The sequence below is a fragment of the Pieris brassicae genome, chromosome 7 (assembly GCF_905147105.1).
Source record: "Pieris brassicae chromosome 7, ilPieBrab1.1, whole genome shotgun sequence".
Lineage (NCBI taxonomy): Eukaryota > Metazoa > Arthropoda > Insecta > Lepidoptera > Pieridae > Pieris > Pieris brassicae.
The window spans coordinates 8,316,371-8,388,459 of NC_059671.1; the positions used below are offsets into that span (position 1 = coordinate 8,316,371).

At 33.5% G+C, this 72,089-nt stretch overlaps 2 protein-coding genes and 2 long non-coding RNA genes across 4 annotated transcripts; 2 read left to right on the plus strand and 2 right to left on the minus strand.

Annotated features, from left to right (window-relative positions):
* Positions 1-235: 235 nt before the first annotated feature.
* Positions 236-8,836, minus strand: LOC123712480 (cytoglobin-like). The gene is made up of 4 exons (XM_045665588.1): positions 8,775-8,836; positions 5,009-5,160; positions 1,465-1,690; positions 236-784 (listed from the first exon to the last, which is right to left on the minus strand). The coding sequence occupies exons 2-4, from the start codon at positions 5,158-5,160 to the stop codon at positions 647-649; spliced, it is 516 nt and encodes a 171-aa protein (XP_045521544.1). The 5' UTR covers positions 8,775-8,836; the 3' UTR covers positions 236-646.
* Positions 8,837-15,595: 6,759 nt separating this feature from the next.
* LOC123712419 (deoxyhypusine hydroxylase) lies at positions 15,596-19,217 on the plus strand. The gene is made up of 4 exons (XM_045665500.1): positions 15,596-15,997; positions 16,495-16,812; positions 17,756-17,945; positions 18,658-19,217. The coding sequence occupies exons 1-4, from the start codon at positions 15,718-15,720 to the stop codon at positions 18,776-18,778; spliced, it is 909 nt and encodes a 302-aa protein (XP_045521456.1). The 5' UTR covers positions 15,596-15,717; the 3' UTR covers positions 18,779-19,217.
* A 2-nt stretch (positions 19,218-19,219) lies between these two features.
* LOC123712421 lies at positions 19,220-19,849 on the minus strand. Its single transcript, XR_006754082.1, has 2 exons — positions 19,793-19,849; positions 19,220-19,568 (listed from the first exon to the last, which is right to left on the minus strand). It is a non-coding gene; the product is annotated as an uncharacterized LOC123712421 (long non-coding RNA).
* LOC123712420 lies at positions 19,825-20,482 on the plus strand. The gene is made up of 2 exons (XR_006754081.1): positions 19,825-19,967; positions 20,263-20,482. It is a non-coding gene; the product is annotated as an uncharacterized LOC123712420 (long non-coding RNA).
* Positions 20,483-72,089: the final 51,607 nt, after the last annotated feature.

The window sequence follows — 72,089 nt, forward strand, 5'->3', positions numbered from 1 at the left end:
AGCGTCCCGAGCTGATGTGTGTAGAATCGCTGACCATTGCAGCCCAATCCCGTCAATCTCGAACGGGATCTCGTCATATTATGCTTCGGGATTGATCCCGAAAAATTACACGGGATCTCGCGAGATCGGGATTGCATTCCCTAGTCGAAACACAGTCAAACATGAATTTTACATAGCGAATTACGTCCGTCAAGTATTGGTTTAAGTCAATTCGATAATATCACTTAGACAGCTCCAATTTCATACGTATTTATTTATCGTAAATTTTACCTCTACTTATTCTGTGATGGCAAATAATTGAAAGAAAGATATCTGTTTGTTTGAAATCCCGTATACTCACTTAAAGCTTATATTCTACTATGTACGATTAATATAATATATTTTAAATGAATAATTAATATAATTCTTCGTATTGTTCTTCCTGTTAGCGACTTACTAGTACATTCATTGCTTTTAAATGAATAAAATGTTTTACAACTCTATAAATCTCCCATAACAATGGCGTATAATTTATATAAAATCATAAAATTAAATTGAAAATTACAAAGAATGAATTATAGTTGCATTTTACTTTATCCAAGTTTGACCGATAATATCTTTAGTTGCAATTTTTGGTATTTAACTTAGAAAATAATTAACGATTATACTATGTACTCTGGTTAGGCGTTAAAGTCTGAAAGATATGTTTGTACCAAAACTCCACAGTTTTCCCCCAAGCCCCGAGAGTGGCGTCGTCAAGATGTAACACTTCGATGAACATGTTTACTATTACACCTTTTAAATCCTGTAAAAAGCAGAATATCACGTAGTAGTATCACCGTAGATCCATAGCAGTGTTTCCCAACCTCTTTTGAGCTATGCCTTTTTATAATGCCCACCAAAGTTCACTTAACAAACGTAAATGATAGGTTTTAATAGTTACAAAAAAAACATTAAGTAAATTTTAAAATATAATGAAAAATTTCGAGTCTAACAAGTCTAACAAACAATTGGAGCGTGGATCTCACGTCGAGAAAAACTGTTCTATAAGATTATGTTAGAGATATTTCCTTGATAACTTTCTAATCGCTAAAAAAGTTTAAGGTAGTATCTCTAATCGAATATGTATAAATACAAGATGAGCAATGTACAATTTTATGCGACAGCGACATCCATCAGCATATGTAATTGTGTATTAGTCAATTTAAACATTAATATTGGCAAAGATTTTCTTTAGCTCATTCTTGCCTCATTGTCACCGTTTAAGTAAGAATTTTAGAGTCATCCACGGTTTAAAACGGTTTAATTTAAATTAATACGTAAACTTATACCATGAATTCAGGAAACAATAGAATTACAGGTGTCAGTGACAGATCCCGAAATAATTCCTAGAACAACCTATTCCTAGAAGGCTTTTATAAAACCTACAATTAATTAAAGAAAGCGAGTGAAATAAAAAGCTAAAGTAGCGTTTCTTGTACATACATGGAAATGTGATTCTTGAATTTTACGTCGTCCATGAGATTCGCCAAGTTTGTTCATCATAACGGCCACGACTTCTGGCTGATGGAGATTGACAACCGCCTGGTTTAATGCAGACATTAGGTTGATAACATGAGCCTTAAATTGTATATTTGTGTTATATTCATCTTCGGGTAGTTTCTTTACCATTTTGAAGAAGTCTAGGGTTTGTGGGTGCGCGCGAAATAATCTGTAATTCCAAAGCTCTACATAGGATTTATAAAATCTTTATTAAGTTAATCTTTGGAGAATAAAGAGAATTTTGTACGTAAGAATTACGTGATACAAAATATAATTTAAGCTAATTATGTGCAAAGAAACATTATGATACAATAATCTAGGTATGTCTTCGGAATTGGGTTTAAATTTAAATGAGTTTATCAGTCACATAGACAGACTACCTTAAAGTCTTAGAAAATGTGAATATATGTACAGAGATGGGTCGAATAAGTTTACCTTAAGGCTTTATAGCTTTTTTTAAAATTTAATTTAACTTCTTTACTGACGTTCATAAGTGTACTTGTTTACTTATATGAATAAAGTCATTTTGACCTTGACATTGACATGTTATGAAGCTAATTGTTAACAGACTCTACCTAACTTTATTTCTTTAAATATTTTCGCTAAGAGACAATTTTTTAAATAATATCACACATGTTGTTCTATCCCCCTTTAAGGAATTTTTGTGCAATTGACATTTGCATTTTTTTCAGGCAGTTTCTGCCGCGCACCACAGCTATGTGAAACCACCTGCCAACTGAAACATTTCTTACTAATTCTTAAAAGGCCAGCAACGCACTCGCGAGCCCCTTTGAGTGAGTCCATCGGCACGGTATTTTTATGTTGTTTTTTTTTACTTGGGGAAATGCATTGCGCATACCGCGGCGCGAGTGATTAGGGTTATGTGGGACTCGCATACCCAGTAAAACCCCAAGGCGCCACCAACAATAGCCTTAGGCGGGATGTGGTAACTACAGAGCCTTATCCGCTTTCCGAGATGGAATGCGGCGGTTGCGTCCGCCTCTCCACGCCCATTATTGGTTAGTGAAGATACTTGACAAGCAAGTATCCTTCACAGACTGGGCCATACGCTTCTACAAATAGCTAGGGGAGATCGGGTCCAGTACTTGCAGAGATGGATCACCAATAACCATCCCTTCTTTTGAAAACATTGACCCCTGCTTCCCCGTTTGGGCACTTTTTCGGTGGCAAGAATTTTTTTTTTTGGTTTCGGGACAAAGCTCCCAGGCCCTCCACCTTTCCAACTCTTCCTTGATTTTCATGACTGAAATTGTAAAAAAAAAACCACGGGCCGTCATTTCCTGCGCTCAATAAAGCTTTTACTACGTTTGGTAGTCTTGCGTCCTCGCCCTGAAGTTTATAAAAAAAGGGTTATCCCAAAAATGTGTTTGCCCTAGCTCGGCTTCGGAAGTTTATACATGAAACTAAGATCAATAATCTCAAGCAATCTACTCTTGTTTGTAAACAATTACTGCATTTTATTTATTTATCGTTAACGTCGATTCGCTAACCGTCTAACATCTACTTTGATGTTACCTATAAAACTCGAAAAGAGGGCTATAAACATTTTATAGTAACATAAAATGAAAAGTATCTTATTGCGTGTGTGAATGACCTTATGAATTTGTAAATAAAATAACTGGACTATGTTCAAATATTAAAATAATTATTGTGTACTTTTTAAATTGTACACAATAATTATTATAATTACTTTAATACATTACACATCGTTGTAACAGATACAGATCTAAAAAATATAGTTTTATGGTTGTGTAGTCTCTACTTTGTATTTTGTAGCCGGTCATTGTAGTTCTGACAGTTGACAAGTCAGAAAAAAAAACCACTTGTGGCGCTACAAGCTTGTGTTTCTGTTTTATAGCCAATTTAGCTTTTTAGCCATCTGTGCCAGTCACGCGCCGTCGACTATTCTTGGCCGTTTTTAGGCCTGCCTATTTCCTCACGATGTTTTCCTTTACGAGCGAGTTTTAAATGCGCTTGTAGACAGAAATTCTTCACAGCTAGAGTTCCAATCTACGACCTCATGACTAAGAGTCGTGCCAAAGCTGCTAGGCCAGCACTACTCTTATTATCCTCAAATAGTCGTATATAAAAATTTATATATTCAACTCCACAGCCTGTTGGTGCTAAATCTCTAAATTATAATTTTTTTTACAGAAAACAAATAATTATAATGCAAATGATAGTGAAAAACTAATAATGTTGTATACATAGCGGAATGTAACTAAACTAATGCTGTCATTACACAGATTTTTAAGTTTATACGACAAACTTTAACATTCAAAAACTTTGCAAATAAATATGACAATAATCTTTATTTGGCCGTTACGAACTTAGATATCTTTGGACTAACTCCTGCTTCGTGTGCTAACTCCATATTAAGTTGGTCGTATAGAAATGATTGAACGCAAAGAGTACCTAGTACCTAGATACCAATCACATGAATGTAAGATAAATCAAATATTCAAGACGAGCCAACTCGGTGACATTGTAGACGATTTCAAAGCAATGAAAACAAATTGAATCGAGCATCGGCATTGTTCGCCGGTTCAATTGTGTATTCTGTACGAGGCGCATACTTTATTAATCTTATTCCCTCGTCTCCATTTTGTATTTCCTACTCTCTATTGAAGATTTATGCTTTGTTAAGTTCCTCATTTATTATTTTATAGCTCTTTCTGTGGAATGGCGTCAAGGCTTGTTTACGGTTTTTTTATCAACCTTTAGGAATTTAGGGAATTACCGAGTCCAAAGAGTCTGGAGTTAGTCAAGCACAATATACATACAGGTAGATTATGAAGATGAAAATTTTCATAAGGTGACAAATGAAACATTTAGGCAGCAAAAACTAAGTTAAATATATATTTTTTTTAATAGGAGTTAAATGGGCAGGAGGCTCACCTAATGTTTAGTGATACCGCTGCCCATGGACACTATCTGCTACCAAATTGGTACACTCTTTTCTTGAAGGACCCTAAGTCGAATTGGTTTCACATAACGGTGGTGCGCGGCAATAACTGCCTTAGTAAATGCTCAGTTGTGGAACGACGGATGTTGAGGTGATGCGGATGGTATTTTGTATTCTGCCTTGACACCAGATCATGAAACAGCGCTGTAGGTATTAGACCGAACGACTCCTCTGTACACTCTCCATGGTAAATGCGGTAGAAGATGCAGAGAGACCCCACATCACTAAAAACTGTTAATCGCTGGGATATATTTGCCGTCTTTTGTCTTCAGTCTTTATGGAATTATAAAATGGCTACTTGGTTGTGATATTATTATTATAGATGGCTTTGGAGAATTTGTGTTTCTTTGGTCTGCTTTAAAAAGGTTGTAATAAGTACTGACACAAAGAAATGTAGGTTATACGAAGTTCACCGGTTCATCTAGTTAGAAATATATTTTCGTCTTTGGGTTTGGGCGCATTTGTTATGTCTAGACTATAGTTAATCTGAATTTAAAATACCTTTTTAATAATTCAGTGCCCGTAGCCAATTGGTTGGCGTATACTGGAGCCCAAGACTTCTGGACTGCTCGGATTTCTCGTTTGGTGAGTCCTGACGTGGGGTTTACTTCGTCTGGGTTACCACCCCATAAGGAACTTTGCCAACTGCCCATCTAAAATCAATAAATGATAAATAACTTGGAAAATTCGTTATGAACGACATATCGGTAAATATGTACACTTAAAATAAATAATCAAAAAATTCGGAAGGTTACATTTAGTAACAGTTCCCAAGAGTGCAGAGCGGGCTAGAAGAACTGGCAAGAAACTGTCCGCCACTCTTATTAATCGCCAAATTTTGTGTTAAAGGAAATTGTAAGGAACTCCAACCATTACGACAAGCCTCACTCGAAACTAATAATTTGCAAGCAAAATGGTAAAAGTTCTCACAATATTTTGTGAACAAAACTGCATTTAAAATCTTTAGAATTACGTTTACCATAAGGTGCTGTTATACCGTTCACACAAAATTGTATTAGATTAGAACACAGAGATTTACGTTAGCTTCTAATCCTTGTCAAAAAGATGATAGAGCTGCGAAGCTTTAAAGGGAACTTTGCGTCAAAGATCGTAGACAAACAGTACGAAGTTAAGCACACACTATTGGAAGCATTAATAGTAATATCACATACATTCTGGTCAACCTTATTCTTCTTTTTGTAGTCGGTTAAGAATTTTATAAGAACATGCGGCATTACTAGATCATTATATGATGAAATATTTTCTTTGAGATAACAGGAAATAGTAACTGATAACCCTTCATTAGGTTAATACAATTATCTCTTTACAAAAGTTATGTTTTAAATTATAAGACTTTTTTATATCGATCATCATACTAGGCAAGACAAAAAAGCATTTTCATTGATAACCTTAGAAACGGCAATAGTGGTCCCAATTCCAATACAGGGTTTTGTAACACAAATCGACGTAAATCTTTCAATAAACAATTGAAAAATGAGTGGTAATCTCAATATGAATCAGAATCACTAAAGTTACCAAGAATATATTTGTAAACATCTACTTAAAAATCAGAAGAGCTATTTGTATTCTAAACTGTATTATCCAATATTAAATCGTTCACAAAGTCTGTTAATATCGCTTCGAACAATAATGATACACATTTCTTACTGTAGTTAAGCAGAAAGTCTAAGTAAAAAAGTAGAATATGTTTTATTATGACCCATAACAACCTACATTATGGGGGCGGTGATAGAACGGAAGCAATTCTTATAGCAGAAAGCATAGTAATCGGTTTCTATAATCTTTTTTTTTTAATTTGGAACTGATAAATAAACCGGAAAAACTACGATGAACAATGTTAGAAAGTATATATAAGTATAATAAGAAAACATTGCATTACATTTGGCGATTTTCCAATTAATTCAACTATGTTAGTTTACGGTTAAATAGTTTAGATTTTATAGTAACTGTTTGATGGCTAATACTATGTTGTTTAACCGCAAACAAATATAACCCGGCCTCGAATGTGCCAATATTTGTCGATACTACAAACTGTTCGGTCCGGTAAATTTAATATGAGTTAGACAAAACAATCTAAACAATAAAAAGGGCGATAAATGAAAAAGTTATGTTGTAGGTTTTCGTTGGTCTGTATGAATAAATTTATATATGTAGTAAAAAGGCAGCTCTAGAATTCGCGCTAGGTGACACAGACAATCAAGTAAGATGTATTTTAGTAAGGTGCCTAAGTTTTTACCGTTTTTCGCTCTTTTGTCTTTGGTAAAGCGATCGAATATTGAAAAATGAGTCGTTGCAACAGTAAGGTTTATATTGTCTTTGGGCTATATTCAATCTACATACATTACCATAAAGCTGTTGCTACAAAGCTCGACGATTTGAATAATGAAAGTCACCGGTAAATTATTGTAATAAGCAATTGTTATAAAAATATCATAAAGGAATGTGTATCAGCGGAACAAACCGTAAGACAAATTAGAGATGAGTACTTATTAATATAATTGAACACGCAGTCCAAAAGGGAAGATTGTTTTAAAACTTAGCTCTGGTTGTAAAGAAATTCAATTTCACACATATTGACACGGGATACAGTAATTTTTGCGGAATATCCCAAGTACTACGCGTCAATTGATGGTGTCAATCATCATTTCCATAGACTAATCATACCAAACAAAAATCAAAACATATGAACGTTAATATTTAAAAAAAATAGTGATCTGTCTAATTATATTTATTATTATATTTTGATATATAAGTATTCGTAAATAAACAAATCGAGCAGTGTGGCCTCAACGCAACTGTCACCCCTGAGCTCGTAGGCTCGATTCCCGGTTATGCACCAATGGAACGTATGGATAAGGTAACGAGCGTGACGTATCCGGCATGACCGACCCAAAAACGTCGACGGCCTGTGTCTGGCACAAAGGGAGCACCTACTTGCCTATTAGAAAATCAAATGATCACAAAACAGATACCAACATCGTTTTTAATATAAACAAAAATAATGTTATATATGTTTATTCATTTGACATCAATTCATGATAATGTGTAAGATATGGGAACCCTTTTAAGTAAAAAAATACCTTTGTCATGGATCCATCAGATTCCAGGTATACATACATATAGATATTTAATTTTTAAATTATTTTTGTTTCTTTTCAACTGTTTCCAACACGCCTGTGCACGAGTGAGTGTAAGGTGCATGTGAGTGAGTGAGTGAATGAAATAACTACATATTAAGTCTCTGAAGCATCTCCAACGCTGCGGAAAGTGTGTTCATTTCCCAGTCCATTACTCGTATTTTTAGATTGTGAACGGCGAAGTCAGTCCTTACGGTCAGCGGGACGACAACATCCCTATGTCTTTTTTCTATCTTTTTTTAATATATAATCAAACGTTCATAGTACATTAAAATCTTTTTATCGAAACGAATTTTTAAAAATAAATCCGATATGAAACTGATTTATCAGTGCAAATGTGTAATACGCAAACAATTTATTGTTTAAAGAAGTCATGTGGTCATGTATACGTGATACGTAACGTGATTCGTATGTTTATTAAGTAAATAATAGTAATCATTGAAGACTTACGCAAACTAAATTAGATGGTGTTATTAACTTCGTAGTATAAAGACAACGGCCATACAAGCTCTGGAATTTATTAGTTGATGTTTTAGATTTTTTTATGCCAATTTAATTAAACTTACAACTTACCGTAACTTTGTTTATCATGATCTTAATGAGGTTTAAGTTTCTAATAATTATTATGTTTGTTTTTTTAATTTAATTTTGTGGTTGCTTGTTAAATTTTTTTCCTTGCTAGCTTCCTTATTTTCTAATGTGTGTAAAATTTGTGATGTCATATTTTCTTGTATAAATGTATACACGTTGTTTTAGAACTTATATTAAATATAAAAAGAGTTGCCTAGAATATGAAGAAATTTTTTTTTTTGGTTTCTGTAAATACTTTTTTTTATTTTAAACTTAATAATAAGTAAGGTATCACATATATTATATGTACAATTTACTTTTTTGTGTATAATGATGTGCTTTTACTGAATATACAAAAAAAAATCCAAAAATAGTTTTTTTTTATTATATTAATATAATAAAAAAATAATAAATATATAATAAACCTACTGAAAAGGATTCAGTCTCAGAACAAAAACTATCAAATGAAAAATATACCTATGAAACAAAACCATGTAACATACACTTAAATTTCTTACTTAGGATTATATAATACATACATTTTTATATCACAAAATCACGACTATTATGAATAGCGTCACAAATAAAACTGATCTCGATGGTCATGACTTGGTGGCTTTGAGATCTCCTTATCGATTTGCGATATAGGGTCCTAGGTCATTGCAAAACGACTTAGCTGTCATAATTAAAATTATATTAATTTTATAATCGCCATTATTTGCGCTATGAGTGTGGTCTCAGATAAAGAGTTTGCGTATGACTTCGGAACTAGACTTTGGATTAAATAAAAATATAATTTCCTTGTCTTTCCTGTAGTATACAAATAAACAAAAGCGGTGCCTAGAAATTGTCATACGTTGTCATTACAGAGTAACTATCGTGGTAGCTGGCAGTCCTGGTCGCGACTCAGCGAAATAATAAATAAACTCAGTTTTAAATACATATTAAGCAAATCTATTCCAAAATGGTTCCATTTTTATTTAGTTTTTTAATATGTTATTTTTTATTGTGTTTGTTTGTTTTAATTTTCTCCTTTGATATATTACTTATATTCTACTATAATTGATGTGTATGTGTGTTAAATTTGTGATGTCATATTTTCTTGTATTTTTAGGCATATTATGTGTTTTAGACCGTGTACATAAATAAATAAATATAATGTTTTGGCAAGAAATCATGGTACAAAGATTATTAATTAAATAGTAATAAATGCTATGAAAATACAAAAAATTGCCCCCCTTAACAATCAAATTGCTTCCCAGCGTGTGCCCCATTTTGGGAAACTACTATACTAATATTATATATAGGTAAACTTTATCCAGTGATTACATATATACTGAACCGATTTCGAAAATTCGTTATCCAATAGAAACCGGTAACGTTAACGTCTGAGTGTGCTAATATATTGGCTCGAAAAATTACAAACTCGGAGAGAATGCGGTCGATCGAAAGCTTTTCTTACGAACGCTGTCTCAATGTGAGGTTTAATTCAGTTCTAAAGAGAAGTTTTAGAACTTGATAATGCCTACAACGAAGGTATGAATGTCGCAGCCAACTAGTTTCAATCCCTTCACTCAACAGCCCAGCCTCTTTACTAAAAAGCGCCGTTTAATTAGCGGCATAAATAATAAAATTCAGCCGAGATGTCTTAACTAGTGTTAAAGAGACACATATATAACGCATGACTACCTTTTAAATAATATAGAAACGTGCCCGTTCGAAACATAGAGGGTCGTTAGTCGATTGTAAAACTAAGGAATGAATGAACAAAATACACAGCTTGGCTACGTACAATCCCTTTAGATGTCCAGAGATAAAACCCCTTTATTAAAATGTTTTATCACATCGCTTTAGAATAAAACTACAAAGCCCATTCATATTATAATCACTTTAATACTGCACTTCGGAAGTAGAAAACCAATCAATAAACACGTTGTTTACGTATCTCAAGCACAGAAGGAAATAAAAAGCAGTTGCGACTATTTATTATACATGAAGATCAAATAACTGAAATGTAGTTTCAACTTTGACTCATTGACAGTAGCTTCTTTGGGAATATTCCATTTTTATAGACGAAAATGCTCGGCCGCACTGTTCTGGTGACGTGGAAGCGTACATGCAGGAGATGGATCTGTTAAGATTAGTCAGCTCGAAGTTTTGACCTCAATCCAATTGATCATGTCTGAGGTTTCGCAGAGACGAGTAAGATCAAAAACGATGCAAATGAGTTCCCTCGTGTTCCTTAAAACGTTATTAAAAACATCGTGGAAAGCATTCCCAGAAGGATTCAAGGAGGTCACACTCGTTATAAGGTTTTTAGTAACTTTATTATAAAAAATATCTTGTTTTTATTGCTGACAATTACTTATTGTTTTTACAGTGTACATGGGTTTTAGAGAACTCATAAATATTATTTAAAAAAGCGAGAATTCACTTCACGCGTATTTACACGATTATTAGTATACAGACTACATCAGAGAATTAAATTTTATTCAGTTAACTGAAATCGATCTTAAAATCAGTCATCAAAAATCATTAATTTTATAAGGTTACCATTTTTTGCAAAGGAGTTTATTTATTTCCTGAATTTCTCGGAGTACGTTTACTTATTTTGGATTATATAAGACCTACGTGAAACGCGACCTTTGAAATATGGACAAGCAGATATTTCTGAGATTAAGTGACCTTCGGTAATTGGACTGCTGCCGCTAGAGACAGATTTAAACAAAACTTTGTGTACGCGATCGTAAAAATATACGCGACCCAATTATAACGGATTTAACCATATCTCCATCTACGTAGGTGTATTTTTATGTACCAACTGTTTTAAATCCACTTGGCATTTTATCGCTGTTGACCCCACAAGTTGAATTATGTGAATTATTCATGGCTTCTTACATAATACATCATTCTGTCAGGTTTCAAGATGCACATTTTATTGCGGAATGCGCATTGCGCTGTGTTTAAGTTTACTTTTAATCAACAGATAGCAAATACCATGGTACTTGACTTGATTAAAATGTTATTCTCTGACATTTAGAATCTATACCGTTGTCAGCGAGGTTATTACGCTACACAGCCTTTATTTGTATCTTATTACGTTTCTAGTTCTGGGTCTCATATTTTTATACAGAACTCAAATGAAAATTGACCATGAAACAGGTATCTGTTTTATGATCATTTATCAATAGACAAGTAGGTGATCAGTCCGTGCAAGCACGGACAAGACAAGACAAGACAAGACACACGCCGTCGACTTTTTAGGTCGCATTTCCCCCTCGGATATAAAAAAAAAACAAAAAAGCCGGTTCCCTCGACATGTTTCACTACACCGTTTGAGCGAATGTTAAAATAGAAAAAAAGTCCATTGATGCATAGCTGGGGATCGAACCACGACTTCAGGGATGAGAGCCGCACGCTGTAGCCGCTAGGCCAACACATCTCTGCTCTCTTGTGCACACAATAAATCGAATTAAAATCATTGTTATACGAAACTTTTTTGCAGATATTAAAAGTTACAAATTTATAATAATGCAAGTTAATATATTTTAAGAAAACAATTTTTAAACGAATTGATGCTATGTATTATTATTAAAAACTTATAATTATTTACATAATTTTAAATTTTAATTTTTTTCCGACGTTTTGCCTACTTTACAGCGTGCTTGGTCACGGTGACTAAGTAAGTAAGGTAAGTATTTAATACATAGCATTCAATCCGTTTAAACAGTGTTTTTTAAATGTGAAAAGCTATGTTCACAAAAGACAATAATATATATATAAGACTATAATATATTTTAGTTAATATTAGGTCCTTACATATGAAATTGGCGTATTTCGTTACTATAAATTAAATATATTATATTTAAAAATATTCGACTTTTTGTTCCTCCCATACAAAACGCCAATTTCATATGTAAGGACCTAATATATAAAAGGGTAGACAAAATGTAAACAATCATCGCATACTTGAAGCCAATTACTTTTTACCACACTCAAAAATTGTAATTAAACAACCTCATTTCAATAGTTAAAAAATGTGTCAATTAGATTTACAAACTCTTCAATAAGTGAAGTTAGTTTTTTGTTAATCCACCGTAGCAACCCTAGTACTCCTAATTTTATGTTTGTTAATAGCTCATGTTCTAAACAATAAAAGCTAGTTGACATGTAGCTTCAACAAAGTGTTTCATTTATTTGAACATCCCTCTAACAACCGCCACCATACATAACTCGCGTCTTAATTGAATTCCAGCATTATTTAAGGGTTTGGAAAATATGTGAAGGTCATATGCCTATATTATGTTAAACCTTTTGAAAAAATTAAACACTATTCGAATAAAAATTGAACTTATTATTTTTTTCATATTAAATTAGGAACTTATTATTTTGTCACACAAAAGAAACATTGACATTAAAATCTCCTTCATGCAAACCGTATCTAACGCGGTAATGCAACGACAATATTCTTGTAATTTCGTCTCAAAATGAGATAAATGTTATTGTCTCACGGTTTAATAAAAGGACATATTTAAAAATAAGATTTATTAGTTAAATGATATTGTCAATATATGTAATTACGTATTAAGAATGCTTCACTTTGTTCTTGTATTTATATATATATCTATATGCATATATAGATATAAACAGGAATATATATCCCATAATACTGATTCGGCCCAATCAAAACTTTGAAGTCTTCTAGTATTTTAATTATTAAGAAGGATAAATTAATTCTTTGGATTAAAAACTAATAATTATAATTGATGTAATTTTCAGATAGTAGGTGCACCGAGCCAAAGACAATGTGGGCCAGTAACTCGTGTCATCTGTGATAGAAACTGCATTAAAATTTGTTGCGTAAAGTAGTAAAATGTATGAAGTCGATCTAGCCTTAACATAACAAAGCTATTTACTATAAAATAACTAATAAAAAACTTGAGAGGTGCCAAGGGCCACCCGGATGGAACGAAGTTTCTTTCGATTAATTAGTGAAGGAATTATAATAAAATTTTATTTTCTTGAAGTTATAATAATATTTTTTTTTATTATTATTACAAATATAGTGTAATATAAACTTAATCAGTAGGCTCATTTTTAGTAATAATTGTCTTGTGGTAACTGAAGTAGGAAACATGTTTGGGATTTTATCTAAATGTCTTGAAAAAACTGAATCTATGGTACATGCTTGCTTTCTATGAGAAAGAGAGAGAGAGAGAGATAGAGAGAGAAACATGCGAACGCCGCTACAACTTACAACTATAGCAAAGAGTGTCATTACAACTTTTAGTCTTAATTTTTTCTGTCTCGCAACGCGCGTTAAGGAACTTCCTTCCAAAAAAGTATATTAGTTAGAAAGTTTAAATGTACGTGTGACATTTTGAAGTAATAATAAAAAAAATGTTTTAACGTTATTTAGTTCTAAACGTAAAGGGCGCCATAACCCACCATCACTATGTATGCGCTAAATAGGGCGCTGCCACAACTAAACAACAATGAGGATCGAACAATACCTGCAGCCGAAGCCCGAACAGTTCGGCTTCCGCGGCGAGCACAGCACGACGCTGCAGCTGACGAGGGTGCTCTTCACTGCAGCCTCGGCCCTCAACAAAAAGGAGGGGGCCGCCGCCGTTATGCTGGACATGGCGAAGGCCTTTGACCGTGTCTGGCACGACGGCCTCGTGCTGAAGCTCATCGAGTCTCCACTGCCCCGCCGAATGGTCGCCGTGCTCCGCGCCTTTCTCACCGAGCGCACGTTCTTCGTTGCGACGGGAGAGGCCGCGTCGAGACCGCGACCCATCACGGCGGGCGTCCCGCAAGGTAGCGTGTTATCGCCCTTGCTCTACACCACGTACACCGACGACGTTCCGTGCCCCGAGGGGTGCACACTCGCCCTCTACGCCGACGACACGGCGTACGTGGCGTCATCGCTGAGGGCCTCGCACGCTGCCCAAAAACTCCAACGCGCTCTGGACCTCCTGCCAGAGTGGCTGGACAAGTGGAGACTCGCCGCCAACCCGGACAAGACTCAGGCCATTGTCTTCGGCCGGGGTAGGTTGCCACCACCCCTACGCTTCCTGGATCGAGACGTGCCGTGGAAGACGCCGGTCACCTATCTAGGGGTCACCATAGACCGGGGTCTGACCATGACGCCCCACATCTCCAGGGCTGTAGGGAGAGCCAAGTGGGCGGCGCATACGCTTCGCCCACTGATCACAGGCAACCTACCTCTCCGCACCAAGCTCGCGCTACATAAATTGTATGTGCGCCCTCACCTCACGTACGCGGCACCGGCGTGGTTCTCCTATGCCAAGGAGACCAACCGCCGAAGACTGCGCACCGTACAAAACACCGTCTTACGGTGCGCTGTACATGCACCACGCTACGTGAGGAACGCCACCATAGCGCGAGACTTGCGGATGGAGTCGATCGACGAGTTCGTCGCACGGCTCGCGATGAGGATGTTTGATCGAGCAGACGCCTCTCAACATCCTCACCTCCATAACATCGCGCCGTGGCACTCCAGGCCGCCCGACCAATACAAGTACCCGCGTGAGCTCTTCTCCGCGGGTTCCGACGACACCAGGGCAGCAAACGCGGCTTCGACCGCTGGTCGCCTCGCTGGGCCTCCCCCGGTCAACCGGGGGTCCCACCCGGCGGTGCTTGACCGCGAGCCGCGCAAGCTGCCCGATACCACCACTCATCATCACGACACCAGGGCCAAGTCGAGACTACTCCTTGGCCTCCTCCTCATCACCCGGACTTGACACTCCGGACACGACCCCATCGGCTGCGCGCAGCGGGTAGAGACTGAGTCTCCCCGCGCGCCTGCAGCCCTCACCAAGGGCTATATGCCCGCCCCCGTACCGCCCTGTATCAGCAGGGCGCGAACATATACACCACTTGAAGGGGGCATACGCCCCGAACAAGACAAAACACCCCCCTCGCGAGGGAGGGTGCAACAATAACTACGAGATAAACAACAATATGACTAGCCATAAAAAAACTAGCACGTCGAGCAATGATAGTTTTTTTAAATATTATGTATATAAAACCAATATATATTTTTTTAAATTAAATGATTTTTACAGAAACAAAATATTTCATATTAACATTTTCATAGTGTTATGAAAACAGTTTTACGGAAAAATCCTTTTTTCTTATTAAATCCAAACGTTGAAAATAATTGTCAGCTGCCACTGTCAGACACGGAGTCATATATCAATTTCAAATTCGTTTTGTGAATTGTCAGTTTCGTGTTACATTGGTTGTCATTTATCACGACTCTTTCAAAACTATTTCAATTGTCAGTGACACTTTGAAGTTTCTACAATGAACGGTTATGGCTGACGCACAAACCGTGCAGGCCAAGAAAGGGAAAGAAAAAAAAAATAAAAAAATGAACGGTTGTCAGTTAAACATTCGACGTTGTTTTGTTTTATAAAATTACAATTACTTGGTTATAGTTAATATAAAAGGAAAATGGTAAATATAAACGAGACCGCTGTGAAAAATATTGGAAAGGTTTTAAACGACCCTTCAAGACCTATGAAGGAAAGATTTAGGGCTTTATTTACACTTCGAAACTTGGGAGGTAATACCGCAATAAATTGTATCAACGACTGCTTTAGCGATGATTCAGTGCTTTTAAAACATGAATTAGCCTACTGCCTTGGTCAGATGCAAGACAAAACAGCTATACCTCTTCTAAGAAATGTCTTGGAGGATAAAACTCAAGATCCAATTGTACGGCATGAAGCAGGTTAGTTAAACCTAAATATTGAAAGTCTCACGTATTTACTAATTTTGAGTTAATAGATAACAACATTAATCATATTAACATTATATTATTATTAACCTATTATTATTTTAGCTTTTTTTTGTTGTATTTAGAATATGTTTGTGAACTAATTACATTATTTACATTTCCATGACACATATATATATATATATATCCTTGTTACGTTACTCTTAATGAGTAACTTTCAACAATCATGGTTAACAAGTGCTTTTGGTGATTAAAATTTCAGAAACTTAGTATAAACTATGACTACTAAAGTAGTCAATTATCGTAACACTAAAGTATAACATATAATTATATATAAAATAATTACTTTAGATATGACGATAAATGTTGGTAGCATTTTCCCCACTATGTTGCAATGCTAGTACACTGTACAAGGTAACTACAGATTGGCTGGGCACCTTTTGAACATCTACCCCTAGTTTCAATACTAAAGTTCACACTTTAAATTCCAGGTGAAGCATTGGGCGCTATTGGTGATCCACATCTACAGGAATTATTAGAAAAATATCAATATGATTCTGCAATTGAAGTGGCTGAGACCTGTCAGATAGCATTAGAAAGACTAAATTGGATTAGAAAACAGAACAGTGAGAAATTAAGCAGTAGTATATTTCTCTCTATTGATCCAGCACCACCAAGTACTGAAGAAAATTTTGAAGTCTTAAAGAATACTATGATGGATGAAAGTAAAACCTTATTTGATAGATACAGGGCTATGTTCAGTTTAAGAAACTTAGGAACTAGCGAAAGTATCAATGCTTTAGGTGAAGGTAATAATCACAATTAATTTTTAATAGTTTGATTACATATATTGAATTGACTTTAAGTTTCTAAATTGATACAAGATATTTAGGCTTTTCTATATTTCCTAACACACAGTAAAACATTCCACAATGCCTTTGGTTTTTTTTAATATATAAGAATAAATATGTTTGATGATATAAAAAATAAGATCTACTTCATAGAGAGAGATGCACACAAATAACTGACTAATTATAGGGTTACTTGTAGTATTAAGTGTGGTGCAGAGGTGCTTCACCAATAAATATATTATATTTATTACTTTAGATTATAGTATAATGTAAAGTTTATATTTAAACAAGTATCAGAAATTTGTCTCTCCCAATTACTTTTCGTATTGAACCATTCCAGATTCTTTTGAAACCAAAAAGTAAAATTAAATAGCCTTTATTTTTACTCAATTAATATAAAATTTTTTGTTGTGTAGAGCAGGGTTGGCCTAGTTGCTTCAGCGTGCGACTTTCATACCTGAGGTCGTAGGTTCGATCCCCGGCTGTGCACCAATGGACTGTCTTTATATGTGCGCATTTAACATTAGCTCAAACAGTGAAGGAAAACATCGTGAGGAAACCGGCTTGCCATAGACCCAAAAAAAAAGTCGACGGCGTGCGATAGGCACATAAGGCTGATCACCTACTTGTCTATTAGATTAACAAATGATCATTAGTACATGGCAGAGAGTGGCACATTGAAGTGATTAATGGCAGGATTAGGATTAGCCGTTTCCAAAAACGGGCACACAGATACCTAAAAACAATTTGAAATAGAACTGTGTTTCAATTTTAAAGTATCTGAATTAAAAGCTATTATTATAATTATGTAATACGCATAAAATTAATCAATTAAATATATAATTGACTAATTAATGTAGTAAATTGACCTTCGCTCTTATTAATATAAAGCATTTTGTAGGATTCAAAGCAAGTAGTGCATTGTTCCGTCATGAAGTTGCTTTTATCTTTGGACAAATGCAAGATGAGCGTAGCATTCCATTTTTGAAACAAACACTTGAAGACACAGCTGAACATGAAATGGTGCGACATGAGGCAGCTGAGGCACTCGGTTCAATCGCTACTAATGAATGTACGGAGGTTCTTAAAAAGTAATTATTGGTTTTCGTTACTAAGTAGAATTATATTGAAAACAAATTAATTTGAATTTTTGTTACCTGTTTATCAGGATAAGACAATTGTTGGCCTTCATCATAAGTAAGCAGGTCGGCCTTACATATCAGTGTTATATTCATATACATTATAAAGCTATGATAATGTTGTGTCAATAATTAAGATTCTTACAAGTTAAAACGTAAGACGACGGCGACCGTGTTTTTATTTAATATAGATATATGGAACAACGAAGACTAAGTGTTAAAATATAATATTCATTGCCATTTTGTATGTGTCCCTTCAGTGTTAATTAAGCCATTTTTTGTATACCATTAATCACCTCTATGTATATTTATATTATTTATTGTCCTTATATAGTAGTGTTTATTTATTTTTAAAACATATGCCCAACAAAACAACTATAATAGGTTCACTTAATATCAGGTGAGCGAACGTTAAGTGATATTACCGCCCACGGACACTCACAATGCCTTAAGATCCGCGAGTGCGTTGTCGGCCTTTTATATTTATTGTGTTGAGTTTTTTTATTTATAGTATTTTTATTATTTTAACTGTTAAGATTACATCTGGTTTGTGTTTAGGTAACACTTTTACGTAGTACTTCTATTTTTTACTTGTTTTGTGATTTTCTGTGATGTACTAGGGAATTAGCAATTAATTAATTTGGAATATTTTATCATATTTCAGGTACTTAAATGACCCTCGCCCAGTGGTGCGTGAGAGTTGCGAAGTGGCTCTCGATATGTCTGAGTATGAGAACAATCCGGAATTCCAATACGCAAATACACTGCTTACTGTCGAGAGTTAGATTTTGTATAGAGTGCTTCATAATGTTTGAAGACCCTTACTGATGTTAACATTTCTGTTACTTTGATCATTTAAAGCAATGTGATTGTTTGCTTGCTTGAAGTTTTCCACAAAAATGTTTATTTCTTTCTATCATTTTGGAAACGTAACAAAACAACTTCAATAATAGGGAAATACTTCGGAAAATTATAGTTTAATTTTTGCCAATTTTCTTACGCTTACGATAGTTTTGTCAATTGGTATATGTCAATACAATACAGTACTGTATGTATGGTACATATTTTGCATACGGTATTTTAACCTACACGTCAACGGACTTCTGTTCAAGTTTTTCATATAAAAATTATGGTTTTTACGCAAGCAAGGTTAGTGTTAAATTGTGTTTTTTACACATATTGATACTTAGTAGTTTTAATTTTATAAATTTTAATAAAAGAGTTACTATATTTCTTATTTTATTTATAACATTTAGATTAATTTTTTTTAAGCTTGTGGCTTAGTACGCCTTAATATAATCAGAATTATATTATGAGGACTCCATTACCTTGATAAGAAATCGATAAAGTAGTGGCTCGGCAGAATTTACCCAAAATATAATAACGAGAGCTACGTAATTTCAATGAGCTGTGATGGCTTAGTGTCTTCCGCGTGCGACTCTCATCCCTGAGGTGGTAGGTTCGATGCCCGGCTGCGCATCAATAGGACTTTCTTTTTATGTGCGCATTGAACATTCCCCAAAAAGTCGACCACGTGCGTCAGGCACAGGAGGCTGATTACTGATTATTCCTTTCCTATTAAATTGACAAATGATCATAAAATAGATACAGAAATCTGATCCCCAGAGCTAAAAAATGTTGTAGCGCCACTAAATTATTTTACGTAATTACAAGTGGCGACAACAATAGATTCAACATAAAACGAAATTGAGTGTCATCACTAAAAAGTAAAAGACGACATTAATGAAATCGGATACTTTGCTTGGATTGGAAATTAAACAAAAAGTTCAAGAGCTTACTTTTGTTAATACTACAGTAGAATAAATAATGATATTAAAACGCAAATCAAATAAGTTGTGTATGGTTTATAGTGTCGTAAATTTAAAAAAAATATTATTTTTAGAATATGCAATGTATTTGAAAAGCGCATTTTGTTTTGCATTATTTATGGCTTATAAAGCATACGGATTTATAGTGAGTATTTTTATTCAATCCTTAAATTGAGTTCCGAGTATGGCAAGATTTAGAGCCGAGTCTTAGTGCTGAGAGCCATTCCTGTTTGTCAATAAGATTTTGTTACAGGAGTCGTAGTTCGCGGTAAATCTCTACTCTAAATCTTTCCATAAACATCAAAGGCTGCTTCTTGTTTTTAAAGAAACATATTCTTTAGTAGAATTATCTCAACTATTTTGTACACGTAAGCTAAATTAACAAAGCAATTTCAAACGTTATTCGTAATTTCATTGTTTGTTTGTACTGCCAATTTTAGATGCCAAATGCTTTGGAGACAGAGCAAACTTCCTTCTTCGGGTTCACACATGAGGTAAGGATTAGCTCCAGTACAATGGAACTAGTCGAGGAGTTGGAGGGGGCACTATTTCAACATTCGGAAGGTGATCGCCAAGTAAGGCGATATTTTGACGCCTACGACACGCCATTTGTTGGAGAAGAGAGGAGAAAATCTAATTATAATTATGATTAAATACCAACATTTTTTTTTGTTTTATATAACAAAGACGTTACTCCTAGTAGAGTGTAAGGGTCATTATAACAATGGACGATGGAGATCCGTTCGTCAATTCTATACGTTCAACTACATCATTTTTTTGACGGGAGTTATAAACTTTACACTCTCGAAGTGTCCACTATATATCTGAGAATATAACTAGTTAGAAAATGAATGCATAAAAATGGCATATACAAAAATTGAAGAGCTCTTTCTCAGTACAAAGCCTATAAAGACGATTACTCCTCACAATGAAATATATAGCAATACTTGATTAAATGACGACTCAGGTAGCGATATAGATAACATTTAATTGAATATACGTCTCCACGTGTATTAAGCACGCTCGAATTGGGCATATATGAGAAATAATATTACTTTCTTAATTAATGTGACGTGACTTGGAAGCTGTTTAAAATAATCGCGTCAAATTATACGCTTGGGAAGTTCCCTTTTCATTTTATGTGCTTGGCACATGTCGATCTCTAAGGGTCGCGTTAATGGTTCAAAAATGTGCGCGAATTTTGCTTATAATTTTACAATACATACCTAACAATGGGAACTTTTTCACTTCACAATTCGTTTAACAAAAATTAATTCGGTTTTAATTATATTCATTTGGATCGAAACGCGATTTTGTGCAAGTTGATTACGCTTGGTCCTTCCAGGAATTGAATTCTTGAAAATATGTTATTACTTAGGGTATGTGTTATGCCTTAATAAGGCACATAAGGCCACGTTGGCTGCAGAAAATTGTCTATTGTAAACACTTGGAAGATGTTTGTTGTAGCATCCAGTCATTTGTGTCTTGGTAGAAAGCTAAGACGATGCTAAGAATCCTAAACAGTAACGTAACAGTGGTAGGGATTTAGTGGGTACGGCTGTTATAGCTAGACCCACACGGTGAGGCAATGCGTTCCCCTCAATGAAAATTTAAAAAAAAAACCACACACATAAGGCTAGTTACCCAGTTTGCTGAAAATTCATCTATAACTAAATTAATTATTATAATAACTTAACGGCGTTACATAACTTTGTGTGTCTTACTTAAATGTACCTAAAACTACTCCATCGGTTTCTTATAGGCAAATAGGTGATCACACTTCAGTTAATTTTTCTCAGACATAGAAAAATCCATTAGTTTTTTCCCCGGGTTCGGAAATGAGAATCGCACACTTGATAACACTTCTGTATTAGGGATTCGGTATTCAATTAAAATATTGGAAATCTAATAAGGAAGTAATACAAGCTTTAATCAACAATTCTTTAGTATAGCAATTTCAGGCCTTTTCGAAAATGTCGATTTTATAGCACATTTTCCGATATCACGAAGAATTCTTAAACTCAGTTTTGCTTGTAATCCTATCTTTTATTTATATGTATCCCTCTTCGAAATATCAGACAGTCTTAACTTTGTTTGCGATGCCGGTCAGAGGGCTTCGTTTACACTGTATAGGAATAATAATTACATATATTAGTTTGTAACCTGTTCATTCTTTTGTCAAGTACATTTTAGTAATGCTTATAACTTCTTTAATAGTTAAAAATCATTGAGTATTTTGGGTCGCAGACGCAACTGTTGAGTAAGATTTGACAGTGGTTTTGCTCGCCCGCAATTTACTTTAGTAAATTACAAGTTAGTCATTAGTTTTGTTAATTATTTACACTAATTGTGAAAACAAATATAACAAAAATGGAAATTACGGCGGTGTCTAGCGACACATATAAACTTTGCCTACAAATTACTTTTAATTTGTTAAAAAAATTACGAACGGGGCTAACAAAGATAAGGACATATACAATTTCTCGAATTTTATTGAAGCCTTCAGGACGTTTAGTTAGTAGTAAGAGATTGTAGGAACAGTACCTAAACGCCCACGTGTATCTAAAATGTGTAAATAGACTGTTTAAATGAATTACAAACGGTAATGTATCTTTATGTAGACAACTGGTGCAATTGTATGACACACAACACAATAGAGATGTCAAGTTGCGATACGGTGGCATAGAGTGCCAACTTTAAGAAATCTGAACAATAAGCAGTAGCCATACCAATTGGCATCTAATGTAAAATGCAAAAGCAATAGTGTTTTATGGACTTTTAAAGTAGCTCCGAGATCGTTACTAATGTATAAATAGACATTGCTTTCGCGTGCGTTATGTTGAAATCGTTTCTTAATGTTTCTGGAGATTTAAAAACATTGTGTTGATATCCAAGTCGAAAAGACACTTAGGAATGGCCCCAGTGGCAAGATAAAAGAGAGGACGCCCACCAGAAATCTGGGAAGATTTAATCGGAGAGGCATTTGAAACTGGTGGAGAAGATGTGTGGAATAATTTGGAGAGGGCCTTCACTCTGTCGAAGGTCGTGTAATGTTAAGCATTATGACATGGACTTAATGTAATCCTGATTATGTAGTGGCACTCGAATACAGGCTATTTTTATTTACTTTATTTATCCAAGTCTTTTTAGATTGTGGTGGTTTTAATACGATAGTTTTATACATAGGTATAGTGTAAACCCTATTTAATAAGTTGTTAGCACATTCTTAGAGGACATAGCGGGCAGACTATATTATGATGATGAGATGTCATTTTGACGGTACTGTACGTGTCATTCTGTGTGTGACAGCTGCTTTAGCACTGGTCAATTGAGATAGTCCTCAGTTGACCCTTTTCCAATCGGGTGGCTGGCAGCGACGTGTAGGGGACGACCATCTTCGATTGATTTGTTTTGTAAATTAAATATCCCGATCGTCAAGAAAATAAATTATTCAAAAATAAATTTAATATTCCGTTGTGGATTGATCCAGTGGTGATAAATAGACTATCAACATTGTGTATATATATGGAACAACTATTGTTTTGCTGCATAGGAAACCCAGATATTCGGGTATATACATATTTAACCGCTAATTAAAGGTCCACCAGTATGTGAAAGGTCCCTTTAATATGCAACACCGACATAATATATGTTGTAATAGTGCAGCTTCTTACAAACGTTATGTAAAACAAATAAAAGTTTATTGCCAATTCTTCTCTTCGGTTCCACGCCCTTGATTTGAGAAGTGGCAGTCAATGTAAAATTAGAAGCATTTAATGTATATTTCTTTTTTTGACGTTCATAAGTGTACATTGGGTACAGAATGAATAAATCATCAATTTATCCTATATGAATAGATGATTTTTGACTTTGTTCTCTATACATTAATACTATGATAACTAGCCAGAAAAGAAAAGAGCAAGAGCAAATGTAATCACATGGTACAGTTTTTAGAAAACCTCAGGACCTCATTCAGGACTAGCCTTCATCAAGGGGTTTACCCATAGGGAAAGTATAAAGCTAGAGTGAATTTTCTAGGTGGGAGACAAGGACGGAATGATACGCGAAAGAGAGGCAAGATTAAAAACTCGAAGTCAGACTGAACTCTGATCTGACTTCTAGAACACCGTGCGACAAGGATGGAGTGATAAGAACACCAGCTGCTCAATACCAGCCTGCTCAGAATGTTCCCAAAATTCGTTCACGATTATTCCCAGCTTTGTATCAGCCTAACTGACGGCCCTCACTACCAGGCCCCGGGGCCGAACCTATAGTCACTGTACCGAACAAATAAGGAGGGAGTTATGCAACACCCACACGACTTTCAGTAATGAAGAACGCCATTAAAGAAGAAAAAATACCTTTATTGATATATATGAATTACGATGGCTGTTAGGATATACTCATACAGTGCAATACGACATTAAACTACCTAGATTGTATTCTCGAGTGATCAGATACGTCGATCAATTAGAATTTACATCAATCATTTCATTACTAACTTCTACGTGACATGGATGTCCTACGACTTCGTAGTAGCCCTGAGGGATTCTGCTCTTTTTACTTAAGTATATTTGTAGTAAAATGTGATATGTTTGAGAAAATGCTTGTCATAAGTGTAATAATACGTGATATTCTGTTCAAAGACAACGCCATATTTATAGACAACGTCAAAAACCGATCTATCGATAAGTTTCAATTGTCATTATCTTTGCTTACTTTAAATTCATACCTACGCTGCATACGTATGAATACAAAAATAACAATTGAAACGGCATTTGATCGAATTTAGAATCTGGAGCCAGTCGTTACATTAAACCTTACCCAAACATTCAAAGAATGGAAAAATATTACTAGTAATATTTTTTCGTGGGGAAATGCATGGGACTGCATCGTAGTTGAGGGTTATGTGGGACTAGCTGTAGCGTAAACCCACTGTGGTAGTAAGTTTGGGGGCAAGTGTCGCTGTGGTTAATTTTATGAAGCCGCTAGCCACTTAGTACCTCATGTACTACTATTAATATTTATATATATAGTGATTGATTGATTGAGTGAATATATTACTACTATTCCGGAGTCGTTACATCAACAGTCCTGAGTTACGGGAAATAGGGGCAGTGCCTGCGATGGTTTTTGGTTGGACTTTGATGAGGTAGCCTATGAAGGCGGCATAATCTATTTTAACTTTTTATGCTTAAAATATTTTTTTCTCATATAAGTGACATGTTTGTTTTAAATAACAATAAATATTTTAAACTTATATGAATTAATCAATTAAGTTTATGTGATTTTTTAACAATAAGTATTGTACTAGTTACATATAGGAGCGCGTGAGGCGAGCACCATAGGCAGTAGGGAAAAAAGGAAAACTTCTTCAGGTCTTAAGTATGTATATTAAAGTTGAAAGTTTACACCGAAGAAACCACGTTAGTTAACCTGTAAGAGAAAAGAAAGCGTTTAGACAAGAATAAATTAATTATAAGTAACAAAGGGATAATTCGTAATTGGCGCGCACAGGTTTCACGTCAGAGAGTTCTAATCGCAATGTCCGCTGGTCGCGCTGTCACTGGCTGCAGGCTCCACCCACCGCGCCCGTGTCGTCACACATAGCGGTAAAATCACCGACGCGGTGGTAAAGAGGAGTGGTATTATTTGGTCGCCACATACATTTTGCTCACACAAGCTTTATTAGTTTAATAAGTGTGGTGATTACCTAAATAGTCGGGGTTACGTAGTACGTTTACGGTTTGAGAGCATAGCCAGATGCTCTCTTCAGATTAAAGCAATCTGTTGACATATTATTTTCTATTGTTAATATAGCTTTTACATATTGAAAGAAAGATACTTTTTTAACCGGATTAAAGCGGTATTATTAGGTCCTTACATATGAAATTGGCGTTTTCTATGGGAGGAACAAAAAGTCAAATATTTTTAAATATAATATATTTAATTAATCAAAGTATGAACCATTGTTTTCTATGCACTTTTGCCATCTCATAGGTAGTTCATCGATCCCTTTACTAAAAAAACCAGTTGGACGGGAATCAATAAAATCTGTGAAGGCAATTTGGACTGCCCCATCAGAGTAAAATTTTTTCCCTTGCAAGAAGTTGTCCAAATTTCGAAAAAAATGGTAATCTGTTGGAGCAAGGTCCGGGGAGTATGGAGGATGTCTTAGACATTCCAATTGAAGCTCTTCTAATTTGGTAGCTGTCTGTTGTGCAGTGTGTGGTCTAGCATTGTCGTGAAGTAGCAGTGGCGTGGAGCGATTGACCAGCCTAGGTTGTTTAGCCGCTAGCTTTTCCATCATGGTTTGCAATTGCTGACAATAGACATCAGCCGTAATAGTCTGGCCAGATTTGATAAAACTGCAATGAACAATACCGGCACTAGTCCACCAAACGCTTACAAGTAACTTTTTTAGGGTTGATTTTCGCTTTGGCAGGGGGCAGGATTTGGCTGGCTGGCCAGGATCCAACTATTGCGCTGAGCGCTTCCGATTATCGTAAAGAATCCATTTTTCACCACAGGTAATGATTCGGATTAAAATACCTTCATTATTGTGCCGGTTCAGTAATGTAACGCAGCAGTCGACGCGCGTTTGCCGGTTTGCTTCAGTCAATTCGTGAGGTACCCACCTTTCAAGCACCGCAGCCTGCAGCTAACTCGGACGTGGTTTGCGATGGATCCGCTTCCACAATAGCCTTCAATACTTCATTATCAACTTGGGTCTCAGGCCGTCCACGGGGCTTGTTCTGCAGGTCGAAATTTCCAGAACGAAAACGTTGGAACCAAAAACGAACTGTGTTTTCTTTTGCAACATGACCGCCATACACATCATTCACCCTTCGAGTCGTTTCCGTAGCACTAGTGCCACGGCGGAACTCGTACTCGTAAATAATGCGATACTTTAAGTTTTCCATTTTGTAGAATGAGTGACGCAAACAGAAAAAAACAGAAGAAAAAAAACAAATGAATGACGGTCATCGAAGCACGAATACATGAGTAAATAGCTGTACAAATTTGAATTTGAAACTCCTAACCAAAGAGGAGGTATTTGAGGTCAAAGTGGCCAGTACGACAAAACGCCAATTTCATATGTAAGGACCTAATATTATAAATTTATAATTTTACATTTTTCGACGTTTCGCGTGCTTTACAGCGTGCGTGGTCACGGTGATGGAATAATTTAAATTTAAAATTATGTAAAATAATTATAAGTTTATAATAGGTAATACAAATATTTATCTCTAATCCGGTTAAAAAAGTGTTTTCTTTCAATCTGTTGACAATCAATCAAATCAATCCGTATAGTGTGAAATCGCGTAATCTTACGTATTTGTTTATTTTCATTTGTTTTTCATAAGTTCATCGTCTGTCTTCTACAGTATATTTATCTCAAAAGACGCTGAAAGTTACGTGTTACAAGCCACGTTCCCAAGATCATATTTCATTCATTTTATATTTGAAAATATTTTGAGAATTTAATAAAACCGCCCAACGTGATCATACGTCTTAAATATTCAGCCAGTACTTTTGTCTGATAAAAATTCGCTTTATTTTTTTCCTCGTAAAAACCTTAACAGGTACACATTATTCACGCTCATAGTCGTTTTATGAAGACTTATATTTCATATTTCTCGTGATATTAGTTTTTATCACTAGCTCTTTTTGTAGATCTTACTGAGAATAGAAGAAACTTGGGTTCTTAGAAGAAATTTTAACATTATTTTTTGTAAATGAGACAACTTTCAAAGTTCCCGTAATTTCCTGACAAGTATGATATCTGAATTGTGACAAAAATACTGAAAAGTAACTTAAAATCCTTTTTGATCAGGATAACTTTTATGAACTACGTGGTAACTTTCCTGACGATTCAAAATTTAAAACAAATAATTCGAAAACAGTATTCCTGCTTCAAAATATACATGAATAATATTGTTATTATGAAATTTTGATATAGGAATGAAAAACACATAAAATCAAGAAACATTAACATTATAAAACGCAACATATATTTATATCTAAATATACTTAAACGTCAATAAGTAAAATTACTATGAATCTATCTATCTATAGGTACAGTATACCAGCTAAAATTAAGAAGGAATTATATTAAAATATACTATTTTTGATAAAAAAACGTCGTAATTTAGTATTTAATTGTAGGCACAACGGTTTCATATTTTATTTTAAGAAACGTTAGGCGTGCGACTCCAAACTAAAGTAGTGCGTTTGAACACCGGCTCATCAATTGATTGAGTACTTATACTGAAAAAGTTTTGTGAGCTAGTTGGTCTAACTGGATCTCTCTCTCCATCTCCTACCTATATTTACCTGCAGCTGAGTTTCATCATATGAAATTACACCTCAAAGTCCGTCGTTCCGCAACTAAGCGGGTGTAAGCCTCGCACCACCCCTATGTGGAACCAGCCGCCCACTGAAGTATCTCTGCATCAATTGAACTTAAGGTCCTTTAAGAAAAGAGCTTACTGATTCATAGACTCCATGGGTATTACTTAACATTATGAGGATGAGCTTAACTTTGTCACCTGTTATATAATTAAAACATCCTCTACTAAATATGAGGCGAAAATCGAAAAACAACACTGACATTTTTATATTAATTTCGTTTTCACCTAAGAGCCAAGTTACCGATAAATACGGAGCACAAGCGATGATATCATCACCGATAAACCGTTAGGATTTATTCGTTTGTAGATTATTTTCTACAAATGTATTAACTGGAAATCCCTTTAAATTCTATTTCAAGCATTTATCTCTAAGTGATTGGTTAAAGCTCTGTTAAACCCATTAGTAGTTAAATGAAACAAGACATTGTGTCGAAACTATTCTAATTGCGCAAAAACATTTATAGCGAATCGTTAACCAAATGAACTATGGGGCGGTCAGTAGTTATGGCAACCGTACTTTAGTATTGTCGGCGTTTTGTCGTACTGGTCACTTTGACCTCAAATATCTCCTCTTTGGTTAAGAACTCCAAATTCAATTTTTTACTCGTGCATTTGTTTTTCGAAAACCATGATTCATTTCATTTCATTAATTCATTTTCCCGATTTAATTTTCTTTTTTGCGTCGCGTTATTTATAAAATGGAAAACAAGAAATATCGCGTTACTTACGAGAACTTGTTCCACCGTGGCACCAGTGTGCTTGATATAGAACGTATATCCTATCCTAAACGTCTTAATTTATTCTGTGTTTAATACTGTGTTGTTTTATTCTGTATGTATTGTATTTGATATAAATGTCAATAGTTAAAAAAAATATTTTCAGAAAATAGAAGCTAGCTCGCTACGTTCATATAAGCTTACATTTTAATCACAGCACACAGCAGAAATTGGTATAACCTTTTAGACCGTCTCGTGCGCCTCAATGTAGTACAAATATAAAACACAGAGATACATATTCTCTTCTGTTGAAAGCTCGAAGGCTCAATATATCCTGACACTACTTTACAAAAAATTTTATATTAGTAGTTTTTTTCAATGACAAAAATATTTCTTTCTGGCCACAAATACAATAATAGGTGCCGGTTGATTTGATAAAACACGCGTTTAACTTCGCTGAAAATTTATTTAATTCACGTAACTTTGCTACGATAAAAGTTATTTTATTAGGGGGAATCAGGGTCTATCTAATTTCTACAAGGGTTAGGTAAAGATTAATGTGAGTGCGAACTCAGGTCAAGTCATAAAGATCCGACCTTCTTAATTGTAGATAAAGTTACGAAATTGTTAATTGCTCTTAAGGTTTTGTTTATGGCTACTATTATGTGACACCTAGGATTGGTTGGTGTACCCAGTTTCTCCGGGGTACTTTGGAAAAAAAATAATACGTCCAAAACTATAGTTTTCCTATTGTATTACAAATACGTTATGTCAGTAAGTGCTAGAACGCATTTATATTAATTCCATTCAAACTCATACTGTCTATAAAAAATTAAAAGTTATCGTAATAATGCAATACATGAACTGACCATGCGCCAAGCAGTTAAACGTTTGTAATTTATTCATTTCAGTTCCCTAATTCATAGAGGTTTTAGAACGTATATGAATAAAAAAATACCAGTGGCACGAGCAGTTTTACGTGATCATTTGTTTTTCTTTACAACGTCAACTTTTTAGGTCTAAGGCATTCTGGATTCCTGGTGATGTTTTCTTTCAGCGCACGAGCGAGTAGTTAATGCGCACATAGCGGGAATAGTTCATGTGTGCCCAGCCAGGGTTCGAATCCACAACCTCTGGATCGCATGCTCAAATCATGAGGCCAATAGTACTCACGCTTATGAATAAAGGATTTAAATGAAATATAGAAACTGCATCGCCAACTGCCGGGCGTCTGTCTGATTTGTGAATCTAAACCATCCGGGGCGCCAACTAAACCGTTTAAGAATTCCGTGACATACACACGTACAGTAATTACATATAAAAAGATACAGCTTCAAATGGCAATGCAAAGTGTTGCCTACACTTAACATCTCAACTGAAGTTAATTTCTTTGAAGGTAATATTATTATACTGTTAATTTAGTTAACTTGTAATTATGGGTTTAAATTCATACGACAGGCCGTAAACGTAGTTGATGTCATCTTTAAAGTTAATTTTATCGTACTTTAACAAGATTAATATTTAATTAAATTTCACTCTTTCAGAAATTCTTAATTAAGTAATTCACTACTTTTTAGGTTTTAATTTGAAGCGCTTTTCTGTTAAGTAAATAGTGTTTTATTGCTCCCAAAAAACATTTCACTCGAAAAGTATGCGTTTAATTTTAAAAGTATATAACGCTTTACATTTTATAAAAAAATACCCAATTATCAATAAATAATTCTGAGTTCGTTAAAATATGGACGACAATTAAATATGGACAATATTTGAGCAAAGTTGGCCTAGTGGCTTCAGCGTGCCACTCTCATCCCTCAGTTGTATGTTCGATCCCCCGTGCACCAATGGTCTTCTTTCTAGTTCAACATCGTGAGGAAACCGGCACTTTCCTATTAGATTGTCAAATGATCATGAAATAGTTAGAAAAATATGAGGCCCAGACCTAGAAAGGTTGTAGCGCCACTGATTTTTTGGTTTATTGGATATTTGCGTAATTTGAATAATGATTATGAAATCTTCACTTGGAAACAATTGAGGGAGGCCTGTGTCGACAGACAACCTGACCAAAGTGGTTCATAATAAATTTATTATTTTGCTACGTGCATTAAGTATACGACAAAAAAGGTTAGTATTATTATTTATTTATGAAATCTTCACGACCATAGGCGTTAGTAGAGAAATAGTTTACGGTCCGCTCGATAAGCACTTGATATTCCAAGCTTGGCCAGTTAATTTACACAGCGGGAAGTTTTGTTTCATTTATTTTCTACATTGTGAGGCAATCGGCATGTCCCAACGGCATTGAAGGCTGATCACCGTTCTATGAAATGAAGAAAGAAATAGATGCAATCTCTACAACCCTATATGGTTGTAGCGATACTGTATTGTTAAGCGTGATTATTCGCTTTTGTGGATTAAAAAAGTCGCTCATGTGGTGGTATTAAAAAAATCTTTATGGATTATCATAGATTTATAAGGAGTTCCTATATGCCTTCTTAGCTTGACGCGTCGCCGAGGTTAAGGTTAAGGTTAAGATATGATTTATTTCTGATTTAACCTTTATGATCTACTGTTAATTACACGGAAAAGTCTATTGGAGAATTTTCAAACATATAATATAAAAAATAACAATCAAGAAAGAACAATCATTCCTTAAGTGTAAAACATTGTTCATACTGATAACCTAGCGACGGCTAAATAGTATCTCCTGTATCCGTATCTTACTTAACATCGGGTAGGATTGTGGCCAAACGTCTATCCAGTTCTACGCACGAAAGAGTGTACCGGTTCCTTAAAGGCCGACAATGCACTCGCGAGCCATATGTATGTCAGGAGATTGATATGTTTACATCTTTCTATAAAAATAAAACTGGTACCATACTATTCGTCTATGTATTTGCGTGTTGTCCCACGAAAATGTGCACGAAAAGTGCGTGCTCTACCATGCCTACTGCTGATAGAGGACAAATCTTAGTTTTTTTTATATTTTTTACTATTAATAACATAAGATGTCATGTGGATAATGGTGTAATGGTTGCAGCTTCATACAAACATTTTGTAAAACAAAAAACTTGGCGATTAAAAAGAGTGGCGGAGATTAAATTGCCAGTTCTTTTCATCCGTTCCACGCCCTTAATTTGAGAAGTGGCAGTAACTGTAAAGTTAGAAGCATTTAGCATTTAATATGTATTTCTTTATTGACGTTCATAAGAGTACATTGTGGTTTATTAGTAAATATCGCTCGCAGTATGTATCCCCTATTGTTAAAGTAAACCGCTATTAAAACTAACAGTTGTAGGGATATTTCGTTTGTGATATTACCAACTTGGTATAAAATGAATAAGTACAAATGTAACAAGAGTGTTTGTTAACGACATGCTGCACAATTTTTACGGTTTCCTCGTTACTTGTTCTCCGAGTTGAGTTTGTTTTGTGGCTATTAAGCGGGCGATATTGCTTTCGAGGTTAATTTCCTAAGAAATATAATTTCTACTGGACGTTTTCTTTAAATAGGGTACCAACAGGACGTCCATCTGTGCACTCTCTCTGTAACTTATTTTTTTATAGAACATGGGGCAAACGGGCTGAAGGCTCTCCTTTCAGTGCAAAAGCGCTCGCAAGGCCTGCAAGAATTAGTAGGCACTTTTACCTCCAAGTTGTATTAGTTTGGAAATACTTGAGTGGGTAGTTGATTCCATAGTGGTCGTAGTAAAACAGACTTAAAAAACAACAGTTGTAGAACAACGAACGTCCAGGTGTAATTACCATGTATTTCCCTCAATATCCCTTGCACTGATTTCGCAACCTTGGGATGCATCCCAACTGCAGTTCAAAAACTCAAAATTGAAATCCGGATCGCAATCGCTATAGCTATTGTGAGTACCAAGGCTGACGTTAATACCACCCCAGATCACCAACATTGAATCATACAATGACATTGATTGAAGTCATTTAAATATTTCCATAACGGTTAATACTCTTTAAAAAAAATGAATTTTTCGGTGTTGTAAAACGCTCGATTTTAATGTAATAAAATCGCGTTTATAGCCGTTCAGTTTTTTAATATTAATACATATTTAATATATCGAATTATTTATTAAAAAATGCATGTTTCCTGGCCTTATATTCAGTACAAAGTATGTTTTATTACATCTATTTCAGTACACAAATTGTTGTTTTAAAAGTTTATCTAACTTTAGTTGAATACGAAATTCACGAATAAGCTTGTACTGATCTTGAGTTCAAATGGAAAGAAACAATTACCTTTAAAGGGAAGTTACCTTTGCTTTCAAAGGGAAAGATTCAGAGTTTAGATTTCTTCGTGTAAGTTAATTTATGAACGTCACTGAAAAAAACTAATAATACATTTAGAAATTTACATTTTTTCCAGTTCTTAAATCAATGGCGTAGAATGGACGAAAAGAACTGGGATGAAACTCTCCGTTACTCTTTCAAAGAATTTGATACAGGCTTGCATGCCTTCATAAGCTTTTCTTTGTGTATGGGGCACTACCACAGAGAAAATATATCATACTGTTTGCCCGATGGATTATGCCGATGGCTGGCTAATTATCTTGTTAGGACGCCGCATTAAAGTTCCAGTTGACGGAGCGTGCTCCAATTCTAGACCTGTCAATGCAGACAATTCTGCAAGGTTCTGTTCTCTCGCCCCCTGTTCTTTCTGCATATCAGTGACTTGTTCAACATCGACAACATCCACTGCTATGCAGACGACGTACTAAATTTCGGCCACTCGAACATGTCTTGATCTAAAGACGACGAAAGCTGTTGCAAACTTGCTTTTAAAATTGAAACTATACTGGAAATAGTTTCTGTGTAGGGTAGTAAAAACTTTGTTAAGCATACTCTACATAGACTCAGGTTTGTTCGTTTTCATTAAAGAAAGATCCTTTGTCCCCTCAGTTTGAAGGCACTCTCCTTACTACTTCACAGCCTCAGTATACTTAGAGTTGGCATATAATTCCCAATTCCGCAGTCATATCATGTAGTTGTTGTCCAATTTTTGCCTTATCATTTTGAAATCTGGCCCTCAGTTTCTGTGTGTATCCTGACCATTTATTTTTCAAAAATTATTTATTTTTGCGTCTAAAGCATGCGGGTTTCCAGACGATACTTCACCGAACGATTGAGTTTTAATACTTTGTAAAATATATATAGGTGCATCGCCACGAATAGAACGCATGACCTCAGTGTTGCGAGTCGCACGCTAAAGCCGTGGTAGTCGAATCAATAAATTTGATACATTTGTTATTTAACGATTAAAGACTATTTTATTAACTCGACGTTTCTAGTGCTCGTGCACAATTGTATTCAGCGAGAAGGAAAATCCAATAAAGTGTGTTATTTAACTGAGTAGTCTCGTCAACCAAGGACAATAAAATAAACAATATTTCTTATTTGCAAGATTATTTTATATTCATCATTTCATTGTAATACATAGATTTACAATAATTTAGGTATATCAAAATTTTGTGCATAGGTTAATGAAACTTCCAGTTCTAATACCTTTGCAGCTTAGAGTATTTCACAGAGATACTGTTGGTGAAACAGATTCAATTTACGTCAATACGGGCGATGCTTAATTAATGTTATAGATAGTTAAGTTTCATACACTGATTAATTGAAAGCACTGTCTTAAAGCTTTATAAAGACAAGGTATGTTATATTCGTTGTAAGTTATTCCACGTGTATAATCCGTATTCTTTGAATTATTCTGTGCAATGAGTTAGAGCGAAATTGTGTATAGTTCCCGCAAATAAATATAAACTTACAATAATTAAGAAGGAATTAAGTAGTATTGTCTTTTGTTAACATTTCAACAACTTTCTCTACAGCTGTGATACTTTTTGATATTCAACACCTTTTGTCTTCAGTCACCGTGACCACGAACGCTGTAAAGCACGCGAAACGTCGGAAAAAATAAATTAATAAATAATAATAAATAAAATAATGTAAACAATTATAAGTTTAATCGGCTTCAATCCGATTATAAAGTGTTTTTCTTTCAAGGAGGTAAGTGTTAATTTGAGTTTTATCGTATTTTGTGAAAAATATTTGTTTGGAAATTAAGCATACTTGACTAGACTAATTATTAGCGTAGTGTATAATTGGAAAGGAATTTAAAAACATGTCCACATATGTAGTCAAATACAATACATATTTATCCATTTGGTATAAGGACGATTTATCGATTACCATAATTGAATAACCAGATAAATTCAATCGAACGTTGCAGTGGGATTATTAGATGAAATCTTGTTTAACGATTTGTTCTATTAAATGTCAAACATATTTGCATTATGTATGAAATATTACATGTAAATATTTCTTTATATAATGATAAATACGTTCTACTGGCTAAAGTGGCATTACTTTTTAAATAACTGGGGCAAACGGGAGATCACCTGGAAAAACGCTCAAGGGCTTAGTCAAAATGCCTTAACAGTAGCGTACAGAGCCGAAAACTAAATTTGGATGAAAATAACAGTTCGTGTCGACAAATTTTCAAGCCCCCAGCTTTGGAACGATGGATGTCATCACCTCGATCGATCGATCGGCGAGTTGAATTTCGTATTCCGCTTCGACATCCGATGATGAAACTCGGAAATTTTTATTAATTATTAAGGCTGGTTGTTTATTGCCCCTTTAAAATTTCAATACACAATTAATTATTTCCTCCAACTTCGATTTTGTTCCCTTTGAAGTATAGACTCTAGGGCCGTGGGGTTCAAGTGCACAGGCGCTAATTAAAGATTAAAGATGGCGCCTGGTAGATAATACTGATGACCGGAGCTGGTGATTTCCTAGCTCATCGAATAAGTATTGCAATACAGAGATGAAATACTGCCAGCATTACACTATTATTAATATTGGTTAAGGATATTGTAAATACTGTATAATTTATATATCCATAATAGAATCCTTTGTATCCTATATGTAATTAGTATTCCATCATAATAAAGTAACCTTAGGAATAAGTGTTGCTTAATCAATCTACGTTCATTTATTTAAGTACTATTAATCATACAGTATACATATTATAAAACAAAACACTTAGATAATATACAAAGCCAAAACAGATTACATAGATAAACATATATGAAACAGGAAACAAGTAAGTACATTAATAGAATAATATATTTAAAAAACAATGATATTTAACATTCAACAAATACTTAATATTTCAAATGTCTGCTTAAACAAAATCAGAGTCTTCCCGCCTCTTCAAATAATTCCTCCCATCTTCTTTGGTGAGGTGGTTTTCAGATTTCATTTGAACATTGACCAACTGCTGACACGACTCACGTGTGTTCCAAAATGTTAATAGCTGAAGGTGCGCCTACACCAACAGCTCACTTAAATAATAATTTGTATGTGTGAATAGGTGTAAGTAGTATTTAAGATATTGTCTTTGAACAGTAAATCAGATTTGAATATTGCTTTGTCGTATTCATTTCTCGCTTCCTCTCATAGTGGCGAAGACTACTTCAAGCCCTTAATTATCGTGGTGGGCCTGCCCGATAGCTTTGAGATAATCCCACCAACTCTAACCTTTGATCCTACCTGTAGGGCTCCGTCTGCTACCTTATAGGTCTTTTGGTGCAAAAATCCCGTACTTATTTATACATTCACTATTTATGTGTTAGGGTACATCTGTAGGGCTTAGGGATCCGTAGGGTTGTTAGTTTATTACATCTCACCCTCTCATATATTTAGTTATCTAATGCAGCTTGCTCATACATACATTAAATATACTATACTTATGATAACGAATACATATAAAGACACACATTTCACAGTCCACTGTAAATATTTTCCACCTGTACAGGTGGAAAATATCAATATCCTCATAGTTGTTCTCATATAATACATAAATAAATAATTAAACAAATAAACGTTGAATAATAATTATTACAGTTTAAGAATGTAAGATAATTTATTAAACAACTGATTCTCTAGTATTTTTTTATAAACTTAAACGCGCTAAGCAAAATATATCTACTCAGGATCTCATTGTATAACTAATTTGTCTAGATTGGTTACGTCTTGCAATCTAGACTGATTTGCATAAACCTAATCCCTGACTATACACGTTTTATGGTGACACTAAATCGAATACGAAATGTAATTTCGTTAATGCACCCAGAGATTTTTGCGGCAAGGTAATGTCGCTGACAGTTTCGGGTAACAAGGATTTGGGATATTCGAGTGTAAACTCTGTGAAAATGTTTTCACTGGTAATTATAAAGTGATTTCCTCTGTGGTGTGGTGAATTTCAACATAAGACACATGTTCGGAGCTTTTAAAGGAACATACATTTTGACATCTTGGTTGTGACTTTTAACCAATTATATTTTTCTTTGTGATTTATTTATTAACACTTCGTTACCTTATACAAAAACACACACATATATATATATAAAAATAGGTTACATCTTATCTATCACCTTATCACTTATAAGGCAACGGGTGGCCTTATCGCTAAAAAGCGATATCTTCGATAAAAAAAAGAAATACCTACAGATGGTAAAGTATAGAAGTACATAACAATAACAAAAAAACAAGCAAGACATTAAGTATTTTATTTTAGTTTAGCATAACTAAAATAAAGTAAAATTTAAAGAAAAATAAAATAAATACTAATAATAATAATATATTAACATAAATGTACAAGCTAAAGTTAGGGTTAACTGAGTCACAATTAATATACATAAGTATCTAATTTTTATTCCTTGAAGATTAGGCTTTTATTTCGTTTTATATATATTTTTTGCTTATTCTCAGTAGCATTTTGACATCCAAAAAATTAACACAAAGGCGAGATTTGTAAAAAGTCGGATTTTACTTTGCACCAGTTACATAAACAATTTTATTAACATTACTAATTACATTCGCCTAAAATTTATTGGCAAAACAATCATAAAGGAAAATATAAATTATAATTGATGTTAACCGTTTTTGGCAGCTACTATATGGGGTATACTAGATGAGTGTTGGCCTAGTGGCTTCAGCGTGCGACTCTCATACATGAGGTCGTAGGTTCGATGCTGGCTTGACTAATGGACTTTTTTCCATGTGCGCATTTACCATTCGCTAGAACGGTGAAGGAAAATATCGTCAGGAAAAGAGTAAAAATAGCCAACGGCGTGTGTCAGGCTAGTCACGTATCAGATTGACAAATGACAATGTATCAGACACATAAATCTGAGGCCAGGATCTGAACAGTTCTAGCGCCACTGATTTATTTATTTTAAAGTTGATAGACGAATCTACGCCTTATTTATATAAATACAATGATTTTTAATTCAAATGAACCTCGTACTGTAAAGAAAAATATCCTAGAATTAAAGCCGTCTACTTACCATAAAACATATTGTATAAAAGTAACGGTGTGTAATATCAGATGAATAATATTATTATAATACGGGTATTAAGAAAAATTCATACACTCTCACATATAACAAAAAAATAACGTACAACTGGCGCCAAAACTTGAGCGACCAAAGATCAGCAGAATGGAATATATTATTGTCTATGGAATCGACGCGCCTCCGAGCAAATAATATTTTTTCTTAATACAAACTTCATGGAAGTGACAATTGACAATGATAAAAATGAGCTGTATTGTTATTATGAAACCTTTTTAAAATTTGAATATTCTTAATTTAAAAGTAAGTGTTTTCGCGCTTTTGAAATTCGAATATTACGATACGAGATTAGATGAAATATTATATACAATGGTAGCTGAAGCTGCTATAATTTAGCTTCCATTGCTTTAATAATGTATAAAAATCTCGTTGCGTTTATTTCCTTTCCACGAACCAGCAGTTTCGTAATGAGGACCGGCTCTGTTTGCGATTTCAAAGAAATTTTATTTGTATCTGAATGGTTGTCGCAGTTTCAAAATGAGACTCGGGAATGTAGCAACATAGATGTAATATTTTAAATATCCTAGACATGTTCGATCTTTTTGGCATGACATTAAAAATCTTAATATATTAAATGAGTATACTTTTAAAAAATAACGGTAAGTTTGTCATTGCTTTCTGTCTTAAAATCGTATTGTTTACTTTATATTAAAATTTATACAACGTGTGTATCGTAGCAGTCTTTAATAACATTTTTAATACCTTTCAAATCTTTATATAATAATTATTTATTTATTTGCAAGAATATGCTAAAACATTTTAGCCTGACCATTTCATGGTGGTCTAAACTCCGCAAATTGTGCCACAAATAATGGCGTGGAAATTTGTCATATCAAAAAGACGGAATTTTACTTACTATATATGTTTTACATTACATTATCAATCATATCATCATAGTCAATTTTTATATTATTTGTCATTACTTTTACTACGTAGCTAATCCTCTAATTCTCGTTTCATTTCCATGCAATACTATATTACCGGTACGGATATTGAAATAACTATATCAAAATTGATGTTGATCACGAGTGACGTCATTCTGTTTTTTGCCAAGTATTAACTGATGGTTGCGTCAATCATTAAAACCCCTCTCACAATTGTGGTAAGATACTAAATTGTTTATTTATATGTCAAACGCAATAAATACTATTATAAGTCACTCGAAGAGTATAGTAATGATGTTCAATTATTTTACGAATTGCACGTCAAAAGTTTTAGTTGAAACAAATATATTTAATAAACGGACTACAAACATATTATATGTCTATACAAATAATACAATTGTTCATTTATTTTTTATTTTTCATACAATCTTGTTGAGTCAGTTGTGGTGTCTCTGCAATTAGTAAAGATCTGCAGTCATTCTCGGAAACTTGTTAAATGCCATGTATCTAGGGTTGGGCAAAACAAGTAACATAAAAATTATAAGGAATGCAAAGGCCTTGCCGCTTTCAATCGATCTCTTCCAGATAACCCTAGCAAGAAGTGCATAACCAAATATAATATAAAAAATTATGAATAAACTCACGAATTAAGAAAATAATAAGAAATATAAGAATTACAAAGTCACGATTGAGCAGGAATTGAGCATGGTTTAGAAAAGTTTATGTATAAGAGTTTTAAAAGATATTATTCCTATATTCTACAACTTGGTGGCAGTGATCCTAAACGAAGTGCATGCATAAGGATGAGCTGTGAGATGTAACTACAAACATTTCGTTTTATATCTTTTTTAAATGCTGTTGGCTACCTAAAAAGTTCAAATATAAATAATTATTCCACTAACTTCAAAGTCAAAAGTACACTTATGAATGTCAAAAAAAGAAATATACATTAAATGCTTCTAATTTTACATTTACTGCTAGTTCTCAAATCGAGGGCGTAGAACGGAAGAGAAGAACTGGCAATAAACTCTCCGCCACTCTTTTTAATCGCTAAGTCCTGACCTCTTGGATATTTTACATCAAATAAAAGAATTTTGACAGATGAAAACTCCCCAAAGTATGAAAGTAATAGTCCAATCTAGTGATTTATGCACATAAAAACCAGAAACTACTAGGGAATTAAGGTACCTAGATTAAAGACGACATCTCAAGGAAAACGCCGCGATAATTATGTTTTTCCTTTACTAGAATGACAACTTTATTGGATTATTAAGATTGCGTTCTTCGTCTAATAAAATATTCCTTAAGGAATTGCATATCACCTCCGTGATTCAGTTGACAATTTATTTCAAAGTGAAGACAAAGTTTAGTTCGAGAAATTGTTTCTGTTTGCAATATTAACGTAGATATTATAATGATATTTATGAAAGTGAGTAATACTTTTGCAGTTATTATTAGGTTTTTAAATTTATTAACACTTTTACATTTATATATATATATATATATACGTTTCTTTACATACTTTTGTAGTATGTTGATGTTAAGTTCGCCTATAGGGCTTTCGAGTATGTTTAAGTTATTTCTATAAGTTTGTAGACTAATTTCTCGTAAGCTAAGTTACTTAGAGATGAGATGAGGAGATCTTACATTTAAATAAGTTTATTCTATCTTAGGGAACTCTTGGCTTTGGTATAACTTCGATATCTGTGAAGTAAGCTAACGCATAATACTAAATAAATACAAATATTATTTTATTATAAAGAAATTGATATAACTCACAGTTCCTAAGGGCATCCCATCGACATTGTGTTTTTCAAAATTTCTGAAAAAACCCGTCATCTTTTAGTCGATACCAACTTCGGGAAAATAAATACAGATAACACAATTTTTTCTACAGCTATGATACTTTTGACATTCAACACCTTTTGTCTTCAGTCACCGTGCCCACACACGCTGTAAAGCACGCGAAACGTCGGAAAAATTTACATACATAGCTTCAATCTGTTTAAAAAGTGTTTAATTAATGTGTAAAAGCTATATTAACAAAAGACAATACTAAAAATGAAACAGTTTTGCACCTGGTTCGGAATGCCATGGAAATTAAAGTAAATTAATGTCTATGATAAAGTCACTTTCATGTTAGCGAAGAGGTGTAAGGAAACTAAAAAAATCACAATTAGCCGTTAACTGATAGGTTTCTCTTGTAGGTAAACTTATACCAAATACGTAAGCTTGTACTGTAGCGATACAATATCAGAAATGTTCGTGAGGTTCAGTAGCCATCATGCAATGCCTTATAAGGCGGCCATTCGTTCGTGTGGATAAGCCATCCATTGTATTCTAAAGAAATACCATTCAGGTAGCACTAAGAAATTGAGCTGTACAACTTCTAGTTTCTCATAGTGTTAAATGTATTTTTAAAAGTTATTTCCTACTTGAGAATATTCTCCGAGATTTCTTAAAAATTTCTGCTGTACATATGAAATTGGCGTTTTGTATGGGAGGTATAAAAAGTAGATTTTTTTTAATAGAATATATTTAATTAATCAAAGTAGGTACCATGGCTATCTATGCATTTTTGGTATCGAAAAGGTATTTCATTGAACCCTTTACTAAAGAAACCATTCGGACGGGAATCAATAAATCCTCAGCCTCATCACAGTCGAACTTTTTACCTTGAACTTATCCAAATTTATATCCAAAGTCCAAATAATATATACATAACATCTTAGGAATCTAGTTTTTAATCCGATCAAAAATATTTATTTATCTAAATCTTAACCATTATTCTTATTTTTAATTTTATTTTATTAACTATACACTTTTACACAAGACCTCATTATTTACACTGCTAACTATTACTAATATTATTTAATTCTACTAAGTATTATTATTATTACATTATTTTTATTTTTTTACGACTGAGGCGCAACTAGCTGCTGTGGTCTCTGGCAGAATGACCAGCGCTGTAGAACAGTATGCGCCTCAGCATAATGTTGAGCCAGGGCCAATTACAACCAGAGTATACTATAGAAGGAAAGAAAGAAAAAAATATGTTTGCGTGTACACACGTAAGAAGTGAAACTTCTTTATGTCATTATTTTTCTAAAAATGATGTTTTACAGAAATTTGTTAAATAAAGTTAAATTAGATAAAGTTTAACAAAAGGCTTTCATTTTACTTTATTACTACTAAGATTATTACAGAATTTCATTAATTGTTATAGAAATATTACTATCATTGTTATCGTTATTATATATTTTTGTTATTAATTCTAATGGCTTCGAATCTCTTCGAATCAACCGAAGAATGTAACGCTAAATTTCACTTCAAAAAGAAAGAAAAAATCTTTATTAAACTCAATAAATAGGATATATAGGTAAAGTAAACTGCACTGGTTTCCCACACTAGGATTCCCTGTGTTGTGGGTAGCTAGTCTCTTCCTATTGTCATGTAAACAGTTTTTTACTTAATGACTTCTACATAACACATTTATATTTAGACCATTTTTGCACAATAAGAATATTTTCTGTATCAGCATAGGACAGGTTAACAAGATACTATTTGTGATTTTCAGTAAATGTATGTAAAGTGATTTTTGAAATGTTAGTGATATTTTGAGATGATAACACTCGCATTACACAGAGTATAACGAACCTTGTTCTTTTAAAGAACAAAAAATTGTTATCTTTCGTTCTTTTTTATATTTTCTTTATTATTGATATTTTGTTTTGTTAGTAATATATTATGACTATGTCTATTAAGGGAACTTTCATATGTGTGGGAACAGCGTTGAGCAGTTGGCTTCAGCGTGTGTATTGAAGACTTGCTCGTTTAATGAAGGAAAACATCGCGAAGGAACCGACACGCCCAAGACCCAGAAAGTCGGTGTATGTGAGGCATATAAATATCAACTACTTAGAAATAACAAATGATCACGAAATATATACAAGTTTTAGGCCCAGATCTAAAAGAAGTTAGGTTTTTGCACCACTGGATTTGTTTTTTTAATGAATTAATGGTATAATTTACGTTCTGTAAATAATACCATTTTCCACGTTTCTAGTATAGCAGTCGTCTTCAGCGAGAGTTAAAATGTAACTATATAGTTGAAGAATGTTAGTCAGTCCTATTGCGTTAAGCTGAAAAACCATTTGTTACTAGACATAGACGCATATGGTTACGTCAAATATATGCAATTAAAGGAATATCAAATCAGAAACAATAATTTGAAGGTTTAAGAAATAATTGATGGAATACATTTTCTGTTCGAATTTCTGGTGAGATCAAACAAGGAGTATGCAAATATTGCTCGCACCAGCGTTTGTCCTTTGATTAGGGAGACTTCTATTTTCTACAGAGATTGAGGAGAGAGAAAATGTTTTATGCAAACTGACTGTCTTATACACAAAGTAATTTCCTGTATTTCTGTTGACAGGGAGAAATGTATTATTTACTATATTATAGATGTGCGTGAATTTATATAACATTTACTGATACAATTACAGTAATACTTGGAAGTCTGAATTTGAAATTGAAGGTCACAATTGGACAAATCTTTTGCAATCTGCTGCACAAACATACGAATTTTTGTTCAAGTTGAAAGCTTTATTCTTTTTCATACAACTAAATTGGCATTGCTGTGTTTTAAGTAAAGTGCTATTTCGTCTCTATCTATTAAATTGTATTCTCGTTGTGACGAAACGAGACAAGAGCTGTTGATAATATTTATGTTGAATAGGCTAATTTCGAATAGGCTAAAAGTTAATCAAAAACTTGTTGGAAGTTAGTTAAACCTTTCCAAGAAATTCAAAATAATATAAAATAGTTAAAACAATATTTTGAATTTAACTTATTTTTCTAATACCTAAGTATATAGATGTCACCGGAATATAACAAAATCCGCAATTTTGTAGGATTCGAAACGAGAGATAAATTGTATTATTTTACGCCCACATTTCCTAGGAAATTTATAAACTTGCGGATTTTGTTATATTCCGGTGACATATATTTCTCGCAGCAGGATGACCTGGATGTTTTAAAATAAGTATTATTTATTAGTAATCTTACAGCTACCAAACACATAGACAATATTCAAAGCCAAAACAGATAACGTAGATATAGATTATATATGAAACAGAAAACATAAGTAAGTATATTAATAGACAAAATAAAAATTAAATTTTATATTAAAATAACGTCAATTGTTCGTATATGTAAAATTAAACTAACAATTGCTAAATTGTTACTGCTAAACAAAGTCAAAGTCTGCTAAACAAGTCAAATATTTCCTCATAGTTAGCTAATACCTGAAACATAATTATGCAGGTAATTGGTACGAGGCACATCAGTGTGTGTATCTTGTCTATGTCTATCTTCTTAGATATATGAAAGACGGAAATAGCTTATTCAATTGATATGAGACCTGGCAGTAAGTGTAAAATGTAAAATTTTTAAAAATAGAAGCATTTCATATAAATTCATTTTTCGACGTTCATAAGTGCACATTGGTTTACCTATATGAATAAATGATTTAGTTTTTTTTCAAATCTTAACTCTAACTACTTAATACGCATATCATAATGTCACGTTTTGACATATAGGAGTGATACATAGCGATCACTTCACTGTCTCAATCCTACCCTCAAAGTATACCTGAAGAAAATAATACTGCAAAAGTTAAATTGAAATGTTTAAAATGTATAGGTAAGGGGTCGAGCGGTAAAGATGCCGAGTCAGTTCAATCGGACCAATCAGGAGTATCGCTCCCCAGAGGCAGCCTTCACCTGCGGCCGGCCTCGTTTGTTTTATGCTCTATAAACTGCTTCGATCAAGGGTCGAAAATCCTTTTAGATCCTTCAAACTCTTCACTACGAATAACTATTTCCTATAAATTGGAATAGCCCTAAAGTTCCAACAATATGTCGTAAGAACCTTTCATTGCTGATTTCATCTTCAACTATATTAAAAGGACATTATTTTGTTAATATTATATATTGTCCTTTCTATATTTTTTTTTGCTAGTAATTAGACTCTTTGACTCGCAACAGTGTTCATAAAACGAGTTTTATTAAATTTATATTTTCATATTATATTATTTTTCCAGTGTAAACTAAGTGAAGCTGTTTAGGAGAAAGCTTTTGAGACTTAATACTAAAAATATAATACAGCTTTTTCAATATAAATAAAAGTTTTTGTACTAAAGTTCACCAAAGTTAAACCAGATAAAATTTGAATGTATAATAAAGTTGCAAACGTTTGTAACATAAGGTTTGGTTCTAAGAAGAAAACGTCACAGAATTTATTGAAGATAATCAATTCAGTAGATTAGATATATTTTTTTAAAGACAAATCAACGCAAAAAGTTTGAAATAACAATTTCTTATACTTATTGTTTAGTCTTTCGAGCAGTGTTGGCCTAGTGACTTCAGTTTGTGACTCTGAGATCTCTGAGGTCGTAAGTTCGATCCTCAGCTGTGCACCAAAGGACTTTCTTTCTATGTGCGCATTTAACATCTAACGGTGAAGGAAAACATTGTGAGGAAACCAGCTTGCCTCAGACCCAAAACGCCGACAGCGTGCGTCAGGCACCATGGCTTATCACCTACTTGCCTATTCGATTAACAAATGATCATGAACAGATATAGAAATCTAATGCCCAGATTTAAAACGGTTGTAGCGCCACTATTTTTTTAATTGATTAGTCTTCCTTTATACCGAACAATTACATGTTTCTTTATAATTTTATATCTGGGGTATGAAGATAATATTAGATTATTTTTAAAAAGTAGAAAGTTGCATACTGGTCTGAGGACGACGGAGCTATGCTTGAACATACGCAAAAACATAAAACGAATTGATAACCTTTTCCTTTTTATGACCAAAATTAAACATCTGATTCTACTTAATTATATACATATTCAATGTACTACAGTTGTCCTTCTTCGTTCTTGAGACATGGGGTACAAGAAAAAATTTGCTTATCTGAAGTAGCTTGCGGCACTAGAGCGCCTGAGAATAGTACGCTCCCAGCTATATAAAAAAATATATTTATTATGGACTATAAGATATAGATATCACTCATTCCACGTCATTAAATTTAAACTGATCTTCTGATCGGCAATGAAGAGATAGGGTGTAGGCCCAGATAAAAAGCCGGCGTAAATCCTTCTTTTAAAGCAGGAAATCATCAAATAATACTATTTATTTTAAAACAAATATCGCAAATTAATTAGAAATAGCCTGCCTAGCACTAGTCCCAGTCCCTTTTATCAAGTACATAATCGTTTACTTTGTAGTAAGCCTTTTTATACAACTTTTCTTTAATACATTTTTTAAATTTATTAAAAGGCAGAGATAAAAGAGCCTGTGGGATTTTATTAAAGAAAAGTATCCCTTTCCCAGAAAGGAATTACTAACTTTAGATAGTCTAGTACGGGGAAATTGCAGCCTGCGTTTGTTTCGAGTATTAACTTGGTTCCGAGTATAACTATGTAACTGTTCTAGTAAACTTATCACTATTTTTGTATACATACATAATATTTTCATAAAAATATTGCGAGGGAAAGGTAAGTATATCAATTTTCTTGAATTTATCTCTCAGAGATTCCCTACATTTTAAATTATAGATTGCACGAATAGCCCTCTTCTGCAGGATGAAAATAGTTTCGACATCAGCAGCATGACCCCATAATAAGCCATAAGTCATTAAGCTGTGAAAGTAACTAAAATAATCAAGTCTAGCTGTATCGACATCAGTTAGTGAGAGATTTTTTTACCCTGTAAGCTGCAGAACCTAGTCTCTTTGCCAATCCAAAGTTTTGAATCCATAGTGATTCCAAGAAATACAGTTGTATCATCCAGGTTAAATTCCTCATGATTTATAATTGATCTAGTATCCATAATCCTTGCATTTTTTGCACAAAATTTAATGCATTTTGTTTATTATTTGCATTAAGTGAAAGGTTATTCATACTAAACCAATGGACAATCGAAGAAAAAGCATTGTTCACATCGTTAAAATGTAAGATTCCGACCATTCCCGTACGTCAAATGCGATAGGTTTTTGAAATGTGGCAGTCGAATTTGGTGCTACGTTACCCTTATGGAGCAAAGTTTATAGTTCTATGAAATTTATTTAATATTGTTTTATATTTATCGTGTAAAACTTAGTTATATAAAGAATTACCAACTAGAAAGTGTTAAAACGTAGTTTTGCCACTTCATATAAATGATTCCTTTTCTTATGCGCACGTGATCCAGACGTAAATTGATTACCTTTGTGATATGTGGGCGTATTCATGAGGCCGTCAGAGCTATGAATATAAATTAGATTTAAAAACTTTTACATGTAACGTACCTGTTTTGGTTATTGTCGCTAAGGGTTTAATGTTCGCTGATCTAAATTAATTTAAGATGAGATACGGTTTGTTTACATTAATATGAGTTAAATGATGAAATCTCTAATAGTACTCTTATTTTTTATGTATATCAGGGAGGAAACGGCTCACCTAGTCATAAGTGATACCGCCGCCCATGGCCATCACGGCATTTTACGCTCTTTTCTTGATGGACGGTCTAATCGAGTTTTTTTGAAACACTTTTGTGGGCAGCTGGTTTTATTATTGATTAATTATATATCATAATTATAGCAATCACCTGAATTTGGTACAATAAGTATTTAGTTATGAAAAAAAGGTTCATTAAAGTTAGGTATAAAAGCAAGGTATATATATGTACCTGTTTCATGATCAGTTGCTTATCTAATAAGCCAACCCCATTTCACCTACATGGTGATCAGCTTTATATGCCAGACAATTACCGTCGACTATTTGGATCTAAGTCCGGTTTCCTCACTATGTTTTAATTCATCGTACGAGCGAGTGTTAAATGCAAACATATACGGAAAGGCCATTGGTGCACAGTCGGAGTTTGAACATACGATCTCAGGAAGTCGTACGCTGAAGACTTCAACACTGCTGTACTCGTGTATGTGCTTTTGCATGAATGTTTTAAATAATTATTATTAGTATTGTTATGTTTGTGTGTTTTGTATTTATTATACAATTATACTGCAGTTATATTTGTAAGATCTCAATAAATATCTACTTAAATCAGTTAACGATTATTTCTTTGCATTCATTTAAGAAAGTAACACGGCAGTGATACGGAAATATTACCCATTTGAAGCTAAATTACGTTTATGAATATGTATCGTTTCAAGGACTTTGAAAAAAAAACATTAATAAATTTCATTTTTACGAGCTTTCTTTGATAGCACGTTTTTAATTTAAATTACAAATGTTTGTTTTCAGAATGGTTTTTACTTGATTCTATTTTTTAACCAGTTAATCTTGGGTCATTACTAATTGGTTACTATGGATACATTTAATTTTTTACTTGATTCTATTTTTTTACCAGTTAATCTTGGGTCATTACTAATTGGTTACTATGGATACATTTAATTTTTTACTTGATTCTATTTTTTAACCAGTTAATCTTGGATCATTACTAATTGGTTACTATGGATACATTTAATTTTTTACTTGATTCTATTTTTTAACCAGTTAATCTTGGATCATTACTAATTGGTCATATCGCCCGTCACGAACCAGATAACCTGGACAAGCTGTTGTCGGAAGGCAAAAGACCGCGGGGTACATCACCAACCTGCTGCTGTGACCTAGTCACGATTCTCACGGATCTTCTCAAAAGAGCTGCCCTAGGGAAGCTACAGACCGAATAAAGTGGACAATTATCAATAGCAGAGTGGCAGGAATCTTACAGTGACACAACCTTTACCAATAAAGAATACATCTAAGAAGATTTCAAATTTGAGAAAATCGAAGTTAAAAATTAACTGGTATTTTTAATTCAAAACAATTATTGTAGTAAGATCATGAATAAGTTTGATGTGTGATATTGCGGCTTACTCAATTGTAATCTGATCTGGTCCGCGCTGCGGCCTCTTAAGTTATCGTGTCATTTTCTACAACATATTTTGTGTAAACGCTAGAGCGATATGAAAATTAAGAACAAACCAAAGAAGGATTTGCGGAATCGTTATAAAGTTCGTATAAAAGTAATTTGAAAATATGTTAAAGTTTATGTAAGAAAAAACAAGCAACAGTTTTCAAACATATTTTCCCTCGCATAAAAAGCATTTCCAATAAAACATTTTTGCTTTGCTAAGCGCTAAACGTTAAAGTGCATCTGACATTTGATAATGAATCGAAACCCTATCACGTGGTGATAAAGTTTAATTTAGTTCAATTCGCGGGCTTGGTGTTTGTGCCTCGTAATTACAGGTTTGTCGGTCAAGCAATTTACTTAATGCAGTCGTAAATTTCTATTAATGGACCGAGAAAATGTGGGGAATGTGTTTTAAATCGTAAGATTCCTGTATAATTGTAATAAACTTACCACAGCTAATTTGGTATACATAATTTATATTTACTAGCGGCTAATCTCGTGAGCGTAAAATGAACTGGGGTGGGCTATAAAGCGGGCGTGGACCAGACCCGATGGATACAAAGGCTCTTTGGATGACAGAACAAAAGATCGTCTAGCTGCCCACAGACGAGATGGAACATCACAAAGCATAGTTGTAAATGGATGCAAAAGGCGCAACGTCGTTCGAGTTGGGGATGAATGGAGTCCTACGTCCAAAGATTGATGCAGAATATGGCTGATCTCAGGACTGGCCCGAAACGGGAGATATACCGCATTTTTCATAAAAGTTTAATTAGTTTTAAATGATTAACACAGTACTTTTTTATGCTGTCTGTCACACTGTGTTTACATTGTGATAAAAGGAGATAAATATAAGTACTTTAAAACAATCAATACGAATACTAACTTCTGGGATAAATTTATACTGATAAATATGTTGTTTTTCCCTGATCCTCGAATACAACTGCACTTTTAAATATTACTTTTACGTAATATTTTTTTATTCTATACTTTAATCATAATAATAATTTGCATATTTTTATTATAATTTATATAATTTTCCGCTTGCGCAATTTTCATTAAATTTTGTTTAAATTGTCTTCAAAGGCATATTAATTACTTGATATTAAAAGCTATTTTTGATACCTTATTTATTTCAATATATATAAATGGCCTTGTGTTTTATTGCCTATAAAATACGGTTTTATCTTACTTTAATACAAGCTGTATTGGCGACAAAACCAAAGAGTTTACGCGCTCTTAGTGTTCAGCGTCGACACTTCATGCTAGTTATAACTTTTTATGTCAAATGCTACATCGACTCCCTATGGGCTATATGGTTAGAAGATCGATCGTAGAATATGAAATGTCACCCGAATCATCTCGACGTCCGTCGTTCCACAACTGAGCGTTACAAGTATAACTTATTCCACGTCAATAAATTTGACTAGGTAGACATCAAGAGCATTCAAGAGCACAGGCGCTATTTAAAGATTTAACTTGGCGGCTGGTAGATGACCCTAGTGCTTTCCTCACTCAACGAATAAGTATCGCAATACAGCGAGGAAATGCTGCCGGCGTTAAAGGTACACTGCCACATGGACCAAACTTTTTAAATTTGTTTTATGTTCTTTTCAATAATTATTATTATTACTGTGTAGGATAAAAAATGTCAATACTGCATATATTATTAATACTAATAAACATTATAATATGCAATTATGTATTTACAGTGTATATTCGCGGATGGATGCGACTTCTTCAATACAAAGAGTCCCCTCGTGAGTTGCGTGTTGCGATATTGCGGGCTACTCGATTGTGAGGAAGTTGCATGGATCTGGGTAGCGGTGCCCTTCTTAAGTTCCTATGTTATTTTTAGATATGTATAGGATACAATAGTCTATAACATATATTCATAAATCTGATGTTCCTTGTGATATGTGTGATGTTTGAGGGCAAAAATAAATATATATAAAGATGATTTTGTAGTGTGAAAATGATTCAAATTGTCTATGTTTATTTTTGTGAAATTTCTTTTGGCGCATGAGGTAAAAATGTTTACGGATGAAACGCAATAATAATAATATTAGCGTCATAAAGATGTGCAGCGTTTTTGTCGAAGATAAGGAAGAGAGCGATTGAGACCGAGTGAGAGAGAGTGAGAAAGGGCGAATGTACAAATAGCCATGGAGCGAGAATAGAACGAAAATAAATGCTATTTTAACAAGATATTTAGATAATGTTGAAACACAAACTTATATTGCATATTTTACTTATCATAATGCTTTGGGCACAACAATACCAATAGAAATCGCGTCGAATATTGTAAATATAAAAAAAAAATTAAAAGAATAATAATTTGTATTAATTTTCGACACTTTTAATATTTTAATGACAAAGTCTAAGTCTCGGAAATCTAAAGTTTTAGATTTTTATAAATATGAACAAGACTTAGTTCAACAACAATTAGTTTGCCTAAGTAATTTCACTTCTGACATGTGTACTTTTTACGCAGACACTTTTTTTTTTCGTTTTAGTTCAGAGTAACCACGCCTAATTAGCAATAATTTCATAAATACGTCAATAACAAGACCAGTGGTAATGATTGTCAATTATACACTCCATTTAAACATAATTATCCTCTCAACAACCTTGAAAGTAAATATGAGAGAATATCGTGGATTTTTTTAAACATTTACGCTTGAAGCCAATATTCAGTAAAGTTAGTAACTTTCCCTTAACATACCCATTGAGCTTTACCAAATTACATAGGGCCCGCCCGATCAGAGTTCGATATTTTTTCGGCTATCGGGAAACTTTTCAGTCATTATTTTGGGTTTTTCTCGGAGGGTTGCTGCATAGAGATTATTAGGATGTAAGATGCTCCAATTTATGTACGTATAGAATCGGTTGTAGGGCTTTAAAGGTATTGTAATATTAAAATCTTACCATCGTATTCAGTTACATCAGTTCACACATGGCGTATAATCCTGCCATTATAATAATTGTTTCAGGCCGGCAACTATAAACTTTCAAAATGGACAAATATCCTACCCTATACAATAAAATACAATTATAAATAATATAATTATAATAGATTTTTTTTATGACAGCGTTGTCTTGCGTTTTGAATGCATACTACTTCTTATACTTGGTTAATTGGTTTGCTAGAAAAGTTTGCTATACTATAGATTAATATAGACGAGCCCAGGATTTTTCAAAACCAGGCCTCCCTATTAGATAGTATTATTACATAGTCATACAAATGACATACTATATTTATACAATAGGGGGACAAACTAGCTTACGGTATGCGCATAAAAGTCAGTCATCGCAGCCCATGGATACCTAACTTCAGAGGGTGAGTTGCCGGCCTCGCTGTGCATAGGCAGCCCTAGCAAAAAGTTTGGAAATCGTCGATATTCACAGAGCTTGTACTTAATCGGCCAAAATTGCTCTTTTTGTATACAAAGGAATGGTTTGGTTAATCAGCTGAAAGTATAACCAAAATTGTTTAAATTACTACATATTTAAAATATACGTATACGAGGCGTTCATGAACAGTTAACTTATGTTTAGAAACAGAAACAATTTTAACTTCTTTCTAAAATCACTTTTGAAATAATTGGACTATTGAAATTAAGATGTGATCAGTGATGGCCTAGTGACTTTTATGCTTGAAATTGTAGGTTCGTTCTCCGGCTGTGCACCAACGGACTTTCTGTCTATGTGCGTGAGGAATCTGGTACTGGTACTTAGTTAAAATAATTGTGTGTCAGACACAAGGGTATATATTTTTTTTAACTATGTTGTTGTTGTTGTTCCATAATAGACAATTTAATGTATGTATCTCTAAGAATGGCCCACATCAAATAATAAAACAATCAATATAAAAAAAATCAGAACGGTTAGTTTCTCCGCAACTTGTACCGTATATATCGTATTATAATTAAGGCATTTATTATTATATTGAAATGTGTGCCTTTAGGAATACTGAAATTTAAAGTTTGAAACCGAGGGATTGCAAAGGCCGAAAAAGGTAAGTGCTTCGAAGCGTTGTATGTGACATCGTATCGCCAGTTAACTTGGGTCATGGACATAGAGATTAAGAAAGCGACTTTATGTAAAGCGGATGTAAATCTTAAAATGATATGTTCGCAGGGTGAGTTTAGTTCGCAGCGATATTATGTATCTTAATTATTGTATATTTTATTTTATACTTTATACATTATCGTAGTGACATAGTGTTAGGAAAGTGTATAGAATGTATTGTTAGTAAATCACATTAAACGTGTAAAGCGAATGTGGTTATCAGATATCTTTTAGCGATTTAGGCCATTATAAATTACTTGTCATCATGGTAATAAAGAAGAAAATGATAATAATAAATAGAAGAATTAGAAATGGATGATGGATGCAGGATGCAAATGGAAAAAAAAGCCTCGGACATAGTTAGTTGAAAAAAGCTGGAGGAGGTGAACCGGTGAAGCGATTCCGATCAACTTTACAGTAGGTAGGTAGGATATAGGATATATATAACAGATAGCAAGAAAAAGATACGTAAAAAATGTAAAAAAAAAATTTGTAGCTGTTTATTTTTATTATATATTTATAAATTACGTCGAATAAAAAACAATCTAATTGTTAATATAAACCATTATCGAATGCACTTGAACACTCACAGAAAAAACATCAAAGTGGTTTAGGAGTTTCATTACAGATGCGATTAATTATTTGATAATTATTCTTTAATAAAGAATGTATATAAAAATCAATAACTATAAATAATATACTTGACCTTAACTTGGTTGCCAAGGGGCCGTTCAAGTATTACGTATGCAGATATACTGAAAATTATCCCCCCCCCTCTTGTCAGAATAAGTAAGCAAAGCTCTCAAAAATAATAGTATATAAGCATATTAATTTTTTGTAAGAATCCCCGATACTGAATTTCATTTTCAAGCGTAGACAATGTGTTAAAAAGTAATTAACTGCTGTTGACGTAATCACTGACTAAGAAAGTCAAAGAAACCTCCCCCCACTACTGTAGTAATACTCGAGCGGCCCCTAAGTGGTGATAAAAGGAGGAGAATATTATACCTATTCCTGAATAAATATTTGAGTTTCATCTGAATGTCACTGGAGATATAGGATTTGTCACTGGAAAATAAAGGTTGACACTCGCGAAATCAGGGAATTGCTTTGACAGTTCATCATCAGACGTCTCTTCTCTCGACGTCCGCGGTTTTAAGTTACTGTAATATATTAAATAAGGAAATAGATAATGACTTACTAACTAAACTTTAGCATTACTGAGCCTGACGTTTTCTCAATATCTGTATAATTGCTATCTTAAGATCATAAACTCAACATTAAATCCCATCCCTTGGTGTTACGTAGAGATGTGGGATGTGCCTCTTTGCCTCTTCTACCGCATTTCAGAGGTGTTCAGAGGAGTTGTTCGGTCTAATAACTGCAGCTGAGTTTCATTATCGGACGTCAAGGCAAAATACAAAATACCATTCATATCACCTCGGCGTCCGTCGTTCTACAACTGCGCATTTTCTAAGGCAGTTTTTGCCGCACACTACCACTATGTGGAACCAGCTGCTGTAAATTAAGCTATTTAGCTTCTTGTCAACAGATCTGCCTGATAGCATGGTAAGCTATTAGAAACTATAAATTTTCTGTAAATAATAAAAATTAACGATTATTTAACGAAGGTTTCCAAGGCTTTCTGATTACAATTCGATCAATAGTTTTGGAAAACAAACAATCACAAACAAACTGTCTTATTCATAGAAGCTTAACCAGATAAATTACACTGTTTTAATTAAACTCATTTGTCCCTTACAAATTTTGTTCACGATTTGGTGAACGCAGAACGAGTAGTACTTTAAATAAAACCGATGTAGATATATTAAGTCTTATCAATAGACCACTGACTAATGTTCGATTGGACCAAAACATATAGCTATCTTCTTTATCAAATAAGACATAAAAGGAGATAGATACATAAATAAACATTGAGTATAATACGGGTGCAGACCAAGAGATAAGCTAAGTTAGTTTAGCTAAGCTCGCATAGCTAACGCAGTTTTCCGTACTTGTGTGCAGACCGCAAACTATGCGAACTAAGCTATGTGAGCTAACTAAAATATGCGAGGCTAAGTTAGTTGTGTATGCCGATGCGCAGCTACACGAGCTAAGCTAAGCCCGTCCCGCTACCCCGCACACCCTTTGCACGTCTCTAATTGTACTACGCAACATTGACTGAGCTTTGGCTTAGCTGTTGGTGTGCACGCTATTTGTTTCTAGCTAAGCTTAGCCTAGCTTACTTGGCATAGCTTAGTTTAGCCTTGGCATAGCTTAGTTTTCGGTCTATAACCGGCTTAATAAGGTAAGTCTCATTCTCATAGATAATGAAAGAACGTACGCTCGCGCTTGTGACATTTCGTAGTTGTTACATTCTCCGTCTAAAATCGCTCCGCGTATATCCACGCGCACTCTCACCGTGTTTTCAGCTTAAGCAAACAGTTCAGTTCACAAAAACGGGTGCATTTCTTTGTGTAGCTGTTCTCTTTATTTTACTTTTAAAATCCCGCCCCTGCATGTATTACGAATGCATTTTATACGTTTAACGTTTTTCGAGCTCAGCCAGTAAAGTGTAGACAGGTTCTGGGAACGGTTTAAATCTTATTCTTTCAAAGTATGTAAGGTTTAGAACTGAATTTAAAGGTGTCACAAACTATTCGGAAATTTCTGAACATTTTAAGAACTTAATACTTGATATCTGTGTTATATAAGGCTACCTATACCTATATAACTAAAACGTAACCTTAAATGTAGAAGAAATATTAGTATAATATTTAATTATTAGTGATTACTAATATTGATAAATCAAAAAGGGAGCTAGTTATACGGTGTTGTTGTTAGGTTGTAATCTTCCTGCGCTCAGATGCAAGTCCGAGCATTCTTTGGTGACATATATCGTGTTTTTTTGTTAGCTTATAAAAAATAATGGCAGTCCTTGCTTTTCTGTTATTGTGACTAGGATATCAACTTACACAGAAAAAGATATAAATGATTTGTTGCACCCTTGCTAAAGGTAAAAATAATGACGGCAAAAACACGGCCACAGATTCAAATATATTAAAACTCGAATAAAATTCTATCACTACTTATAATATATTCATTAGAAGGGTTATTTTGAATAAGTTCTAAAAGCCCTGGAAATGTCAAAGGACATTAAACTTGGCCATTTTGCTAACAATTTAAAACTTTAGGCAAGTTATTAAAAATTAAAGCGACCAAATTCATCCCTCACGTATCCCGTTATTTGATAAAGTTGGTAATTACTGTGAATTAAGCAACATTGTGGAAAATTGTGGTTTCATCGTAACAACAACACACTCGTATAATGACTCGGTATGAATTAGTAATGCGCTGGAATTTTCTATATTATATCACACTAAAAATACTGAGGCACCAGTATATAATGAGTATATATTTATCAATACTAGTATGAGTATGTGAATATCTTTTTCTGTTTGACGATTTTGCACCAATTGATTTTTCCGAGTGTGATGTAAATGTAAATATCGACCGATCAAAGACATAAAAAATTAACAATAGTATGAAGAATCTAAGGTCCGATTAGTTAGTAAGTTACTACTTACTAAGGTATTTAGATTAAGAAAACGCTAGTACATTTATTTGACTAAAATTTTAATTAAAAAAAAAACAAAAAAAAAACACCGTTAATTTTATTCAATTGTTAATTACATTAAAAAATTAGAACTAAGTCCATTTTCGTTACTAAATCAATCACCATTTATGATATTCTAAATCTATGTCTGATTGTTTAATGAACTAAGGGCCGTCTTCTTGCGTCACGCTTGCGGTTTCTGAATTTCCCTAACAACGTTATTTTAGTATTCCGAAGTATTATGTATGTATATATATGTCAGTATATATGTATAGTATGTATATGTCATTGTCATAAAAAACAATATTTAGTTCATTGTTTGTTGATTCGTTAAATTATGAAATTATATAAATATTTTAATGATTGAGTATAATAAAACATTTATATAATTACAATAATATAAACAATTATACGGTATGTAATTAATTGTATGCATATTTGTAATTATAATGTAATTCTCATTTATAAATGTAAAATGTTTAGACATTTTTACTGAAGCAAATAAAACCCGTGAAGCATTGTATGAGTTCAAAGCAAATATGTGAGTATATTTGTGAATGAAATAAACCTTTCAATCGAATACAAAAGAGGGTAATTTAAAAAAAGTTTGGCAAAGAGACAAAAGCCACAGCGAGTATTATGCCCACGGGCTATCAATTTTGTAGTTCTTGTATATATTTTTCCCTACTACCCTACTAACGTTATAAGCAGTATGAAGGGGCTTAAGTCCGATCATACGTATACGTTCACATTTAACAATTTTCCTGGTGCGCAATTATTTGCTCGGAAAAGTAGTGTCGGCATATTTTACACGCAAAATTTAACGCGACAAAAACAAATTTGACTCAAACAGTTTCTACACCATTCCCTTTTAGAGAATTACGGGACTGGTGTGTAGAGATACCTTAATGTTTATTGATATTATTGAATTGCCTAAAGTTGTATTGATACACATAATTGCGCTTTTCACATGGAATTATATGTAGATTGGGGACTAGCGTCAAATCACGTTTGTGACAATCATATTTTGTTATGAATAAAATTTATTATTATTGAAAGAAAGAAAGGTTTCTATTTACACTTCTACTTAGTTTAAAAATGCGTAGAGATGTGTTATTTTTCCATCTTCTACCGAATTTACCATGGAGAGTGTTCCGATGAGCTGTTCGGATTAATGAATACAGCTAAATTTCCTTCTTGGATGTCCAAATAATGATTTTCAACCCTCACCTTGACGTTCGTCGTTCCACAATTGAGCGTTTTTTCATCACATCACTATATGGTACCAGCTGCCCACTGAAGTTTTGTTGAATAAATTTTCAAGAAAAGAGCATACCCATTCTTAAAAGGCCGGCAACGCACTTGCAAGGCTTCTGGCAATGTGAGTGTCCATGGGCATAACTTAACATCAGGTGAGTCTTGCCTCATTTTAGAAAAAAAATGGTATAAACGCGTTACAAGCGTTTTTAGGTTATTACATTGTTTTCGTCAATCTTCTAAAAAAATTACAGAATTGTCTAAATGACCTGTTTATTCACAAATCGAGTACTTAATTCATGATGTAAATCACGTAGAAATTATCGAACAGTGGGCAGACGAAAGCTTTAATTCCCAACAGAGGCTGTATGAAGCTTGAATACACCAGCTCTGAGATGTATGGCATCGGAAATTGAACACGGTCAGTAATACGGTGACAATACTTTTAACTAGATTTGCATGATTACAATTTTTTTAGTAGTACTATTGTTCGAAATATATAAAACAAATATTTTCGTATATTTTGTTTCAGTTGCCATTTTTTCGCCCGGGTTATGCTAGACGCATTTTAATTTTGATTATCTTTTTACCAATTATATTTATTAATAGTTACGTCCTCATTTTTATATTTTTTAGTGAGTATTTGTGCGTATTGTGAACTTTTGTAAGGGCAAAGTAAAAGTAGTAAATTATCAGTCTAACTTCTTTTATTGTTCCTTACGACTGACAATGTGTGCATTTTATATTAAGAATATATGGAAACGAGGTATGACTGAGGGCTTATTATTTTAATATAAAATTGTGTATCAACCAAACCGTTGTTTGTCGTACAAGTATATTATCATTAAAAGCTACGTATTATTTTTAAAGATATTGCGAATATTGTGTAGTGAATGGATAACTATACCTTCAGGTAAAGGATTTTATGGCGGTTATAAAAAATACGTTGACGTTTTAAATAATTAAAATTATCACACTCGACCATTCAAAAATACAGACTCAAAATAAATTCCAGTTTGACACTTCAATGATCTATTACAGTGGAAATATCAGGATGTTAGTCAAAGAGCTATAGAGAGGAGAATAATTTGTTACTTTTCTAAATCTTTATTGTTATTCTTTAGTAATTAGATTCTTACTTCTGTATCTTAATGTATATTTCTGGACATAGTACCTACTTAAATAATAATACCTTTCAGAGGTTAATTAATTAGGTTGAGATTTTTTCAGTGAGCTTTAAGTACATTTATTATGGTCACATAAAATATTTTAAACACTTATATGAGATCTTCTACACAATTAGCAATTTTAATTCTTAGAATTTTGATTGGACATCACTTCCAATTTTTTACCTTGTCTCTGGTTTAAAACAACGCCATCTTTGTTTACCTTTTAAATCAATGCAGAAGAAAGGGTCTGTAAATGAAGATCTATGGATCAATTATTTATACTATTTATTTTTACTCAAGTTTATTCTGTATCCACAAATCCACAAAGTCTAAATAGTGCTCACCCTATCTCGTAATGTCGTCCAACAGAGAATGCATACATAACGAGATTGAAGAAATACAGAGGACGTAGTGACAATATTTTGTTGTTTTAAAACGTTTCGAAAATACGATTTCGGTAAATTCTCAAAAACAATCGTATATAATATAATATTGTATGATAACGAGCCTATCTATAAACAAAAAACGTTGTTGATTAAAAACAATATAGCGAGAACTGTCAGTAAATGTTTTATAGAACAAGGGACGGGAGCCCTACCTGTTGTTAGGTGATAACCACGATGGACACACGCGACCCTCGTTTAACCCCCCTTTTAAGAATAGGTACGATTTTCTTGAAGGGCCCTAACTCGAATAAATTCAGAAATATTTCAGATGATAGCTGGTGCTGGTGTAACAGTGATCGTGCGCGGCACAAAGTATATCAGTTTCGTATTAAATGACGTTCAGTCTTCATGAAGTTACGTTTATGGCTAAATACTACTTGTTAAAATATTATTTAATGTATACGAGAAAGTCGCTTTAATATGGGTATATTCACATTTGGATTGATTTGATTTCAATAAGTTAATTGTGAAATACAATTGATTTAGAAAATTCTAAAACTAGATATACGTCAACATTTTATATTATCTACAAGAAATGTCAATTGTCAATACAAGTAAATACACAATTTACATTACAACAATATATAGAAATATACTCTATCATATAGTATTCATTTTTAGTTTAGTATGTATTATCTAAATCTAATTTGAATAAGTGTTTGAAGCTTGCTGTTAAATTTATGTATTTCAAGTTCTTTGGCGTCTATTCTTAACTTAAGCTCATTTTTCTTTCCGCCATTTTGTCGCAATAAATTGTTCACATTTTGACACGCCGACAGCCTCTCGTCATTTATTAGAATTTCAGAGGCGCATTTATTATCGTCTTTGTGACAAAATTATTTATAGACAATATTTAATATAGTCGAGTTAAGTAAATCGCAATCGCATATCTGTAAATTGTGTTTATTATTAAGACGATTATGCTACAATATTATAAAATTGAACAGAAAATTATTGAAAAATCCAACCCGGTTTAATCTAGTAAATGCATTTACTAACAGTATGCGCAAATCTAGTAATGTGGCATTTTTCAATATAAACTTTGTCATAACACTACTCCTAGCCAAGAGCTTTTAAATTAAAAGATAACAACTGTCACGACCACTTTCTTAAAATCAAAATTTTCGTACTCAATTTAAAACTTAACACTTTCACTTATTCTTTTGCCATTTTTGTACAATAAACTTAATTCGTCTTTAAGTATATATAATAAAACGATTTAAAATAGTGGGTTCTATATTTCTATAAAGCCTTAATTACGATGCATTATAAAATTTGTTATCTAAAGCTATATCAGGTAGACTTTAAATTAATTTCCTTCATTAGTTTAGTATGTAGTATATAATATAATATAGACCAGTCTTAGTACCAGCCTCTCACAAAGAAAACCTGCAGTATGTAAACCTGCTAATGCAATCTTGTGAGGTAAATAGAATTTATTAAAATTATTATATACTTCTTGTACAACAGTAGTATTTATATTGTTACGTAAAAAGTAGTATTCATAAGTATGTCAAATGGAAGACACTATATGTGTAATAAAGATTTTCTCTTTGTAAACGGTGTAATACAATTATACTATAGTATATGTGTATAAGATTTATAGTATGTTAAAATTACCTAGATTACGTTCAATATGATTTAGTCGAGTATATTTAGATAAAATATATTGCTTGACCTAAGCGTGTTCACAGTGTAACTTTCCTAAACAAACTTTGTCATTGAACCGAAATTTTGTTACAGCTCGGGGCGAGTGGGATGCGTGTATTTTCTATTGCAAGCGAGTTAAGTGCTTACTGTATCCAAAGAATCGTTCATAATATACTTATCAATAATAATTTAATTTATTCAAATACCAAAAATATTTTCTTAATAAATGACTGCCCAAAAATTTTGGTATCGACCATGTTTTTAATATAATATTACTAAAGTGCTTGTATAAGGTATTTAAGCCATCCTTAGGATTTAATGTCTCATTCTGTCAAATTAAATTACGCTTGGAGAAAAGAGAAGTTTGGTTAAACAAATAAGACTTAATTCCCGTGGTGTTGATTTGTTCACGTACTTATTCCTCATGTATTGATTGTGAAAGAAATGTCGGAAACATTACATTATTAACAACGATGAGATTATTCATTTGTATTCTTGTTTCGTTCTTCTTTCTGTGTGTTAAGTGTTACGCCGCTCTTTCTAATTCTGAATAGCAATGCCAATCGCCTTTTTTAAAAATGTAATAGAAGGCAAACGGGCAGGAGGCTCACCTGATTTTAAGTGATACCGTCGCCCATGGACACTCACATTGCCAGAAGGCTCGCAAGTGCGTTGCCAGCCTTACAAGAATTGGTACGCTCCTTTCTTGAGTACCCTAAGTCGAATTGGTACGCTCCTTTCTTGAGTACCCTAAGTCGAATTGGTTCGGAAATACTTCAGTGGGCAGCTCCACATAGATGTGGTGAGCGGCCTTAAAAAACGCTCAGTTGTGGAACGACGGACGTTGAGGTGATACGGATGGTATTTTGTATTCTGCCTTGACACCTGATAGCGCTGTAGGTATTAGACCGAACAACTCCTCTGAACCTCTCCATGGTAAATGCGGTAGAAGATGCAGAGAGATCTTACATCTCTACGCATCGCCAAGGGATAGGATTTAATGGGGTTATTTGGCACACACAGCCCCAGTCTCTCCAACATTTCCGCATATTATCTTGTCATAATATTGTCATTAATACAAACCACAGTGGTTTTAAATTATATTATGATTTAGAGTGTATTATTCTGTAAAAATAGTTATGCTAAACTATACCATTTGCACGTACCCTTAGTGGACTTTATGCAGTTGAAAGTTTAGAGTCCACTTGCGTAGAGGGCAATATGCAGTCCCCAAAGCAAACGTTCCTTTTTTAAACATAGTTTGCCTTGTTAAAGTGGCTTTGACAATATTTAACTAATGGCTACTTCTAACTGATATTCAGTTCGTTATTTACACTCGACTTCTACATATATTTCATGAGTGACGTCTCCAGACTGATGATGATGAACTACTCACGTGCATCTGTCATAAATAGACCAATGCTAACTTATGGAGCCTTAGTTTCGTGGCTGAGATCAGACCTCCATACGGTAATCACTGTAATCTAGCGCTTCCAGAGGCTCGCTTTGTCCGCCGCCAGCGGTTGGATGAAAAATAAAACCGAGAGCAGCGATGGAAATTGCCCTGCAAATTGTAGCCCTAGACCTGTACATACAGCAGGAGACAACAGTAGCTGCCATCAGGCTAATGCTAGGTAAAAACCACCACAATACACACACAGCTTTTCTTAATGGGGCGATAAAGTACTCGTATTACCCGCTCATAGTCGCGCCATGTGATAGGATCGCTAATCAACACATTTCGGACCAAATGGGCTTCTAAGTGCGGAAACTGAGTCCACACTATACTAGGCATGTCCATTTCTTTTAGAAAGGTTAAAGCATTATTGTTGAAATACGTATAAAATCGTGACATGCTCGGCGGACACATTTCTACGTCTGCTAGATTATTATTTATTGTTATCAAGTAGGTAATGAACAGTTTACTTGTTGTTGGGTTGTGTAAGACATGCCGCTTTTCTGACAATGTATTTTTGTCTAGTGTGCCTACAATCTCAGGGCTAAAGCGAGTATTATACTGTACATCTTAAAATATTAATCGAACATTAGCTATTTTAACAATCATTTGACATTTGTTATAGATTAAATTACTTTATTTGTAAATATTAGCTTAATTTAAATGTCAGAGCCACAAAATTTTAATTTTTTTTACAATCGCATCATATTCATCATCTCCACCGGTATCACCACGTCTGTCCGTCGTTCTATAACTGAGGGTTATTCAATGTTTCCGCGTACCGTCACTATGAAATATTTACCTACCCTCTGAAATATTTGCTCACTCGTGAGCCTTCTGGCATTAACAGTGTCTATGGATGGCACTTAACATCAAGTGACCCACCTGCCCGTATGCAGGTGCCCCTATCATATATTTAAAAAAATGTGTGTGTGTACAAATACAAATAATACGATTACTTAATTTTACCTTATTACTACTAAGATTATTACAGAATTTCATTAATTGTAATAAATTTATTACTATCATTCTTATGGTTATTAATGGCTTCGAATATCTTCTAATCAACCATGGTAGGGTCGTCCCTAAGATGCAGCTATTAAATACACAAGGCACGAAACGGAAAAATGTGACACGTAACCCAAAAATGTGACGGTAATTTTTTTTCCAACGCCGATAAAGAAGTATTAAAATTATTGTAATTGCAATTGTTTTTAACTGCAAAATGTTCTTCGATGGAATTAAGTTCGATAAAATTAGAGTACAAACAGCAGAAATGTTATCCTAGTTTAGTTACTAAGAAATTTCATTGCATATATATTTTCTCGATTAAGGGGCTTTAAGCTACAGAAAAGACGATATAAGAACGTGGGGAAACGGCTAAATCGGAAAATCGGGCAGAGTTCTCCTTCATTTGAGCAACGATTTAATAAACTGTGATGTGACTCATGCCTATGAAATGTTATGTGTATTTAGTATTGAATTACTACTTGCAAGATTATTTTCTAATAAAAATAAAAATGTCTGTGTTACCCTAAAAAAAACCTAAAACCATTAACCTGGCGCCGAACAGTTGCAGACGAGGCAAAGATAGCCGGAAAGACTTGGACCGAGGTGAAACACGAGGCTCAAGACCGAACGCGATGGAGGCTCACCGTGGATGCCCTCTGCCCCATCTAGGGATTATAGGACATTAAGAGACTGGTACACTAGTATATCAGCACTCTCATGAGGTCGTAGGTATGGAACCCGGCTGTGCGTCAGTGTACTTTCTATGTGGGCATTTAGCACCCGTCCGTGAATTAAAAAACCATGTTGATAGCAGAGACGCTTGCCTATAAGAAAAAACAAATGATCGCGATACATAAATCTTAGGCCTGAAGGTTGTAGCGCCAATGATTTTTTTGTATATAAAGGTGAAAAGTATAATATAAAGTAAGGTATTGTTTCTACTTTAGCAGTATACCCGGGATAATACATTTCTGTATTAATGAATGACACACTTACTTGTTTACAAAAATAAAACATTATAACCCTACATTAGTTTTTACATCACACAAATATATAGTATTTAAAACATTCTTAACTTACATACGATACGTGATAGAAAAAAGAAAAGAAGGAGACAGAGTCAGAGATGGTCAGACGATATAAGGCACAACTTGTACAAGAAGTGCTATGAAAATAATGTAAGCCGTTGAAAGAATTCATGTATCACGGGACACGCTGCTCACAAAAACTGGCACATCTGATTAGATTAGGTGAGGTTACGTAGCTAAAACAAATGTTTATATATATTATACTGGATGTCAGCAATAAGGATTAACAATAATCATAACTTAATTAGTAATAATAATAATTCAAAATGAATAAATAGAAAAATAAAACAAATTTAAAAAGTTAGGTTCCTATGACCCCTTAATGCTGGCAGCATTTTCTTATTGCGATACATATTCGATGAGCGAGGCAGCATCAATTCTGGTGTCAACCGTACTATCTACCAGGCGCTAACTTAAATAGTTACTTGTGTATTAAATGGGGAACAAAATCCAATTTGGTGGAAATACTTATATTTTAGCAGTGTATTTGCCGGTTCTGCTGCCATTGTGTCCAAGGGAATTGAGACAGGGCTAACGCGTCCACAGAAGAATTATCCCATACCAAAGCCGATCCCACCTTCCTAGGGATCAAAGACTTCCCACGCCTTCGCTTATCCTCCCTAGCCTATGTCTATTGGCACCTAAATAGCTGGAGGCAAAAGAGCATCGTATACTGTCCCAGACCTATTGAATTATAATCTAAGAAAGATCTGAAAGTACAAAATCTCTCTGTTCGAATACCATTATTAAGATACCTAACGTTATAATTTGATTTTAAATTTTGTAGACAAGAAGCAGCTGAAGAAAATCCTCGTTGAACTCCGAAGAGAGTTTGTTACTTTTGTATTTTAATTACATTACCTTATCTTTACATAAACATAAAATATAAATACACAAATCTCTGCATAAAATATCAATAGGACATACGCTATGATATAATCGAGACTCACAAAGCATATTTGTATCGAAACCGGGGCGCATCGTTAATATCATTATAAAGAGATGATTCTGCAATGATTCATTTTAGTACTAAATCTTGTGACATTAAAAATAGTGTACAGAACATGTACACGTCAAATCAGCACAGTCATGCTTTGTTTACGCTGCGAACACATCGGATTTAGAATCGTTTAGTAAGATGAATCACTACAAATGCGCGTCTTATTTGCGTGATGTATGGGAGAAATAAAACTTTGTGGAACATTGTTATATATGGATGGGAAATATTTACACAGTTATTGTCAAGTGACTGATTATTCAGAGGTGAATGTTTAGAAGATTATAACGATTACTAAACTATAAAATAACCATAACAATGGCATTTAACGCTGTCTGAGCGCCATCTTCAGGGGTTCTGACTACCAGGCGCCTGCCTAAATATTTAATTAGCACTCGTGCACATTACTTCAGCTCGCAAAAAAAAGTTTGAGGATGAGTATTTAATTGTGTTAAATTTAAATGAAAAATTTGGAACTATTTTTGACATATTCCGTGACTAATCCTTGTTAGTTTCATGCAAAAATCTGTGTATTTTGTATATAAAATATACCAGACTTTATGTAGTTGGAAAAAACTTCAATCACTAGCGCTTATATACCAGTTATTTGATTTAAAACGGATCTGTTTCCAATGTTTCAAACAAAATGGCTGTCAAATGTCAAAGCCGTGATCTCTTTGTAGATCTGAGTTAACATTGATGCAGTTTTGCTTGGCTTTGTTGGTTGGACGATTCGTTATTTTTAAACAAATCCTGCCTCGAATTCGCGGCATGGCGTTTCTGTTTTACATTCGATTTATACATATTTTTTTTGTTTTGATGACTAATTCGAACTTTTAGTTTTTAAGACCATTCTAGAAAGAAATTTTTAGCGTTCTCGTTTTGAAATACCGCGTAATTTTAATCTGGAAAATGGGGGATCGAATTATTAGGACACGCAGCCTTAGTTAAAAGAATGAAACATTTTTCGATATTGACTATTTAGTGAAATCTAAATTCTGACTATGTTATACTGTAATAATAAATAATACTTAAATAACTTTTATAATAAATTTGATTTGTATACTATTATATATTGATATTCTATATTATTTTAATAAAACAGTGTAAGTGAGTGAGTGAAAGGACACGCTCGATGATGTTAGTGGGCACTCCAATTTTTTAATAATATTTTACCATTCCAGAGATTCTAGAGAAAACCACGATTGAATGATACATCATTTAATACATAAAACTGTTATTCCATGATATCTTTTATTAGTATATTAGTGATCGAGGACAAATCTTTGTTTTTTCACTATTAATTACTTAGGATGTCATTGTACACATGGTGTAATGGTTACAGCTCCTTACAAACATTGTATAAAACAAAAACCTTGGCGATTAGAAAGACTGGGGAGAGAGTTGATTTGAAAACTGGTAGTAAATGTAAAATTAGAAGCATTTTATATACATTTCTGTTTTGACGTTCATAAGTGTACATTGTTTTACCTAAACGAATAAATGATTTTGACTTATTTGTTTATAAACTTATCTATTGAATATATAATTTCAATGAACTTTTTATGGAGTAACTAAACTTGTACACAAGTGTGTTGTACACTGCCATTCCTTTTTAAGAATTAAATCAAATAGTAGTTCAAACCACCGTGCCAAAAAACTGGGTTAAAAAGTCACAAAATTATAATAGCTATGTTCTACCAAGATTGTAACTTCAAGATCTTTCTCAAGAAACAACGCAACCTTAATAAATTCAAGATAATTTTTCTTTCATAAGAAAGTGTTCTAAAGAATATTAAAGCCAACAATATTGCATCGGGCATAATAGTGTTTCTTATTTGAATATTGTCTTTGGATCCATGCTCTCTTGATAACGAGGTGTACTTTTTAGAGTATATTTTGTAAAAGTAAGATAATTTATTTATGGCTTAGTCTACGGAAGTCCTGGTTGATTCCCATTGAATAATCACTTCTTTAAAAGATCAATAACGCAGCGATATGTCCCCATAAGGTTACTATGCGATACAGGTAATCCAAAAATAATTAATGACAACTAAAAGCTCGTTTAAAAATATTTTATACATGATAAATAATTTAACATTTATAAACGACTTCCAAAATGCAATACTTGCTAACGAGTTTCAGAGCCTTTATGAGATATTTCAAATAATATCCCGACATTTATAATGAAACATTGAAACATTTAATACAATTATTGAGATTCAACTAGGTATACATATAATATATAAAACTAGCGGACCTGACAGACTTTGACCTGTCTTAACTATCAATATTGATTGATTGGTATAATTAACTAAAAAATATACAACATTCTTTGTTTGTTGTTATGGCCGCATTGTGTCAATGTTAAGTCAAACGCTATAAGGTTCAATCAAAAAAGTTTGAATTGTAAAAGCGCTATGCACTGAAAAAAATTGCTATTGTAACAAAATTCAGGATTAGTTAATATGGTGGTTAAGTATTCTTAAACTTTCTAATGTTCCGCGCAATTTTTCTTTCATAAGAACCTTCTCCCGATAATAACAAACAACCAAAAAAAAAAATCGAATTCAGTCCAGCTGCTCACGCGTGATGCTGTGACCAAGGGAAATAGGGATTCTTAAATATATATATATATATTATATAAATATATAGATATACCAAACTCTTCGGAAACTCATTTTTATGATTCTTTTGCGGGTAGACATGAGAATAGGTCGTAAACTATTTTTATACCTGCAAAATATATATACATGAATATAATAATTTATCCTCTTAAACGTTTACCATTTAGGGCAAGAGTCAGACAACAGGGGAATTGCAGAGCGCATGCAACCGCGTGTCTCAGTAAATCTAACAAGGTGCTGAATTTGCGAGCTGTGTTCAAGGAAAATAGATTCGTGTTACACGGTATACCTATATTAATTTAAACGTTCATTCCTCACAGTTCAAGCTAACTTTCCGTTGCATTTTAATTAACTAAGAATCTGAATTATACACTGAACTTTACGAGCGGCTTTTTGGTACATGAGCCGTTCGAATTACAGCTGTGCTAACGATTTTACTGTGTGCGCATTCATCATGAGGTAACCGGCATACCTTAACCGGCACAGAAGGTTAATCACTTCTTGACTATTACGAGAAACTAAAAAAATGTGTGCGTGTCCTAGTGTACACACGTAAGAAGTGAAAATTCTATATGACCTTATTTTTCGAAAAATGATCTTATATGCAACTTTACAGAAATTAGTTCAATAAAGTTAAATAAGATAAAGTTTAACAAAAGGCTTTTATTATCATAAATAGAAATACAAATAATACAATTATTTAATTTTACCATATTAATACTAAGATTATTACAGAATTTAATTAATTGTAATAGAATTATTACTGTCATTGTTATTGTTATTATATATTCGAATCTTTCTCTATTCTCTATAGTAATTATCTTCGAATCAACCATGGTAGCGACAAGAAAAGGATTTTGTAAATTAATTTTTTACAGTTAAATGATTTTTTTATTACACATAAAAAGACATTTCGTAAAAAGAAAGTACATAAATACTGCAAAAACTTATATTTTATAATTAAACTATTATAATAAGAATATTTTCCGTAACAGCATAGGACAGGCTGAGAAGATGTTGTTTAAGATTGCTAGTGAATGTATAAAGTTTTATAATTTAAATTATGTTTTTTAATTTATAGAAATTGAACTTTACATAAAATTTTAGGTAATCCACACAGTATATAATCCATAAAACTAAACCTTATACATAAATCTATGTTTCGGTACATAAAGCATTGTACTCGTTAACACGTGTGTCCAATAAAACGAATGAAAATACAATCTACATATTAATAACTGATATAAAAGAATAAAAAAATTAATTTAAATATATTGTGTATATAAAATAACACGCACTGTTATGATATGAAATATTACTTTTTGATTTTGTTGTTAGTAGAAGAGTACCTACCTACCTAAGTAGAAGATACAATCTGGAACTCTAGATTCCGACATCCAATTGAGCTAGAAAAACGCGTGGAATCCTTCTTTACCAACTTGTTCCAGTTGTTTGTGATATACATATGTTATACGTACGGCTTTAGGCACATTAATACAGTAGCAACGTGAGGTTATATATCCTTTAGCATTTATATAAGTAACATATATATAATATAATAAAGATCACAATTTCATATCATAAGATTAATTAATCTGTTCTAATTATTTTCTGATAAACACAAAAAACTACTTGGTACAGTTACGAAGTTATGCTTGTAACATTAATATTTATAGAGAGGTGTTGTAGTTATCTAGTTAAATATAAAAGGTGTTGTAGTTAGCTAGTTAAATATAAAATTGTTGTCACAGGAAGTTTAAGTCCTAAAGTTCGATCGTTCTGTCTAGACGAGCAGTCCAATAAAATTTAACATCCCCAGATAAGACAAAACGGATGCAAAGTATATGAAAAATGCTTAGCCGGCTCTGCGCATTAAATAAACTGTTATATGCAGTTTTAGATTTTGTTTTGCGAAAATATTCAGCTACAAATGTAAAAGCGGTTTCTGTTGAACGAGCATTTTTGATAAAAGCTTATTTGCTTAGCTGGAGCCTTAGCACAAACTTTAGGATATCAAGAATATTCACGTTTTTGATAGATGAAAGATATCGACTCTTATACAATTTAGTATACTTTCTATTCCGTGTATATTCGTCTTTTGTTTGGTTTTAAGTTGTTATTTCCCTAGGTCTTAACAGATTCGTACTTAAATAAAAATGCCATTAGTCATACAAACAATGTATATATAAACCGCGATATGGATGAAGAAACAAAGGACGACCACCAGAAACGTGGGAAGATGGAATAAAAGAAAATTGTCGCAAGGCATAGATGGAAGAATTTGGAGTAGGACTTAACTCCGTCGGAGGTCGAGCACTAGTGTAAAACATAATGACACGGACTTAGTGTAATTTAGTGTAGTGTACTTGAGTAAAGGCTATTTTTTATTTCTTTCTTATTTATACCGCGACATGCAGCTACTGTATCCTTTTTTATAAAAAGGTTTGATAACAGAAAAAGTAAATCTATGTGAGATAAGCAACAAACTAAATTGAATGCTAACTGCACGCACCTTGCTAGGTAGACGCGGCTTGCATTTGCATGGCCTGAGGTACTTTTACAAGACTAGAAAATCTTACAATAATAAAATAAAACTGAGCAGAAAATTGACACGTCGCGTAAGGAGATGTTAGTAATGATTTATAGTTTTGGATTAGTTACTCAGACTTTGGTTAACGAGTGTACTTTATTTAAATGAATACTCAACGGCTTCAACTGGAAATTTCTTACATTACATAACTCAACGTTTCGAGTGCTTTCAGCAATCGTGGTTAAACTGAAGTAACTCGTTATGTAATTTAAATTCGCGTTCAGACTATTATTATATTATTGTATGTTTTCAATTCGGTGTAACAACGAATATATAGAACCAGAAACTAACGGTGAAACGGTTATTATTGCTTGTGTTTAAAGAATTATTTATTTTTAAAAGCTTGCCTATGCATCGGCACTCTGACACATGGTACAAGAAAAATAGAATACATTTTTTAATGTCACAAACACTCATAGAAAATATAACAAACACGAAGAGATAAAGAAATAATAATTATAAAAACCGATTTCAAAGTATGAGGGGAGCAACTATAAATAAACAGACCTAGCTCTATTAAAACTATAATCGTGGAGTGGACATTGGATCCAGATACACACACATGCCCACTGAGGTAAACTTACCGAGTGTCTTGTAAACATTTGTAATGGAAGTAACCCATTTTTTTAGTATTATTATTACAACGTCTGTAAAGTCTAGATGATGTAAGTGAAATTTAAATTTCGAATATAGCGCTTAACTTTTATAACTGAGCTCCACCTTGTCATAATCTTTATGAAATACAAAGAGAAGGAACGGTGCAATGTGTCTGTGAAAATTATTTTCTTTTCTGAACCTGGAAATATCTTTATCTACAGATATAATTATAATTAATAGAATGACAATTAAAATTAATT

Bases quoted from the DNA above. Each gene is read 5' to 3' on its own strand.
- LOC123712419 (XM_045665500.1), top strand. From the start codon at position 15,718: ATGGTAAATATAAACGAGACCGCTGTGAAAAATATTGGAAAGGTTTTA. The intron at 15,998-16,494 runs GTTAGTTAAACC...TTTAAATTCCAG, and splicing joins AATTGTACGGCATGAAGCAG to GTGAAGCATTGGGCGCTATT. The intron at 17,946-18,657 runs GTAATTATTGGT...ATCATATTTCAG, and splicing joins TGTACGGAGGTTCTTAAAAA to GTACTTAAATGACCCTCGCC.
- LOC123712480 (XM_045665588.1), bottom strand. From the start codon at position 5,160: ATGGGCAGTTGGCAAAGTTCCTTATGGGGTGGTAACCCAGACGAAGTA. The intron at 1,691-5,008 runs GTATTTTAAATT...TTGGAATTACAG, and splicing joins GGCACTGAATTATTAAAAAG to ATTATTTCGCGCGCACCCAC. The intron at 785-1,464 runs GTATGTACAAGA...TGCTTTTTACAG, and splicing joins TTCAAGAATCACATTTCCAT to GATTTAAAAGGTGTAATAGT.